A 60948-nucleotide genomic window follows, 5' to 3' on the forward strand; every position below is an offset into this window, starting at 1 on the left:
AATATTTTCAGCAAAAATCCTAAAACTATTTTTCGGTTCGTCATATTGAACTGAAATTTTGTTTTGGCTAAAAACATCATTTTTATGTTTGTGAAGCATTTCGGTTACTGCAGTATTAAATGCATTTTGAAGTAATTCCGTGCTTTTCGTTGATAGACTTGTTTCAGACTCAATTTGTTTAAAACTACTGATTTCCCAATCTCTCGAAAGAAATTCAGACTTTTTAGTGGGTACTCTTAATTCTACGGATATGTTTTCAAGTTCATCTAAAAAGATTTCTGAACTTAGCGAAATCTCTTTGTTATATTTATTATCAGGTTCGTCCGAAATAATCTCAGGACTAAATGTGGCATAATTTTGACCTAAAATATTTTTTTCGGATTCTTCATCGGGTGTCTTAAAGCTGACTGTAAACTCTTCAAATTCTGTAGTTTGATTGAAAGCAAAATTTTTAAGTAACTTTGGATTAACATCAGATTTTCTGATATTATTTTTAGGTTCATTGGGGATTACCCGAGTTAACAATTTAAGAATATTTGAAGTCTCATCTTGATCTGTATAATGATTAAAACTTATTATAATCTCATCATTTTCTCTTGTGCTTTTTTCCTCAATATCCGTATTAGCTTTAGTAGTGTTTTTAAATTCATCTTCTAAAACGGATATTATTGTTGATTTGATTTGAGTGGTATTTTCAATTCCATTTGGGTATTTTTCAGCACCGTTTGCTGGGTCTTCTGGTTTTTCGATTCTTTCTCCAGAAGAAACTAATACCAGATTTTCGCCTGGCATTTGTCGAATTGTATTATTTGGAATAATTGCATTGAATTTATACTTAAGGGTGGCCTTATCAAGATTTTGTGTAGTAGTTTCATAAAAGTTTGTATTTGATTCAGGGTTTGTTTGTTCTTCATTTAAAACAGTACTTATATCGTTCTCATTTTTGTAAAACTCAGAATCGATTGTAGTTTTTTCTACATTTTTTAAAAAGCTAATATTTTTCTTGGATAAAAGCCAACTGGGATAAAATGTAGACAGTTCATCAAGTCCCAAGTCTATTTCAGGCGATATCGGTTTATCTTTGGGTACAGTGGAATACTCTTGATAAATAGTTGTATTTTCTGAATCGTTCTGAACTATCATGCTTTGATACGAATTCCTGCTTTTTGCTGGTTTTGAATGTAAATCTTTACTTTGAGGTTGTGGTTTTTCTTCACTTATGACTTTTCTTATTTTTTCATCTGACACACCAAAAGGTGTATTTGTGAGCATTTTAAAACTTGTCAAATTTCCATTAGTAATTTCATATTCATCCGGAGATGTTCTAAAAATTACTGTTACTAATTTTTGTCCATCGAAATTACCAGATACATCTGCACGTTCATCGGAAGTTTGTTTAGACCCTCTTTGATTCAAATAATATTCTTCAAGTGCGTTTGGAGAAAAATCAATACTTTCTGCTAGCTCTTTTAGTTTTTCATCTCCATTTAAAATTGATTTTGGAAGTAATTTACCATTGACTTCAAACTCTTCATTTTTTTTACTGCCGTATTCCGGTATAATGAGGTTTGCCTCTGTTTCTTGTGAATTTTTGTTATATTTACTATTTTCTGATAATTTATTTAATGTCTCAGGACGAACTGTTGTACTTATTTCAGATGATATTGTTTCCAAATTATAAATTTTAGGTCGTTTTTTGGTATAAGTTTCTGATTCAACGTCTTTTAAAATATGAGTACTAATTTCTGGCATTTCAGAATGAGAGCCTCTCATTATATCTGATATGGTAATTTGATATGGTGCTTTGGTGATTTCTGTTAATACTTCTTGCTTTTGTGTGACCAAACTATTAATTATTACATTTTCTTTATTTTCTAAATGTGGTGCTCTATTTGATTGTGAATTTAGTTTAATTTTAGGTTCTTCTAGTTTTAGCATAGTTTGAGGTGTTGTATTTATTTTAGATGCTTTGATTTCTATGGAAGAAGATTCTGTTTTACCAATTAGCATTTCAGAGATTTTCACCGGTATTTTTATCAATGCATTAAAAATTCCTTTGACTGTTTGGAATGCTTTTTCAGTTTTAGGCATTAAACTATTCATAGTTCTTGATTTTATAGTGTCAGAAGTATTATTTGGTATTTTTTCGGCAGTGACGTTTAAATTTTTCGATTCTTTTAGAAATTTATTTTTATACTGTAGCATCTCTGATAAATCGGTTGATGAATTTTTAAGTTTCAGAAGTATTTTTTTCATGCGCTCCAGCCGATTATTTTTCCTTCGACACTTCTAAAATAAGAAAACACATCTATTCATATTTTATTACAGCGGAGCTAAATAACATATTTCAATAGGAAACATCGAAGTTTAGGCAGACGGGTTTAAGTTATCACTTTATATCAGTTTTTTTAATTTTATATCCGCTTGGAAAAGACGAAAATCGTCAAAAGTTGTCACTTTTAAGAAAAATTTTGAATCATCTGCAAATAACAGAAAACGTGAGTTCAAAATTACATTTTCAATATTTTAAATGAAAATAAAGAATTTTAACGGACCCAGGTTAGAGCCTTGTGGGGCACCTGAGAAACTATAGAAACATTCTGACCCAAATAGACCGTAGAAGACGTATTGGCTTCTAGATTGGAGATGGCATTTCGACAGCATTCAACCTACTTTCATCCTCATTGATTTTATACGTAAGGTCCGCGCCTGGACTCCACCGTGAACTACTAATTTTGCCTCCTGCGGTTAAGCTAGGGTTTCCTAGGACAGCGGTGCCCGTATCTTAACGGCCGTAGTGAACGGTGACGCGGTGGACAGCCGTCGTAACGGTGACTAGAGAGTGGTTTCCCTGGAAAAAGGTGTTAAATGGTGTTGATAACTCCGTTTTCCAAGAAACCACTCTATAGTCAACGTTACGACGACTGTCCACCGCATCACCGTTCACTACGGCCGTTAAGATACGGGCACCGCTGTCCTAGGAAACCCTAGCTTTAACGAACGAAATAATTATCATTTTTTAGTGTGTAGTGATTAAATTATTGTCATGTCTTTCTAAATCGTCATCGTTATCAATGCAACACAATTAATTTGCAATATTTCTAACCTTATAGTTACTATCAAAAACATATCCTTTAGTACAAAGCATAGGGGTTAATTTTCCTTTACTGCAAATGAAAAACACTTTTGATCCTGGTGGTCCAGAAATGATATTGTATGGTTCTGTGTCTTTGGAGCAAAAAAGTGATGTGGTAGAAGCTTCCAGAAAACTTAACGCTATCAGGAAAATAAACCCTGGAACAAATATAACAAATACATTACAAATGGATTGAGACTGACAAAGCAATACAGGCGTCTAATCAGGTTACGCGGTCTGACTTTTTTTCATACAAACATACTCCTGTATTTTCTCCCTGGATTATGGCACTAGATCGGTGATTTTTTCCTACTGCTACTACTAACATCACGCCATTTGTCCGTAGGGGTAGGCAGAGAAAATAAAGCGCCACATACGTCTATCGTGGCATACATTACTGGCATCTTCCACATCTTGTCATACACGCCCTTCGGTTCTGTCTGCCTTTGACATGACCGGACTTAAGATTTTGGTTTATCTGATCACGCCACGTCTTCCTTGGCCGTCCTCGTCTCGCGTTACTGTTCGTTTTTGCCATGTATACTTGTTTTATCATTCTTTCTTCGTCCATTGGTTCTACATGACCGAACCATCTCAGAGACCCTTTCTTAATCGTATCAATTATACTTGACTCTGATTTACGCTCTCGCCTTATTTCATCATTCGTAACCCAGTTATACACTAATTTCCCACAAATTGAGTATGGATATTTAATGTTGGCTTGTCCTTATAGTTTTGTTTTTTCGATTAATTGTTTCTTATGGGAGCTAAGACCATCCGAAAACCCATAGAAGTGCTAAGTTTTATTTGCCGTCTTCAGACATTCGGTATACAATTATGATAGTATTTTTTTAAAAAAGCAAAACTTGCCGATTTATGTTTGATACGCTTTTTTAAAAAACAACCTAAATAAGTTCGGTTTAAAGGCCCGCAAAACGCCACAACGATAACTTGATTTCGACGATTTTAGTTAAGCATATTCCGGAGGCATCTGTAAGAGAGTGACACAAAAACTCAATTCAAGTACCCGTTCATCAAACCACTCGTCAACCGCATATCCTCTTAAGACGCATGTAAAGTAAAATAAATAATAAACACAATGAGAAACTTCACAGTGGTGTAGTCGGACCGGAGCGCACGGAGCGGCGCTCTGGCGCTTTTTATCTGAGCGGAGCGGCGCTCCGGCGCTTTTTATCTGAGCGGAGCGGCGCTCCAGTTCTGGTCAAGAACAAATATTATGTTTCAAAAAAATATCTATTGAAGTCTCTTAAAACGATTCGAATTAAAAACAAACGTATTTATTTATTTTATTTTATTTTATTTTATTTTATTTTATTTTATTAACATAAACGGCAAATCTGCCTTTTACAAAAATTTATAATACTAACATATTTGGATAAATTTATTTTTTTTAACATAAATTTCCTTATACCCAAGATTTATAAAAAAAAAATAAACCTAAAAATTATACAAGATTTATATTTAAAAAAATAACCTAAAAATTATACATCACATTTAGTAGAAAGTTTATATAATTCAAGAATAAATGTAAAAATCAAAATTAAATAATAAAACATTCTACAGTAATACAACAAGAAAATCATAAGTACTGTTTCATACAGCTGGGCAAAGTGAACAAAAAACTGTATATATTATGAAATACATGAATAAATAAATATAATTACCATTCACCATAGAATTAAGAATAGTCCAGAAGGAGCGTAAAATCATATTTGAATACATCGGACTGTGTCCAATAATTCCCCCACCTAGACACTCCCTTTAGATAGTCAAATATAATGGTAAGCTGCGCATAATCGCTTCTATACACGGTTCGCCCCTGGTATGTGTATGTATGCGCATGGGTATATGTATGTGTGAATGTATGTATAAATATATATATATATTTACATATGTGTATGTATATGTGTATATATATGTATAAATATGTGTATACGAGTAAGTTTATATTTTGTTTTACATATTGTTAATATTTTATTTATGTGTGCTTTCTATTAACTTGTAAATTATTATAATGTATTAAAGTGAAATAAAATTGTACGTATGATAAAATATATAAATAAATAAATCATATTTACCCGTTAGGCTTGCTGATTTCATTATTCTAAATAAATATCATATCCTAGTGAAACCTATCTTCGATTTAAGACTAAGAATTGCTTATGTTTGTGTTACGAACAATTTTTTTTTTTATAATTTATAAATAAGTCAAATATTTTGATTTAAAAAATGTAGCTATAGGCTTTACAAATTACACTGCATTACTGTTTCAATTATTACGTCCAAAGGAAAACATTATAATTCAAATAAAGCTAATTTTTTTACGCTCTTGATACGAAACCTTTCAACTAAAAATTGTGTATAAAATATTTTAAAAAGCGATAAATAGGATGTGTGAAAAATGCAATATTTACTTTGTTTTATATTTGATCTAGAAAGATTGATCAAAGGCTTTGTATACCGGGCTTTAAAAAAATGCGTATAACTAACTCATATCAAATAAACGCAGTTATTTATTTATTTATTTTGACGGCTTACGCCTTTGACAAAGTATAAAATAATATTGAAGAACAATTATATAAAAAACAACACCTGAACACAGTATAAACAATATAGTTGTATGAAATAAAATCAGTAGAAAATAAGGAAATAATAAAGAAAAGTTGAATAAGAAATTATAACATAGGTATGCAGCAAATTAGCAATAAATAAAGGGTTTAAATATAAAAAGTATTGAGTAACAGAGGCGATGTATCAGAGCATAAACAATAAAACAAGTATAATACTTAGTACATTTTTATAATTTAGAAAAGAAGTGATTAAAAGTAATGATTTTAATTGGTATAAAGATAAATGGAAGTAAACCTAAGTTTCCATGTTTGTTCGCTAATATGTGGAGCCGTGGAATAGGTGAGTATTTGGCATAGTTTGAACTATGCAAATCAACAGCAAAATAAGTATTTTGTCTCGCCCCACGCTGTCTCACATAAAAATTCACACAATTTAAAAGTTCGCAGAAAGTTATGAAGAAAGCATTTTGCTATTTTTGACTTAATTGAAATTAACGTATTACAGCCCAGATGAAAAACATTTTAGAGAAGGTAATATAAAAGTCTATGCATCCACAGGGCTTATGACCTGTCATTGGCTGGTTCAAGTGGCTACTTTACACACTGTGTAACGTTCACCATTTTGCCCACATTTGAACATCCATATTGCTTCAATTCTTTCATCTTTTGATGCTGCTTTTGATGTTGTTTCTTTTCATTGATGTTTCTTTCATATTTTGAAACATCAAAAGACCAAAAAATCGAACCAATATAGATTATTTATTGTTTCAGCATTTACTTTGTGGAAAAACATTTTGAATTTATTTAAGATAAAACACTTTGTTAATTTACCACACAAGAGTTTTAATGCTTGACAACCTCGAAAAAGTAAGTAAAATTAAAAAAAAAAATTAAATAAAATTAGAATTTAAAAAAAATTATTAAAAGAGTTTAATTAAAAATCATTAATTTTATATATTTTTAATTTTAAGTTGTCAAGTGGCCCCGCGAAATTTACAAAGAGTTTTATTTTAAATAATAAAAGGAATACAGATGTTCAAATATGAGCGAAATGGTGGTAAAGTGGCCACTTAGACTGTGGACGCTTAGACTTTTATATTACCTTCTCTAACATGTTTTTCATCTCGGTTTTAATATGTCAATATAAACAGCTCCCCAGGGAGTTGAATCCAGTCCTTGTCTACAAAAATTTGGACAAACTCAAAATACGGTTAATTGAAATCATCCAAAGTGTTTTTTTTTTTTGGTGTGTGCATTAGTGTCCTACACTAATGCACAAAGAAATTGTTAATATTTCTGTACATACTGTTTGTTTACTCAATATTTTTTTATTTTTTTTTTTAATTAAAAAAATACACTTGACATGTTCGATGCACCCGAGTTTACTATAGAACAGAACATGATCAATTTCGAATGAATAAATTAATAAATTTGTTCACTATTTTGGAGTTACGCGGTTACGAAAACTATAGTAATAATTATGAAAAATATGGACTTGAAACAATTGTTTTAATGTTTTCACTTAAAAAGTATAAATGTTATTTTTTCATATCTGATTAACTCAAATTATTATTAAATACATGTAATTTTTTTGATTTATGTAAAAAGCATTTAAATATTTTGGTTTTGCGTATTTTTTAATTGTGAAATTACTTAATCACAACTATAGTCCTTAAAATATAGCTTGATTAGAGTGACATTTGTCAGAAAAAGTGACGACATAACTTTTTAGTAACGTCTAAGGAGTTATTTATATTGACACACGAAAAATCATTCGTATCTGGCGTGTTAATTTATTTTTTTAATGCAATGCTTGACGCATATCAGATGAGGAAATGTAGATGTTTAAACATGGGCAGAATGGTGAATGTTACACAGTGTGTAAAGTGGCCACTTAAACCAGCCAATGACAGGTCATAAGCCCAGTAAATGCCTAGACTTCCATATTCCCTTCTCAAAAATATTTTCCCTCTCTGTTGAAATAAATAAAATTAAAAAAACGTTTATTTCTATTTTTAATCTTTATTTTCTATTGAATATGTTATGTAACTTGAATTTAAAAAAAAACTATAATTTTATTGGTTGGTTGGTTGGTTGGAAGTAATTGCCATGTACAAATAACATTATGTACAAGCTGTTAAATAAATAAATATGTTCCAAATACTTAGGAATTATTATTGACTCCAGATTAAATTTAACATCACACTTTGAATATATACATAAGAAAATTTCAAAAAAGATTTTCTTCCTAGCAAGAATTCGAAAAAAAATAAATAAAAAGAGTGCAGAACTTATATACAAAACAATAATTGCCCCTCATTGGGACTATTGCTCTACTATATTATATTTAGCTAACGAGGGAGACATAAACAAGTTTGAAATACTACAAAATAGAGCAATGAGAATTATACTGAAAAAAAGCAAATATAATAGTGTTGAAAAAATGAGAAAACAATTGAACTGGATAGGAATAAAGAAAAGACTATTGTATAATGTATTTGTATTTATATATAAAGTGTTTAATAATCTCATGCCAAAGTATTTTATAAGTGAAATTATATTAAATAGAAATGTACATAAATATAGGACAAGAAATAGAAATAGGATAAGACTACCACTTAAGAAAAAAACAAAATCACAAAATAGCTTAATGTATAAAGGGTTAAAACTGTATGATGAGATGCCTGAAAGTATGAAGAATGAAAGAAAACTTACGGATTTAAAAAAAAAATGTTTTGTTTATTGTAATAATGTAGTTATGTAAGAAATATTTAATAAGTATTTGTTATAATTGTAAATATATTAGTTAATATACAATGTAATATTAACTAACTTAAGTAAATAAATAAAATAAAATAAAACTAGGGAGCGGACATGAAATGATGATGATGATGGTGATTTTTCTGTACATATCGGCACTTTAGCAGCTATCTGCTTTCTTTTCATTAACTTCTAATTTACAGTCTGCATTATGCGATGGGTTAAGCAGCACGAGACGTAATGTAGACCGCAGTTGTCAAATAAATAAATATAAATTAGAGTAGATACTGGCTAATTTTGGCTGTGTGAGGTTTGTACGCCTGACAGGTCATTTTCGGTTTGGCAACACTGTTCCCGCGCGTGCAACTTCGCTGTTCGACGGACTTCATTAACGCTCGCGTTTTGAATTCGTCTTGCAAGTGATTAAACTAAAATATATCATCCTCCAGACGAAATTGTGTGCCTGCAGTTATCCTGAAGATTTCCCTGGTAGCGTGAGCAGATTACCGACAAGGAAGAAGACTCAACGCCAGGTCAGTCAGTGTTATTACATGTTGATTTTCTCTGGTCTGAGTACATCTCTAATAAGTAAAAAAATCTGGATAACAACACCCTCAAATCTCGTCGTAAAATATTTTTCGGAAAACATTTCTATAAGCTGATTTTTAGAAGTGAATATAATTCAAATATACTGAAAGAGATCCGTTTTTATGTTCCCAATAATTGTTTAATTAACTTTTTGTACATAATGTTATTAGTACATTGGCGGGCTTATTGCCAAATGGTAATTTCTTCCAACCAACCAATAAAATAAAAGTTTTATTTTTATAATTCAAGTTACATTCAAGTTACACAACATTTTCAATAGAAAAAAAGATTAAAAAGCTAAAGATATATAAAAATGTAAATAAATTAATTTGTTAATAAATTACCTTAAATCAAAACTATTACTCAATTGGAAAAAGGAAAAATGAGGAAAAAGGAAAGGAGGAGAGATTAAAGAAGAGAAAGGGGATGTTTCTTTAGACGTGATTTAAGCAGATATATTGTAGTAACATCTTTGATGGTGAATGGGAGATGCTTCCACAGTCGAGCCGCATAAACACTATATGAGTTAGAGAAGAAAGAGGAATTGTGGTTGGGTATTAAGAGAATGCCTTGAGAATTAGAACAAAGAGGTAAACCATGAACTGATAAGCGTTGATCACGCAGGTATATAGAAGCGTTAGGACTATGGAATACATTGAACAGAAGTGAGAGGGAGTGATAGTCTCTCCGCTGTCTAATTTTGAGCCATTTCAGTTGCCTACATATTTCCTAAGACCAAAAATGTACCTTATGCATGTATTCTGAGGTCGTTCAAGTTTATCGAGTTGCTCACAGCTTAAATATAATTATACTAGAGCGAGATCTCACGCACTGTTTTATCAACCTGAGTGAATAAACAGTGCGTGAATACGGCTTCTGCGGATAATATGTATCTATTTTCTGTACATATCGGCAGTTTAGCAGCTATCTGCTTTGTTTACAGTCTGCATTATGTAATGCAAACTACAATTGTCAAATAAATAATTAAAATAATAAAAGAAAAAAGAGTTTTAGTACAATGTTTTTATTTACAATATATATAAAATACAAAATAACAAATGTGAAAAATTCTTCATGAAGACTTAATTTTTCAATGCCGTACAACCGTCAGGTCCAATAGGTACGCAGTCCTGCAAAAATACGAATATTTAGTAAATTATGTATTTATGTCTTGGTTGGGTTAAGGCAGAAGTAAGGAGAAGGAGAAGGAGAAGGAGAAGGAGAAGGAGAAGGAGAAGGAGAAGGAGAAGGAGAAGGAGAAGGAGAAGGAGAAGGAGAAGGAGAAGGAGAAGGAGAAGGAGAAGGAGAAGGAGAAGGAGAAGGAGAAGGAGAAGGAGAAGGAGAAGGAGAAGGAGAAGGAGAAGGAGAAGGAGAAGGAGAAGGAGAAGGAGAAGGAGAAGGAGAAGGAGAAGGAGAAGGAGAAGGAGAAGGAGAAGGAGAAGGAGAAGGAGAAGGAGAAGGAGAAGGAGAAGGAGAAGGAGAAGGAGAAGGAGAAGGAGAAGGAGAAGGAGAAGGAGAAGGAGAAGGAGAAGGAGAAGGAGAAGGAGAAGGAGAAGGAGAAGGAGAAGGAGAAGGAGAAGGAGAAGGAGAAGGAGAAGGAGAAGGAGAAGGAGAAGGAGAAGGAGAAGGAGAAGGAGAAGGAGAAGGAGAAGGAGAAGGAGAAGGAGAAGGAGAAGGAGAAGGAGAAGGAGAAGGAGAAGGAGAAGGAGAAGGAGAAGGAGAAGGAGAAGGAGAAGGAGAAGGAGAAGGAGAAGGAGAAGGAGAAGGAGAAGGAGAAGGAGAAGGAGAAGGAGAAGGAGAAGGAGAAGGAGAAGGAGAAGGAGAAGGAGAAGGAGAAGGAGAAGGAGAAGGAGAAGGAGAAGGAGAAGGAGAAGGAGAAGGAGAAGGAGAAGGAGAAGGAGAAGGAGAAGGAGAAGGAGAAGGAGAAGGAGAAGGAGAAGGAGAAGGAGAAGGAGAAGGAGAAGGAGAAGGAGAAGGAGAAGGAGAAGGAGAAGGAGAAGGAGAAGGAGAAGGAGAAGGAGAAGGAGAAGGAGAAGGAGAAGGAGAAGGAGAAGGAGAAGGAGAAGAATATTCTAATGAATAATGAAGATTATTTTACCAAGATGTCTGTGTCGAATTCCTCTCCTTCGTCACAGGAGTAGTGTGTAGCCGTCCCGGCAAAGCAGACATAAAACTTGGAGCAGTCTTCCTTGTCCCCAACAACAGTTATTACAGGATCATCATTAGGACAAGTGAACGGGAGCTTGGTGGTTGTAGTGGGGAGAAGCGTGGTTGGAATCTGGGTTGAAGTGGTTGTTGGAGTCGTAGTCAAAGACCCTGCAGCGGAACAACCCGTATCGGAAATTGGTTGGCAGCCCTGCCCGTATCGGAAATTGGTTGGCAGCCCTGAAAATAGTTTTCATATTGTTATTGACATTGAACGGAGATCTCCTCGTGAAAGGAATAAAAAAGTACTTAATCTACTCTAGTTGGCTATTTATTATTTTTGTATAGGAAATAATTGTTTGCTGCTTATGCAGTATAGGCATTTACAGGGCGCATGACTTGACATTGTCTGGTTAAAATGATATTAGATTTAAATGTTTGAACCATTTACACAATCATCCGAATTTCTTCTGTCTGTTGATTTAAAGGAATTAAAATAGGTGAAACCTTTATTGAATTTAATGAGAATCGTCGGAGTTATTTAACTTCACAAACATCAACAAACGAAAAAAAATGATATTCCAACATAGGCAAAACGGTGAATGTAATACATTGTCCAACGTGATCACTCAAAATATATTGTAACAATGAAAAACCATGTAAAATTTTCAAATTGCTTCCAATTTGCAGACGATTCTGCTATTGTAATAAGCCATTCAAATGTAAAAACTGCCCCAAAAATGCTTCAAGAAGATTTTCCAACTAAATTTGTTCATGTCTCTTCACCATATATAACTAAATGTGAATTCGATATGGAAATACAAGCTCATGTAAATTTTTACCTTCATTCAAATTCAAATATAGAATCAGATAAATGTAATTGTCTTATTACATATGTTGTAAATAATCATGAATATTTAGGATTAATTAATGCTACTAAATTTAGCTGGGGTGTTCATATTGATGGAATCTGCGACAGATTAAGGTACTGGCTTAAGGTGATTTATGAAATCAAAAGCGTACTACCTTTCAAAACATTTAGATACATATATAATGACGTTATAAATGAATTGAAATTATGGTTTTACAAAAATATATTATCTTTAAAGACGGAAAAGATAAAAATCATACATTTTTTTATTAACAATACAAATTTAGATTCAGTAGTAAAAATAATTATTTTTATTTATATCCCTACACAGATGAGGTAGAATTTTTTTCAAATTCAGGATTATGGATATTCGAGCGTTTACAGGGCTTATGACCTGTCATTGGCTGGGTTAAGTGGCCACTTTAAGTACTACAACATTCCCCATTCCGCTTATTAGCGAATATCCACACCGGTAACATTTTTGATTTTTGTATTTATGTTATGAATTTGAGAAACCATCCACAAGCGAGTTAAGATCTAGTAAAATAATTATTCACCAAAGCAATTGCAACAAAACTAACTGCGATCTTACATGTTCAGTACTTGATACAACAGATAAAATTAAATATCTTGGTGTATACATAGACCAAAACTTAAAATGGAACGACCATATTAGTGAACTAGTTAAACGAATTAGAAAATGTATATTCATATTTATTAGATTAAGGAATATTTTAAAAATCAAACATTTAAAAATAGCTTATTACTCAATTGTACAATCTTTGTTGCAATATGGTATTGTAGGATGGGGTGGTGCATACGCCAATATATTAAACCTTCTTAAAACCGTACACGGATTAGTTATTAAAGTAATTTTAAAGAAACTCTCAACATTCAATACGGAAAGTCCGTATAAAATATTTAAGGTTCATACAGTAGACACTCTTTATAAAATAAATTCTATTATACAAATTTATAAAGAAGAAAAAATAAAATAATTTGAGATGAATAAGTCACTCAGATACCAACATAATATTAACATTCCTAAATTCCATACAAGTCATGGTCAAAATAGCTTTGTCTTCAAAGGTGTAAAAAAATATAATAATCTTCCCAATGAACTAAAAACTATCAAAAATAATAAATAAATTTAAAGTTAATCTAAAGAAATTTTTTGAACACGTGTAAAAACAACATTAAATATTCATTAGTATGAATGTATTATTGTCTTATGTTTTTTCTTTATATATCCTATGTTTTTACTTTTCCTTTTCATGTACTCGTATTTAAAATCATATAAACTCCTATAAATAAAAAAATAAAACAGTGTAAGTCACTCTCCAAGCACAAGAGTTAGTCTCTTTTTTTGGAGAGTTACAGTGATAACATTTACTAGATGTGTAAAAGTAGATATGTTTAGAATTTTACAAAAACCTGTACTATTTATGAAATTTATTAATAATTTTTTTTTAAAAAAAACCTCGCTCATTGAATCGATTATATCTTACGGAGTGCGTGTCTGGGGTCTCACCTTCTAGTCTCATCTGGGTAAAATTTATGATATTCAGGTGAGACTGTTAAGGGGATTGTACCAGAGAGCATAATCCGTGAGGCCAAACTTAAAATTTTCAATTCTGTAATGTCCTTGATTGTAGATCCCTTTGTGGATCCGGAATATAAAAAAGAGTTTCCTACACTCACAACGCTAGATTAAAAACTAAGGGCTCCCTGATCGTTCTCCGAATCACAAATTACTTCGGAGAGTGAACATTAAATGGCGTTATTCCAAGGTTGTTCAATGATCTCCCACAAACCATCATTAACATGAAAGATCAAATGAAAAGAAATTAACTGAAGAAATAAGATATTGTTTTAAATTAAATATTACAACCAGAATTGTCTTCTTTTTCCAAAAAAAGATAATACAATGAGGAACTTGAGCCCTACGGGAAATTGGATACAAAAAATGTTTTCTTACGCGGGGTAAAAATGAGAGCATTAAATTGTACGACAAAGTTTCTTGAAAATGTACAGAAAAAATAATAAAAAATATTTTGATAAAAACGCACTACTTCAAATGACGTCACTGGTTCATGTGAATCAACCTATGATCTGAGAGCTATGGAAGATTTCCGGTCTGCTTGTCGCTTCTGGACCAATGGGAAGAACTGAATGAGAATAAGCGGAAATGAACCTCTGACGTTACACGCGGAATTATTTCAGAAATACAAAACTTTGAAAAATCGTAGCGCCGATAATACGATATATAAAAATTTAAAAAAATAATTTTTGACTTAGTTTAACAGTCTATTAACAAATAAAAAAAAAAAAAAAACCACTGAACTTCCTCATTCTATAAGAAAAAGGTTCAACCAAAGTATTTTTTTAAAAAGTATTACCGATGGCATAATTTTAAGTACAAATAAAGGAAAATGTCACAAAAATGTATTTGATATAAAATGCTTGTATTTTTTTTCAAAAACAGAAAATTAAAATTTGACAGCGGCCACTTTTATTTTAAATGTATTATCTTCAAATTATTACAACAAATTTTTGTTCAATTTCTTTATTGTTCAAAGTCTTTATTGAGATCCCAGATACTTAAGTTTAGTCTAAATTTGAAATGGCGTAATCTGCCGTTCTAAAAGTAATTATATTTTAGTTAGATAAAACTTTTAAGTATATTTTTTAACAGAAATACCTGTAAAACATATTGTTTTTATCTAATTTATCTTTTTTTTTTTTTACTGACCGATTAAAAAAAAGTTCGTTTTAAAATGGCAAAATCGTATGCATTTCTTAATTTTGCGTTATGTGAAATAAACCTTTCATTAAAAAAATGTATCCCACCGAAAAGTCTTTGGACGTAGAGGGTAACAAATTGTTATACGTATTTTAAATCATGAAATAAGCGCTGCTCCGCAGCGCTGAAACTGAAACGAGCCAATGCCAGGTCATTACTACCACTACTACCACCATCACGCCATTTCCCCGTAGGGGTAGGCAGAGAGAATGGACCGCCACACACGTCTATCCTGGCATACGATCCTAGCCTCTTCCGCATTCATACATCTTGCCATACATGCCCTTCGGTTCTGTCTGCTTTTGACATGACCAGACTTAAGATTTTGATTTCATCATTCGTAATCCTGTCATACATTGATTTCCCACACATTCGTCTAAGAGATCGCATTTCAACCGCGTTCACTCGGCTTTCATCCTTCCTCTGCCATTTCCATGTTTCACTTCCATACACAAGTGTTGGGACTAAAACTCCGTTGTGCACTGCCAGTTTAGCTTTGATTGACATATTTTTATTAGAAATTACTGCGCTTAGTGCTCCGTTCATTTTGTTGCCCGCATTCACTATTCTTTCAACATCTTTTTCTACTCTTCCATCTCTTAAAAACATGCTTCCCAGATACACAAATTCTTCTACTTGCTCGAGACATTCGTTGTTTACATTTATTTTGCAGGCATGCCAGGTCATAAGCTCTGTAAATGCCTAGACATCCTTATTCCCTTTTTAAAATGTTCTCCATCTGGACGTATTTTCTTACCGATGTGGCTGGATCAAATTCAAAGCCGTCCTTGCAAAAATACTCCATAGCGTCTCCCTTGAAGCATATAAAGAATTTGTTGCAATTATTCTTGTCTCCAATAATGGATATATGTGAGTCGTTTGCTGGACAGGCAAACTTCGGCACTTCTGTAGTGGTCGGTGGAGCCACAGTTGTTGGTATATCAGTAGTTGTTGGTGCTAAAGTAGTGGTAGTTGTCGGTGCTAAGGTAGTTGTAGGAACATCAGTAGTCGTTGGCGCTTTAGTAGTTGTGGTAGTTTGAACACCAACTGTCGGAATTAAGGTAGTTGTTGATATTTGAGATGCCGTACATCCATTGTTTGAGATAGGAACACAGCTCTGTAAACAAAAATAAATTATACAGTAATTGAGTATATTTTTAGAAATGTCAAGCACAACGTTCATTCCATAATTTCATTTAATTCTTCTTTAACCTTTTCCTTACTGTCCAAAAAACACCCGCGCGTTACGGTGCTGTGTAGTCACTACACATTAAAACAATAAGATATTTATTTATTTATATATTTATTTATTTTATTTCAGACCCCAGCTGATGTCTTTGATCTGCAGTCAGATCTCGACCGTCTAGAGAAGAGGTTCCCAAACTTTTTTGTGTCGTAGACCCCTTGCCATGTTTTTCGGTTTTTAGTAGACCCCCTACTTACCTGATATTGATTTTTTATAAATTTCTAACTGTAGTGAAGTTTAGTGTTAAAAGCTTAAAGTTAAAACAAATGTTAAGTTTTATACAGTTATTAATTAAATTTAAATTAAAATTAAAACTACTCAAAATAAAATTTGGTATCTGTTATATAAAATAAACGTAACATGAAATAAACTAAGCAATAAGTAAATGTTTTTAGTGGGAAGGAGGAACCTGATGCTTTAATAATAAATTATCAACATTTGGCGTCAATTTTGTCAGGTTTAATCTTAAAGCTCCTCGGCCAATGATGTCCAGTCTTCTTTTTTTCGTTAGGAGATTGGTAACAGCGCTGAACCCCCTTTCCACTAGGTATGACGATGGAAAGGAAATTAAAAATTTGCTCGCTATATTCCATAATACAGGACAAGTAACGGGTATGTTTTTTTGCAGCCAGAAGTACAGAAGTACTATCAGTGTATGCTGAGATCCACTATCGTGGACCCCCATTTTCATTTCATGGACCCCCAAATTTTTTTTTCGCTGACGTAGACCCCTTGCAGGTTGTCATAGACCCCTGGGGGTCGATATATACCACTTTGGGAATCACTGGTCTAGAGGATTACTGCAACTCCAACTGCTTGGACCTTAATCCTTCTAAGTGTTCAGTTATTACATTTAGTCGCGAAGTAAATTTTTTACCTACTAACTATGTGCTTTAGGGTCAAAACCTCCAACGCTCATTATATTTATTTATTTATTTATTATATATATACGGCCTAAGCCAATTACAACAGTTACATGAAGAAACATAAATGCAAGAAACTGAACGAAAAGAACAAAAAACTATTTAGCAAAGACAAACAAGGGCAAAACAATAATTGTATACAATATATTAAAAAAAACGAAAGACCAAAAACTTTGAGCTAAACCATGCCAATCCAACTTCATCCCACACTGTTTAGTTGCGAAGACATCTACGAAAAGCTGGAAGATCTATCCCAAAAAATTCCAAGTCGTGTGATGAATTGACTAATCTACACATTCTGGACATTGGGGCATGAAAACCAAAGTTGCTCTTAGAAGATTTTATAAATAGCAGATTTTGACTTCTGGTGACACGGTTGGGAACATGAAAAGAAATTGATCGCAACAGAGATGGGACATCACTTAAAGCATTAAGTATTTTGAAAATGCATATAAGGTCCATCTCAGTTCTACGTCTCTCCAATGAAGACAGATTAAGAGAGATTGCTCTATTTCAAAATAGGAATAATTACTTCTTTGTAATCCGAGCGACCATGCCACTTTTCTTAGAAAACGGTGTTGGACAGACTCGATATGGTCAATATGAGTCCTGTAGAATGGAGACCAAATAGGAGAAGCGTATTCTAGATGGGGTCGAACTAGTGAGCAATAAAGAGTTTATATATAAAGGATCTAGGTGTCTTCCATGATAGCAAATTACTTTTCGACGCCCATGTTGACAGCATCATAAAAAGGTCATCGCGTGCTTTGTTACGCGTAGCTCTACGTCGTTCACTATGGCAAAGTGAATTATTTTTATTTTTTTTTTTATTTTTTATTAACATACACGGCATAATTGCCTTTTACAAATTTATAATATAAACATATAAGGTTTGATATTTTTTAAACTACATATTTGCACTCAAAACTTAGGAACAATAATCAAGCCTAAAAATTATATAACATAATATTTAAGAAAAAAAAAAGTTTAAATAAAACAAAAGTTTGAAATAAAAAGTATACGAGAACTTTAAAAATTAATATAAAAAGTAAATCAAATTTTAAACATAATAAGGTTTATAATAAAAATATATATAAAAATAGAAAATCATATATGAAGTAACTACATTAAATATGATTACTACTCATCTTTGAAAAAGTTTATAAGGTTTGTTCTATAAGAACAATACCCCACATTAAAAATATCCGATATGTGGGAACAACTATTGCCGAGTTCATGAAGTCGGCTCAATACGGCATTACAATCATACACTGTGCGTGAGTTACTACTGCAAAACGGTGGCACCCGCCTAGTTATCCTTCCAGGCACCCTGAAGTTGACGAGTGACAAAAGTTCTGGGCAATCCCATATAGAATGCACAATTTTATACAAATTTAACAGGTCTATAATTTTTCTTCTATCGTTAAGTTTAAGCAAATTTAATGTTTTTAATAAAAAATCGTAATTTAAAAAAATTAATGAAACAAACAAACAAAAAAAATGTATTATTAAATATTCAAAGCATTAACTTTGTGGTCCAACATTATAATATTATGTTAATCAAATTTGTATAAAACCACTCACCGACTTATCTGTCTACCGGTTTTGAGACGTAACCCGTCTCTTCGTCAGAACAACAACACTACACCAACATGCACTACAGATTTAGTAAATACTATTTTAAATAGAAAACTTAAGAAAAAGTCTATTAAACAATTTTTATATCCCATTAACAATAATGATAACAATATAAATAATGAAAATAAATGGAGGCGAATTCTATATATAAATACTGTATCCGCTAATGTATCAAAATTTTTACCCAGTAATATCAAACCTGCCATCTATACTAATAATAATATTGGTAGATTTTTACTAAATAATAAAGATAAAAATAATGTATTTAATAATTCGGGTGTCTACCAATTAAATTGCAATTGTTGTTCTTCAGTCTACATTGGAAGAACGTCAAGAAATTTCCATACTCGTGAGATGTCTTAGTAATAATATCTTCTCAGAATTCGCCAACCACATTATAGACTCAAATCAGGAATTTAATCAAGATACCGGTGTTCAAGTTTTACACATAAATAATTAAGGACTGAAAGTAAATAATATGGAGTGTTTTTACATAAAGAAGGCTTTGAAAAATAATGTCCCATTAATTAATAATCAAGTAACTTTCCAATATAGTCCTTTATTCGATATTTCATTGTAATGGTCACCCTACCCTCCTGCCAGTGGCGAGCCGTGCTTTATTTTATAGGTAATCTATTAAAAATGTTCATTAATTTATACTACATATAAGTACTTACATAACACGTAAGTAATGTAATTATAAATGATTATTTTTTTGTAATTCTGGGAAAATCAACTCAAACAACAATTATTATTAACCACGCGATAAACGTAGTTTTATTCTAAACTATTTTAATACCATACTTGCACAAAAGTTTATTAACAAATACCACAATGCCATTTCGCAGGTATTTCCATTATGATCTGTCATTGACAGTACTGTCAAGACTTGAGCACTGGCCGATTTCTTTTAAAATGAATAATGCCTAAAACGGCCACTGCGAACGCCACCTGTCCGATGTGATACATAATATGTCAACGGTATCCCATCAAAGAAAAATAGTCCTTCGGAAATAATGTTCGAAATACTAGTTTCCAAATAGAGAATCTTCTAAAAATATTTGTAATCTGCAAGTTTGTTTTAGTACTAAAAAAGCCGACTTGGGTTAAAGACGAAAAATACAGTGTACTTTTTTGTATGGAAGAATAAGCTGAGGTAATCGGCTAGTTTCATTGTTCCGTAAGAATGGGCTGGGCGCGCTTCATAGATATTTTTTTGTAGAAAGATATAAACGGTAATTTATAATAAATGACAATTACTTAATTTTTTTCCCCATAAACATGGTTACTATAATTAATTATTATTTAAAGTCAAATATAATGTTAAGCTGTGCATAATCGCTTACTTTGACGATTCGCCCCTGCCTTTCCCTCCCTTTTTCCTCCTTTTCCGATTGTTAATCCTTTAGAAATATTAGCTTCATAAGTCATTAACCCTCGGTGGTGGCGTAGTGAAGCATGTGTCTAACCTGCATGTCGATTTTATATTTTTGCAAATCTACTATGGTGAAGGTGTGTAGTGGTATTTGCATGTTGGTGTAGTGTTGTTGTCCTGACGAAGAGACGGGTTACGTCTCGAAACCGGTAGACAGATAAGTCGGTGAGTGGTTTTATACTAATTTTATTAACACACTATTTAAAAAAGGTGTATTCATTTTGATTTCTTTCTACTTACCGAAGTTTTCTCGTCAAATTCCGTTCCTTCCTTGCAAAAATATTCGGCAGCTTCTCCTTTGAAACAAATGTAGAACTTTGTACAATCTAATTTGTCTCCGAATATTGAGACATGGGCGTCGCCTGTGGGGCATGTGAATGGAGGTAGTGCTGTTGTGGTTGGTGCCTCGGTTGTGATGGTGGTAGGAGCCAAAGTTGTAGTGGTTGTGGGTGCTACAGTCGTTGTTGTAGTAGGAGCTAAAGTCGTGGTGGATGTGGGTGCGTCAGTCGTTGTAGTAGGAGCTAAAGTCGTTGTTGTAGATGTTGGCATCGCAGTTGTAGTGGTAGGGATTGCTGTGGTTGATTTTGAAGCTGTGCATCCGGTGCTTGAAATTGGCACGCAGTTCTGAAAGCAAATTGCAGCGTTAAAAAATATTGAATGTTTTTATTAACATATTACAACAGAGATGAAGAACATTTCAGAGAATGTAATATAGAAGTCCAGGCATCTACAGGGCTTATGACCTGTCAATGGCTGGTTTAAGTGGCCACTTTACACACTGTGTAACATTCACCATTCTGCCTATATTTGAACATCTATATTGCTTCAATTTTTTCATCTGTTGATGTTTGTGAAGTTAAAGAGCTGAAACCTTTATTTATGCGGGTGAGATTCATCCAATTGAATTATTTCACCTACATACTAGGCAACGCCTGAAAATATTATTTTTTCAATTTCTATACTTCTTCATGGACCAGGTAATTTATCAACAATATTTTTAGTTTGTCCAAATTTTTGTAGACAAGGACTGGATTCAACTCCCTGTTGATAAATTACCTGGTCCATGAAGAAGTATAGAAATTGAAAAAATAATATTTCCAGGCGTTGCCTAGTATGTAGGTGAAATAATTCAATTAGATGAATCTCACCCGCATAAATAAAGGTTTCAGCTCTTTAACTTCACAAAAATTAACAGATGAAAGAATTGAAGGAATATAGATGTTCAAATATAGGCAGAATGGTGAATGTTACACAGTGTGTAAAGTGGCCACTTTAACCAGCCATTGACAGGTCATAAGCCCTGTAGATGCCTGGACTCCTATATTACCTTCTCTTAAATGTTCTTCATCTCTGTTGTAATATGTTAAAATAAACAGCTCCCCAGGGAGTTGAATCCAGTCCTTGTCTACAAAAATTTGGACAAACTCAAAATATTGTTGAATGTTTTTGATTAAAACTTAAATTTACGAATCTCTAAATTTTTGTAGAATGTTTTTTGAATTCTAATCGATCAAAAAATAATCAGCGGAGGACGAGATGCAGGATTTCGCTACAAAACTATCCCTAGGATTGAGACTGCGAAGGAAAAGTATCGAATATTAGACTATCTTCAGTTAATTCCATTAGTTACAAGATATTTACACATAATTTTACATGCAGGTATAAAATATATGTGGGTATTAGATGCAATTTAAATTTATTGCAACCGAGAGGAAAAATATTATTTCGAGAAGGGAATACGGAAGTCTAGGCATTTACAGGGCTAATGAGCTGTCATTGGCTGGTTTAAGAGGCAACTTTACACAATGTGTAACATTCACCATTCTGCCTATGTTTGAACATCCACATTTCCTCAACTCTTCCATTTGTTGACTTTTGTGAAGTAAAGGAGCTGAAACCCTTATTATGCCACTTTCCAGCCAGTCTGCAAGACATACTCAAACACTGTTGAATTAACTACCCGGTAAAAGAAGAAGTATGAAAATTGGAAAATTGTTTTCAGGCGTTGCCTAGTAAGTGATTTGGTTCAGCCGGATGAATCTCACCCGCAAAATAAAGGTTTTAGCTCTTTTACTTCACAAAAGTCAACTGATGGATAGTTGATGTTTAAACACGGGCAGAATGGTGAATGTTACACAGTGTGTAAAATGGCCACTAAAACCAGCCAATGACAGGTCATAAGCCCTGTAAATGCCTAGACTCTCATATTCTCTTCTCCAAAATGTTTTCCTTCTCTACTGCAACAAATTTAAACATGAACAACTCCTTAGGAGGGAAATCCAGCCAGTCTGTAAGCATTTGGACATACTAAAACATTGTTGTATTAAGAGCAAACTTAGAAATCTCCACCTAAACTGGAAAATTATTTATTGATGCCAAAATAAACTAAACATTAAAACCTACCTACCTAAATAAAAGCTTAATTCAAAACCATCTCTAGATCTTGCAAAATCAAATTTCAATTATAATACTTAACACCGCAAGCTAAGCATTCTCCATTGAGTTGGTAAAGCATAATTTATTAAAAATCTCACAATTCTTTTGCAAAGTTTTTCGTAAATCTTAAGAGTATTTGCCTCTTAAACATAGTTTCACCGATGTGAAAGATATCGATCTGCAAAGTGATAATGTTCACCTGCTTGACTGCTCTTCCAATCGGCATAAACGGGGGCATGTTGGATCTGGAAGCCGAGAGGTAAAACAGTATGTGCTGACGCTGTTGAAGAAAACCACAAATCATCAAAATCCATCCCTTCTAAGTTGCAAACTGTTGGTCCCAAGCATGCTCTAGAGTCTAGAGGAATGTGGTGGGATATAGCTACGGATAACTATCATACTCCCTCATGTAGAGATACCTCAGATTTTTTTCTGAACTCTCTCAAACATTAGGGATATCTCGCCTCGTGCGGACAGGGACTCTTAAGACTGGTATAAACCAACGATTTGTATAGAACTCTGAGTGTACGTTGATTATCGTAAACCCCAAGTATCTTTCTCCTGGAGCTGACATTCGCACCTGGTAGAGTCCCGGACATGGATTTTTTACGAATAAGAACCATTGCAGCAATTAAAATGTGTAAATATGCAAAACACGATACTGGCTAGAACACCCCAGCAGCGAGGTAAAAACAGCCACAAAAAAGAAGAAGATGAAACTTACCAACGTTCCTTCATCGAATTCCAATCCATCATTACAAATATATTCGGACGCTTGTCCATTAAAGCAAATATAGAACTTTGTGCAATCTTGTTCATCTCCAAATATGGTGATGACTGAGACGTTGTTTGGGCAGGTAAAGGGTGGAGGTTCTGTGATGATTGTCGGGGTCGTTGTGGGGGCCAGTGTCGTAGTGGTTGTTGGGGCAGGTGTGGTGGTTTTAGACGCTGTGCAACCAGTGCTCGAGATTGGTACACAATTCTGAAAAAAAAAAACGTTTGTTTTACTATATTTTTTAAGGAAATGTTAGGCAGAAGTTCCAATTGGTACCTTTTAGCACATCTGGTGTGTGTGCTAGGTATATCCGGTCCTCATCGTTAAGTGGCTATTCAATGATAACATTGCGTCGCCTGCTTGATTGTCCTATCTACCACCAAAGTATTTTTACCACTATGTCTAGGCGTAACTTTATACCAGGTTTATAAGTAAAGCCCATAATAGTCTACTTCTTTCAATTATCTCGAATGCTCTTTTGAAATCTAAGGAAACGGCTACTATACACTATTTATCAATACAATGTTTGTATTAATTTGTATTATTTTTTATATCTTACCTTGACTGTGTCATCATACTCCGACCCTTCGTCACAGACGTACATATTTAGGACTCCAGAGAAACAAATGTAAAATACTCCACAGTCCTCTTCATCGCCGAAGATTGACAGTACACCATCAGACGGACACTTGTCTAAAGGAGCTTTGCATTTCTGAAAAGAAGCAAAATATTTATCATATTCTAAAGTTAATTTAAATTAAATTTCGGTAGTAAAGAGTTTTTAAATTGGCGCGGGTAGATTTTGACGGCTCGTGGCGGCCATTTTGTTTCGATGACATCTGTCAAGTATTTTTTTTATTATTCAGTTACTTATGCCAAATCACCATGGCAAGTTACACACTTGAACAGCACGTTCAAATGATAAAATTTTATTATCAAAATGAGTGTTCGTTAGTACAAACGTTGCGCGCATTGCGTCCATTTTACGGTAGACGTGGTGGCTCTTCACAGTCAACTCTTCAATATTTGGTGGCCAAATTTGAGATGACTGGTTCGGTAACTAATCAACTAATACCCGTACGCTCAAGAAACGCAAGATCCGCGGAGAACATAACCGCTGTCCGTGAATGTGTACAGCAGAACCCGAGGCAGTCGATTCCTCGCCGTGCACAAGAACTCGGCCGTTCGCAGACTTCAACTTGGCGAATATTGCATCAAGACTTAAGCTTACACCCGTACAAGATTCAACTGAGCCAGGAGTTTAAAGTTCATGACCATAGCCGTTTGTTCGCTAACTGGGCTTCGAATCGTTGGGAAGACGACCCCAATTTTTGCCGAAAAATCATTTTTAGCAACGAGGCGCAATTTCGGATGAATGGCTGTGTTAACAACCAAAATAGCCATATGTAGGACAACACCAATCCACGCGAGGTTCACCAGGTGATAATACATCCTCAAAAAGTTACCCTTTGGTGTCGATTTTGAGCCGGCGGCGTCATTGGTCCGTACTTTTTCGAAAACGACGTTGGTGAGGCGGTCACCGTCAACGATAAAGGAACTACTTAAATATTTAAATAGTGACATTTCAATATTGACTTAAATGTAAATAAAGAAGGGGCGACTCTAACATTAGTGGGTAGATTATTCCACAATCGAGCAGCTACAAATGTGAAAGAGGAGGCAAGAAAATCGGAGCGATGAAAGGGTATTAAAACGGTTCTCTCGTTACTAGAACGAAGAGATAGGACATTTTATGGCCGGTTTTTGTGTGAAAGAGACAATAAAATTAAGAATTTCGTTCAATCAGTCGGTAATTGGCAGTGAGTAAGAGTGCACGCTTGTTATATGACCGGCATACTGACGATTTTTAATTTATTTCGTTATAACAAACAGCGTTTTTTAACGGTATGTCTCCATGTTTTTTTTTCTTTTAAATGTCTGAACTTCAGAATATACTGTCTTTTGCTTAAGGTAACACGATGTTACATCACCGCGCGTAAGGGAATTTTGTGGCACAGCATTTTAAGAGTTAAAATCCATATTACATTCTTCCATCTGTTGGCTTTTGTGATGTTAATGAATATCAGGAGCGATTGCAATCGGAAGATACGGCAGCCGTATTATCTTCACTTTGACGTCATAGTTGAATACGAATTCTCTTGATCAGTAACGAAGATACGCTACCGACCCTGTATCGCCGAGTTTGAGGTAAGTACGTCGAGTACACCCGCACTCCTTACCCCACAGTACTGGTCGATTAATGGGCGATTATCATGGATTTTTTATTAGCTAATAAATAATTCTAAAAAATCACAAGCCGATCGGTATAATTCTTATGAAAATCTGTTAAGAAATAAGGGAGATATAAAGTATTAAATTCTAGTAATTTGAATAGTGCCAAAAACAAACAATTTATGACGTCATCAAGTATGACGTCTTCGGATGTTTTGTGACGTCATCGGATTCTTTTTCATTAATGTCTACGGATTTTATAGAGTATTGTAGATAACTTCTTTTTTCTATGTGTCGTTTGTTTACATTTACGGCGTCCTGTCACTTATCAAACGCTACGAGTTGTGATTTATAATTTTCATGATAAATTTAATTAATTTAGAAGAGGTTGAAAACCATAAAATAATAAAATAAATTCAAGATGGAAGATGTAATCTGTTTTCACTTTCATCTGCCAGTGCCTAGAACTGGAGTGTGGAGTGGATAAGGGGAAGAGGGGCTCAAGATAAAATGCATAGACAGCTCTCCTTATATTTTTATCTGTGGCCGGTGGCATTACCAACGTTAGAATGAATGCATTACTCGTGAACTTTCTGAGACAAATTTTATTACCAACTTACGAAACGATCGTTTTCGAAAGACCTTATCTTACAAACGAAAATAATGAATGAAAATATTCATTATAAGAGTTTATACAAACACTAGGGGAATCTTTAAAAAAAAAATAATTTGTAGAGTAGGTTAAATCTGATATTCCTTCCGAGTGTTAATACCCTATTATAGTCCTTAAAATATAGCTTGATTAAAATTACAGCTGCCAAACTAATGTGACTAGTGGTGGGGAAGTACTGAGCACTGACCATGTACCGATCAAATGGATTTTATCAGTTTTTTCATGCAAACATGAAACTCTGTTTCCGAAAATTAATATAAAATCGTAAAAACAAGCCTATTATAGTGTGTTTAATACAATTATTCACCAAGAATAAGACATTATATACTTTTTTCATGAACAACATCAAATGAATGACAATATTTAAGTTTGTCCAAATTTTTAAATATTAATTTGAAATATTATAATAAAATCAACTGGTCCAAGAAAAAGTTAAAAAATTGGAAAATTGTTTTCAAGCGTTGCCTAGTGTGTGAAATAATTTAGTCAGAGGAATCTCTTCACAACAATAAGGGTTTCAGCTCTTTAGCTTCACTAAAATCAACAAATTGAAGAATTGAAGAAATATGGGTATTCAAACATAGGTGAATGGTGAATGTTACACAGTGTGTGAAGTGACTACTTATACCAGCCATTGACAGGTCATAAGCCCTGTAAATGCCTAGACTTCCATATTCTCTTCTTTAAGGTATTCTTCATCTCTCTATTATTCGATCGATTTACATTGATCAATTTGTCCCAACTCTAACATTTTTGCAAAATGATATAACCTTGTAAAGCTACGCAAGCTCCTGACGTCACTGCGACCTGTGAAAATCTATTGTGACGGGTCTCGCCCTCCAAGCCCAGTAGCTCAATCACAAATAACTATCGACGAGCTTAAAAGCATGCTAAGCATTTCAGCGATCACAATGAACAATAATGAACATGCTTAAATTATCGCAGTCATAAGTCAACACGTGTCTAATCTCTAAGTCAACGCTCGTGTCGGTTTGTTTTTTGTTTTCCTCGTGAATAAATACAGTTCACTGGCGAAAATCAGCGTTTACTAGAAAAAATAATACAATATATTGCACTTCCAAAAAAATAAGGAGTACCTAAAACAAAAAAGTAAAAATTAAATTACAATTACTATGGCGAAAGCTTTTCTTTAAGCTTTGGCTTGCCAACTGCCGGCTTTATGTAATAAATAGCTTGATAAATAATAAATAAATATATAAAAATAGCAGTTTTGGAATATTTCCCATATTTACACCGGTGAAATTCCAATATGTGATTGCCATACATCGCGAAACGTAAATATTTTGACATTTAATATTAGGTGTTTACGGATGTTGAATTGTGATCGCGAATACGATAAACAACCATGGTGAGAATTGTTATCACGTCGCTTATTAGCACGTCGATAGTTATTGTGATTGAGCTTCTGCTACTGGCTTGTTATGAAGTTTTTACCGTAGGAGATGTTATTCAGATCGAGTAAATTGTTGGGAAATAAAAAAACAAAAATATTAATTAATTAACGTTTTACCTTTGCGACGGCGTCGAAAACTTTGTGATCTGCACATTGAAGCGTAAGTCCACTTCCTTCTTGACAAATAATGTATTTGTTGACATCTGAAGGGTGGGCAGTGATGGAACTCCCCTGTAATGGGCACTTACCCTCAGCGCATTTAAATAAGACGAGGATTGCAAAAAATGCCAAATTTCCTGAAAAAAAAAAGTGTCCGGGTAGAATAAAGAATACAGTTTTTGTGTGTGATATCTAAGTCACTAACATTATTTTAACTGTGTAATTCAAATAGATCAAGTCAAAGAAGGAATCGTGTGTTAGAAATAGCACATTGTAAAGCGAGGCTCGCACAGAGGCATGCATATTTTATAGGCCCAAATAATTCTTTTTTTACTGATAATATTTCATTGATTCCAAACTTTTAAAATTTTCCTACTTTCAAAAGCACGCACTATCCTGGATTTTAACTAAAGATATGAACTCTTTTTTTCTATGATATATTTTCTTGCCCTTTAATAATAAGGAATATTTTAATGTTTTTTAATTACTATAAAAAAATATACCATATAATCTTTTACACAATATTTTATTTTGTATTTCTTATCTTACACAAAAATATTATAACTGTCCATTATTTATTATAGGAGCAAAAATGAATTAACATTTTCTTGTATACCCACGAACAGGCCATGCCTTCGTGGTATTTTTTTGTTAACTATTTGTACTATAAATATGTATTCCAGTGCTATGTAATTATCCTTTATTTTTTTAATACTCAGTTTTACCTCTTATGTATATTGTAAAAAAAACAACAAAAAAAAACTCTTGTGTGGCTTGATGTCACACTAGTTGACATAGGACACAAGATTTTATATATGTCTCTTATTTTTTAAATATCACGTGTAAAAACTACGTTAAATTTTAATTAGTATGAATGTATTATTGTATGTTTTTTCTTTTGTACTTGTATTTAAAATTATATAAACTCTTAAAAATAAACAATACACAACTAAAACAGTGTAAGTCACTTTCCAAGCACAAGAGTTAGTCTCTTTTTTGAAAAGTTACAGTGATAATATTTACTAGATGTGTTAAAGAAGATATGTATAGAATTTTTTTAAAAACACGTACCTTTTATGAAATTTCTTATTAAAAAAAAAATTTAAAAAAAAATCTGAGGAAACGATTTTGTGTCACTACTTTTAAAAATATTTTACTCTATAGAGCGCGTCTATGTATTATTATGTCTATGATAATAGGCTTTAGAAATTAAAAAAATTCCGATGAATATATTTGAGACTGATACTAAATAAGTAGGTAATTAATTATTAAAATACCAGTAATCAAAAATGATTTTTAACTTAGTTTAGAATCTTTACACCTGTCTAATTTCTAAATTAATGCTAGCTAATTATTTCTGATTATCTTTGCTTAGAAAATAATCACGGGAAATTATGTAACATCATGTGTTTAATTTCCTTAATCAGCTTATATCTGTCAAAAACAGAAGCGTCCATTCGTGATCTAATCAAACACTTAAACTTTATAACGAACACGTGTTGAACGAATTATTTTTAAATTATTAATGAATTTGTTATCTTTCAAACGATATAATTTATTCATATATTCATCATCATCATTATTCCATGTTCGCTCCCGAGTTGGAGCACATGGTGTTCACGAAGATTCCCCAGGCATCTTTGTCGGCTGCCAAATCTGTGCATCCTCCCAAGTCAGGTTTGCGTCCCGCAGTTCTGACATGAACTGCCGAGAAGCTGATGCCTTGCGTAGTTAAGCCTCTTCGGAGGCATCCGCAGTATATAGCCTAGCCATCGAATCGCCTCCGATTGATAACAGTTGTCGCCGGAGTTTGCTGCGTCCGTTCTCTTATTACTTCATTCCTCTCAAAGTCAAACCACCGTACACCCAAGATTTTTCTGAGACACCTATTTTCAAAACTCAGTATTTTTCTGTTTTCACGATTCGCATCCGTAGAGGAAAATACTATTGAATGTGGCACCTGCTACTCTTAGTCTCACTCCCAGTTCTTCTTAAAAACTGCTATTTTCTGTATCATATACTCCCAGGTATTTGAAACTCTCGACCCTTTCGATGACTTTGACAGAGTCGGGGAATTTTAGGGTACAAAATGTTACACAGTACATGAGTTTTTGCAATATTTATTTTAAGCCCATGCATGCGGAGAACCTATTTAGGTTATCAACAGTTGCCTGAAGACCCCTGACAGAACTGTCAATTAAAACAGCATCATCGGCATACTCCTGGTCGCAGAGTTTTTGGAAGGAGGACATGAATATTCCTCGATCAACTGGAATTGACTTTCTTAGGATGAAGTCCATGAGGACTAAAAGGAACGGTGCAAGGACGCAACCTTGACGACATCCGGTGGTGACTTCAAACCAATCTGTGACAACATCGTTGATTCTCGTTCGGCATTCGATACTTGAGTGGAGGGCTTTAATATGTTCGATTCGATTAGTTTTATAGGCACCCCATATAATTCTGGTATTTTCCAGAATATAGATATGTACGGACTTTATTCACATATTACAACAGAGATGAAGAACATTTTTTAAAGAAGGGGAAATGGAAGTCTAAGTTACCGTTCACTGCGCTAATATCGCGAGTAGATTTACTTACTTTATTGTCTCGATTAAACGCCAGCAAAAGGTGTCGAAAATGCGCACTGTCTTCTACGTAACATTCTGTTTTGAAGACTTTTAATAAAATATAAATATATGTGTAACTTTAAAATTAACACGATTAACTTTAACACAATGTAATGTAGAACCTAAAAGTTTCTTCCGAATGACGTATTATAACCTTTACCATTTTGTTTTACTTTTGGTAGTCATTTTATAATTAGGAAAAAATGGACACAGCTTATGTTTACACCAATAGTATCTAATTTCCAGTGGGAATACCTTGTTGTTCAAAATTCACTGATTCTGTCAAACCAAATCATCAAAAGGGTCAAGAGTTTCAAAAAAGAGTACTTAGGAGTATATGAGTGTGACAAGGAATAGCAGGCTTTGTATTCAACAGTATAAAGGCTGGCTGGAGATCGACTTAATCTTAAGGCCGTCAATTCCACTAGATCAAGGAATATCCATCTACTCCTCTCGAAAATTCTTCGACCTTTAAGCCACTGTAGATAGCCTAAATAGCTACTCCACATGCATGGGTTTAAAAATCGATATTGCATAAACCCATGTACTGAGTAAGACTTCGTAACTTGATGAAACCAAGTCGTCAAAAGAGTCGGGAGTTCCAAATACCAGGGAGTATATGTTACGTTAATGTTACACCTAATCAAAACCATCTCAAAAAGAGGGGAGCCCAATGGATCGGCCACATTATACGCCATGAGGGTGTCCTGCATGACATCATAGAGTGAATGGCTGAGGGGATAAATTACAGAGGGCGCCCCCGACGGGAGTATTTGAAGCAAGTGTGCGAGGATTTAAACTGCGCCTCATGTGTCGAGCTGAAAAGGGCTGCAGAGAAAAGAGACCAAAGGAGGGCGAGATGCAGGTCTTTGCTGCAAACCAATCCCCAGAAGAAAAATATATGTTACGGAAAATGGCTGCATTAAAAAAAAACTCTGAGTGCAGCTAAGAGTAGGAGGCGCCACATTCAACAGTGTAAAGGCTGGCTGGAAATCGGGTATTTACTCAGTAAAAACCTAATGCCGCCTATATAACACCTGCATAGCTCCTATTCTCATCTACGCGTGCGAATAGTGGCACTTCACTATGGATAAAATCGCCAAAATACTGAGTTTTGGGAATAGGCATCTCAGAAGAATCTTAGGGGAGTGGTTGTTTGACTTTACGAGGAGTTAAGTAATAAAATAATGGACACAGTAAGCTCCGGTGACAACTGTCATCAAGCAGAGGTGATACGTTTGGCTTAACCATGTACTGCGGATGCTTCCTGAGAGCTTTGACCACGCTTGCACCCTTTACAAGGCATCAGGTTCTCGACGTCCTGGACGTCCGCTGCTAATTGTTCGTCGGTAGTTTATGTCAGAACTACAGGACAAACCTAGCTTGGGAGCACAGGAGCACAGGAACTGGAAGGCTCTTTGTGGAAACCATGTGCTCCTACTGTTGAGCGGAAATGGAATGATGATGATTATGGAACAACTGCCGAATTTAGGCGAACAGAGCGGTCAGGATCATCGGTTTCTGCGCGGTCGCGCTTAAAATCAGCAAACCACTTCTCTACCACTTGTCCCAAAGGAGCAGAGTCCAAATAAGACTTGTCAAGCTTAGGTCATAGACCAGTAAGCGAAGCACAATGCTTTGGGTAAAAGTACCCGGTCAGCAACACGTGAAGGAACTGATAAAAAGGTACTCGCACCTCGACCTAATAAAGATGAGCCGAAATCAAGTTAAGGTTATCTAGAGCCCAGTGGCAAATGGAAATTTTATTTACAGGTAAGCTAAAAAAATATCATATATTTGTAACTACATAATGTAAGTAATACCTATATACCTACTACAAGTTGATATTTTTCTATGGTTCTGTGTGATACAACAACTTTCATCCATGAAATCAACTAAAACGACGTAATTTTGTGATATATTATATTGTATAGATATATTATGTATTACTATAACACATAACTCATTAAAAATAAATAAAAAAATAGCACTATGAATTCAGTCGATATTAGGTATTCAATTGAAATGTCAACTGGCCGATTGTTCTAGAAATTAATAGTTCTAAAAACGGCCGCATCGAGCGCCATATGTCCTGCAATGTGACGCATGAAAGTAATTATGGTCTCATAAAAGTAGTATCTCAAAGAAAAATAGCCCCTAAGAAATAATGTTTGAAATACTGTTTTCCAAATCAAGAATCTTCAAATAATTTGTGTAATCTGCAAGTTTAATCTAGGAGAAAAACCTGCACTGGGGTTAAGACATCCAAAATGTAGTATACTTATTTGTATAAAAAAATAAGCTGAAATAATTGGCTAGTTTCTTGGCTCACCGCAGGCGCTGGGCGTGCTTTCTTAAAAATATATATTTAAATTAGGATAAAAATAAAAACGTTGGAAATGATTTAAAATAAATGGTAGTTATTTATTTGTTTTTCTGTAAAAAAGTTACAGTTTAACTTTATTATGGCCAGTCAAATATAGTGGTAAGCTGCGCATAATCGCTTCTATACACGATTCGCCCCTGCTAGAGCCCGCCCATGGCACTGGAGATTAAATAATCACATTGCTAGAATGAACCATTTCGAAACTTCTAGATGTAGGTTCTGCGGTACAGATAAGGAAACACCTATACACATTCAATGTTAATGTGATGTTTTACGTTATAAAATAAAGCCTTATCCTCGGGGATAACTGCTTAAACCCGAAGGTATTAAAACTCTCGACCCCAACTAATATATATAGTTGTATATAGTTGAAACGGCAACGTTAGACGAGGACGACCAAGGAAGACGTGGCATGATCAGATAAACCAAAATCTTAAGTCTGGTCATGTCAAAAGCAGACAGAACCGAAGGGCATGTATGACAAGATGTATGAATGTGGAAGAGGCTAGGAGTGAATGCCAGGATAGACGTGTGTGGCGGTCCATTCTCTCTGCCTACCCCTACGGTGAAATGGCGTGATGGTAGTAGTAGTAGTATAATTTAAATAGCGCCATTTTTGTGAAAATCACCTCAAGGGCGCTGTCCAATTAATAAATATCCCAGTTCGTCTTGCAGCTACAGAGCGCATGAACGGTTGGGATTCCTCGTTTTCAATTAAGATCAACAAAAAATTATAACAGATAGGAGCTAGATTACAGAACGTCTTGCAGCTACGGAGCGCATAGACAGTTAGAAATTTACTCCCTATTTACACATTTTAAAAATTTACATTTGTATTGTATTGTATTGTATTAATGATATTTAAAAAAAATATATATGAATAATAAAAATGAGTAGCTACTAAGCGTATAGATGATTGAAATTCTAGCAAAGTTAAAATGATATCAATAAATTTACAAAAAATAGAGCACATTAGTAAATTTGTTAAGTGTTCGTGCCAAGAAGTAAGCAATAAAAAACTAAATAAATTAAACACTGTTTCAACTCGATGGTTAACAAAGGGAGATAGATGTCCGAAGAGAAGCTTTTGTAGATAGTAGGTAGATACCGTCGCCATGTGGCCCACTGGCTGCTTGATAATTTCTGGAAACGCACGTGTGTAGTTTTAGGGGGATTATGCCTATTGTTCCAACGACTTGGTGTCCATTTTGGTCCGTATTATTTCGTTTTATGAGACACAACATTCTTGTTCAATTCACGTTTTTACATGAATATTACACAAACGCGTGTATGAGCGGTTTGATTTATCATTTTGTATGTTATTAGAAGGCAGATATTTGAAATATTATGTATTTATCAATAAATGTCAGTTCACTTTTAGTAGCACTGTTGTAATTTGTTAATTATGGGTGTAGTGTTCCAAATAGCAAAATTTAGGTACTTTCGCGACAAAAGCTGATGCATTCTTAAACGGTTTTAATGGATTCATATAACATTTTACGATTTTAAGGTTAAAGGCGCACTGCCCGATACTTTAAGAATTTGGGTTTGATAAGGGAGGGTTAGGAAAATGAGAACTCTCGCCTTTCACAAAGTAGCCAGGCTTTTAAGAGACCTGGGCTTGGAGAGCGAGAACTATTCACGGGGATCCGTCACAATAGATCTTTACAGAAACAGTGACGTCAGCTTGTTTAACAGTAACCCTAATCTCTAAGAATAAGAAACGGAGCGAACATGGAATGATGACTATTATATATATTACAACTGTTGAGGTACACGGTATACGAGGCGAGTGAGACAGTTACGAATAGTGTATTTGTTGCACAAAAATCCATATTTAAAATAATGCACGGATTGCTCAGAGTACTGATACAGACATCTACTGAAGAAATATTCCATAAATCACAACTTATGACACCAAAACAATTATACGCTAAAACAATACTCACTTACAGATTCAAAAACTACTCTTACTCAAATGAAAGACATAACCCCCACAATACATCACCTACAAATAATATAATCACTAGATCCTCAACACATAGACAACTTAAATAAATACAAACTAATACCACTTTAGGACAAAGGGATTTTGAGAATTGTTCAATTAAATCTATGACCTACTTCCACTATCTATTCAAACAATTAGTAACGAGAAAATGTTTAAAAAGGCTATAAAAAATGGATAGTGGAGCTAGGTAGAAGTAAAATGGATTGTCTCATTCGCCCAAACCAATATTGAATCAACCGCTCCACAAGTGTATAGCTTATGTTATGTTTTTGTTATTTTCATTGTGCATTTTGTTATATAAATAATATAGATGTACATAAATGTGTAGTGTTTAAAACTGTCCCAATATTTTGTTAATTATCTCTGTTTATTAAGTTAGTTAGTTTATTATTAAATGTAAAACATTTCAAAAAAGTATATTGTTAAGTGTCCTCGGCACGGGTAACCCCACCCCAGTGAGGTCACATTATTTTTATTATTAATTATAGCTTTTTAGAGAAAAATATGAATAAAATATATACTCACTTTTTATAATCCTTGTCATTTTCGAGCGTTGCTTAGCTATTGATTTTGTTTTAAATGCTTGCAAAATCACTTTTCCTATTATATTATCGCTAATACTTATAATTCTAGTGCAGATATGAATGGAAAACCTCCTTTATAAGCGTTTTATAAACATAATCTCGCCAAATTACGCTGATGATAAGATTTAATTTTTGATTTATCGATTTTTTAAACCACTCGATAAACAAATGACGGTGAATTACCTTTGTGATGTCAATCGATGCTACGCAGGCAGTGCAAAATACTTCCAAATTGTACATAATAACGCAATAAGGATTATTCTTAAAGCCAATAAATACATGCCTATTCAAATGTATCGGGTATTAAAAATCTATCGCTTTTTTCGCTATATCGAATTTTAATAAATCAGCAGATAGAATTTAAAAACTGGCCCTTATTAGCCCCCTTAGTTATACCCTATACATTGTAATAAAACAATAAATATTTTTCATATAATAAAATATTCTCTTAAAGTACACCGCCAACACATGTATCAATAACTTGTCTCACTCTGTTCCAATGAAATATTGCGTATTGTATCTTTTTCAACTTATTTTTAAATGTGCTAACACTTAAGATAATATTTAGTTTTATATAAATTATCATTACACTGTATAATATTCACCAGTCTGAAGATGCCCATTAGAGGGTGAAAGCGCTAATTGGTCAAAATAAATAAGTGGAAGTGTACCAAGTATTTTTAAAATTATTAATTTATAAGTAAATATAAGTTATTACATTATTACAACAGAGATTATGAACATTTTAGAGAAGGTAATATAAAGAAGTCTAGACATCTACTGGGCTTATAACCCGTCATTGGCTGGTTTGAGTGGCGACTTTACACACTGTGTAACATTCACCATTCTGCTCATATTTAAATATTTTTATCCCTTCAATTCTTTCATCTGTTGATGTTTGTGAAGTTAAAGAGCTGAAACCTTTAGTTATTTATTTATTAACAGTTATTGTCGATGTGTAAAATTTATAGGGTTTAACTATTACAATAAAAGAATAGTTTGAAGCATTAAAAAAAAGAAAAGAAGCATTGACAAACATAAGGGACATCGAGAGAAGATCTGGATTATTTATTTAGTGCTCGTTTAAATCGTTGTAAACTTAAACCAAAAAAGTCCAGATCTTGTCTTGAGTTAACAATACGACAAAGACAATGCCATAGTTTTTTCTATGCTGATCGATGAATAGTACTTCATTGTTTCTTAAACTAGGAGTCGGAATATAGAATTTTACTTGTCCCAGTAATGATGGAACATCGATTATACCATTTAGTATGCCGAACATATATATAGAGTCAACATTAGTTCTACGTTTTTGTAGACTAGAAATATTTAACATTGACTCTATTTCAGCATAAGAATAATTATCTCTCTCTAGTCCGAGCATCCACGCTATTTTTCTAAGTTAGCGATGTTGGACTGATTCAATGTGATTTATGCGATTGACATAGAATGGAGACCAGACCACTATTCTAGGAGGCATATTCTAGAAGAGGACGAACAGTCGAGCAATAAAGAATTTTGTTTGTACGGACATTAGTAAAATCAGAGGATATTTTGTTAATGAAGCCTAGTAATGTTAAGTTATGCGGGTACTTGAATTATTTCGCCTACATACTGCATACGCATGAATTTTTTTTTTCAATTTCTATACTTCTTCATGGACCAGGTGGATTTATCAATAATATTTTGAGTTTGTCCAAATTTTTTAAGACAAAAACTGAATTTAACTCCCTGGGGAGCTGTAAATATTAACATATTACAACAGACATGAAGAAAATTTTAGAGAAGGTAATATAGAAGTCAAAGCATCTACAGGGCTTATGACCTCTCATTGGCTGGTATTTTTTTTTTAAAGAGAAATACTAGAGCTCTTATAATTTACTCAATTATTTTAATTTTACGACCATTTCCTAAAAGTCGTAAATAAGCTGGAAAATGGAAACCGAGTTGTGGTAGAGTGGGATTTGAACCTGAGAACTTTGGTCAGTGAGCCCACAATACTACCACGGGACCGCAACCCGGTTTAAGTGGCCAATTTACACACTGTGTAACATTTGCCATTCTGCCCATATTTGAACATCTTTATCCCTTCAACTAAGGTCGTGAGCCTTGTAGATGGCTACACTTTTATATTACCTTCCCTAAAATGTTCTTCATCTCAATTGTAATATGTTAATATTAACAGCTCCATAGGGAGTTGAATCCAATCCTTGTCTTCAAAAATTTGGACAAACTCAAAATATTGTGTCTAATTTAAGTATTAGCGTTTTTCCAGAAATGGAGCTTAAGACCTTTATTTCAAAAGTTCTGAGTAGCCTTTTGATACAAACAGTCAAATAGTGTCAGCCCGCGCTTCCACAGCATACGTCATTATGGGTTTTACACATGTCTTGTATAATACGCATATATGGCTGCGATACGATCCCACTTGCTATTTAATGATGCTCACACCTACACACACCTGAACACTTACTCCCACACTAATACACATAAACACACCTCTACACTTACTCTCATACAAATACACATTAACACACCCCTTTGTACCACAATTTAATATGTGTGATTCTTATTTAGAAACTTTGCTGATCTGTCTTAAAACGTATCTTTTTATTAACAAATTACTACAGGGATGGAGAATACCTTAAATAAGGAAATATGGAAGTCTAGGTATTTACAGGGCTTATGACTTGTCATTAGGTGGTTTAAGTGGCCACTTTAGTTATGTTTAACTAACTAGTACATATAAAGTTTTAAAAATGAAATTATAAAAAAGATGTCTCTAGAAAAATGCGACATTTTATTTACATATACGCCCAATAGGCATTTTTATGGACACATTTATACATAGAAAATTATTATTACAAAATTAGAAAGACTCAATGGTTTATAGTAGACTTTGTGGGAGTGGAAGCGGGAGAGAGGTGTTTATAATTGAATTTGATTCAGTGATTGTTTGAAAGAAGACAACTTGTTATCAAAGAAATCAAGACTGGTATGATTCATATAATTGAATTATTAACATACTACAACAGAGATGAAGATAATTTTAGAGAAGGTAATATAGAAGTCTAGGCATCTACAGGGCTTATTACCTGTCATTGGCTGGTTTAAGTGGCCACTTTACACACTGTGTAACATTCACCATTTTCGCCTATGTTTGAACATCCATATTTTTTCAACTCTCCCATTTGTTGATTTTAGTGAAGTTAAAGAGCTGAAGCCTTTATTGTTGTGAAGAGATGCATCTGACTAAATTATTTCACATACTATGCAACGCCTGAAAACAATTTTTCAAGTTTTAAACATCTTCTTGGACCAGTTGGTTTCATTACAATACAGTGAAACCTCTATCTATCGTTTTTAAAGGGACTTATTGAAATAAACTATGAATGCGGGAATAAGAGGTCAAACTTTTAAAGTGTACAGATACTGCCAGGATCTTAAAGAAACAGGATGCAATCACATTTCATGTGTAATTAGCAAATGAATTACAGTGAAACCTTTATCTATCGTTTTTAAAGGGACTTATTGAAATAAACTATGAATGCGGGAATAAGAGGTCAATACACAAGGAGATAAGATGGGGTGAAGATACCGCCCTGGAAATCTGCATTACCATTCAATCTGCAGGTTCAAATTATAAAATAGATACAAGTCTCAGGTGTAAATAAATGTATTTAAATAAAATTAGAAAGCAGAACAAAAACAAAAAAAATATTCAAGTTTATTGCATTGGAAATAATCTTTCATGGACGTTTGTTTTTTTCCTGTTTTATTCCCGTAAGTCAACATTCTATTTTCGGCTTTGCAAATAATATTTTTTTCGGCATCAGTTATTGAATGTGAGTAGTAGAATGTTTTCAATCTTTCGAAGATAGAGCATGTTTCTGAAAATAAGGGGAAAAGGCGGCTCCTCTTCATAAATATCGACCTCTTCAGCTGTCTCCTTCAACCTCGCGTCACACGACCTTTTGATAGTTTCTATCCCACACGTTGGGATATTGTCGTCAAATGTGACAAAATTGTTGAAATTCGTCAGTGTATCGAGTCTTAGCCAATCATTTTCAGAAACCTTAACATGTTCTAATTGTCATTATATAATTTTACCTCTTTTGACAAGTTCTTATGACTAATTACTACATGAACATCTTGTAAATCTTCATTTAGACTTCTGCATCGCGCCTCCAGTTGCATTCTCTGCAGACTAAAAAAGGGGCAATGCATCAATAGATGGAAGACATCTTGGAGAGTAACATCATCGCATGGGCAAGTGTTGATCTCAGATATTTTGAATCTGTGTAAATAGCTCATGAATCCACCATGTCCTGTCAGGATTTGTGTAAGTTCGTATCCTGCACGCTGCAGTTTCCTGAATTCAAAAGCATGGTAAATAGATGGAAAAAACATTTTGATTTTCTAAGAGGCCTCGTTGTGCCCAAATAAAAAATGTGCAAAAATCACTACTCTAGTGCTATAATCCATGGAGATAATACGGGACTACGTGTTAGAGAATAAAAGTCAGACCACGTTTAACCCTGAGCCTTCTAAAATTATGACACTCAACTTATGCCCAACGCGAATTTAGTCATTCTTTAACTGCCGAGTTTTGACTTGATCTTGACATTAATACCCGATTGTGTCGTGAAGGCCTGCAAAAACTATTCAGACAAAATGAAAATGACTTTTCATTGATAATAAGGTACCTTGGTACTTGTTTATAATTGGATTTGAGTTTATGTCAGCTTTCCTGCTATAAACTGGTTCAGCAAACATTATTTCGTAAATAAGGACAGACGTTATTTATTATTTCTTTTTTTTAAACTATTTATATATTTGTAATATGGGTAAGTTCTTCGTTTTATCTCTTTATGTGATTAGCTAAGAGGCTTCGTTGTGCTCAAATCAAAATTGTGCAATTATCACTGCTCGAGTACCATACTCCAGGGAAATACGGGAATACGTATTAATGAAAAACAGTCTGACCGCGATATATCTGAGCCTCTCAAATTATGACACTCAACCCATGCTCAACGATATATTGATTTATTTATACTTTAACATTGTTTGTATTTTTTTTTTTATACATAATAATGTTCCCTCACTGGGGTGTCAACATGCCTAAGATAAGCTATTTAACAATGTTAGCAAAGTTAACTAGGTTAACAAAATAATAACAATAAAAAAACGTAATTAAACCAGTTAACCTAATTATAATTAACATAATAAACAGTAAAAAACAAAAATATTCATAAAAATCATAACCAATTTATATAGACTAATTAATAAAATTCATAAACTGTGCATACATTTTACATATTTGGCTTGATCCACTCATCGATCCGTGCGCAACCCACCTCCACTATCCATTTCTTAATAGGAATTTTATATTTTGAGAACTTACTAATTGTCCTTATGGATAATGGAAGAAGATTGTACACTTTAACCTAGTAGTAGGTCACTCCTCATATTACGTGTTAATGAATGAAAGTCAGACCGTGTTTTACCTTGAGCCTTCTAAAACTATGACACTCAACTCTCAAAACTCAGCGAATTTAGTCATTCCTTTACCGCCAGCCTCGTTTTGACATGAGCTTGACATTTATTTCGATACCAAAGTAAATATAAAGAAAAATTCCCGATTGTATCGTGAAAGCGTACAAAAACTGTCCGTATAAAAGGAAAAAGACTTTTAAGTAGATACCTAGATACTTGTTTATGATTGAATTTCAAATCTAAAAAAAATTATTATTCCCGAACATTGGCTTGCCTGCTATATGCTGGTTTAGCAATCGTTTATTTGTTTGGTTAAGAGAGACCTTGTAATGCTCAAATTAAAATCGTGAAAAAATCACTACTCTTGTGCCATCCATGGAGAAAATACGGGATTACGTGTTAATGAATAAAAGTCAGACCACTTTTTACCCTGAACTTTCTAAAATTATGAAACTAAACTCATAACGGACGCGAGTTTGGTCATTCTTTAACAGACAGACAGGTTTTGACGTGGCATTGACATTTAATTCGAAAATAATGAAAAGAAAAATGACTCATTGTGTCGCAAAAGCGTGCAAAAACTGTCATATATATAAAGGGAAAAAGCTTTTTCATCGATAAGTACTTGGTACTTGGTACTTAGGTACTTGTTTATGATTGAATTCCAAAACAAAAAAAATTTAACATTCCTGAACGTTGGTTTGCCTGCTATAAGCCTCAGAAAACGTTTTTTTCGGAAATAAGGACAAACGTTATTTATTTTAGACTTTTTTGAGCTGTTTATTTAATCAAAATAAGGGTTAGTTTTACGATTTATCTCTTTATTGTGATTGGCTAAGAGGCCGAATCGTACGAAAATCACTACTGAAAAGAAAAAAATCTGATTGTGTAGTAGAAACGTGCAAAAACTGTCCGGACAAAAGGAAAAAGAATTTTCATAGGATAAGTAGGTAGATTGAATTCCAAAACTAAAAATTATTGATATTCAAATAATGAATTAATGTAGGTACTTGTTTATGGTTGAATTCCAAAACATCAATTAATTGTTTTGAAATATAAAATTCTCTTTGCAACTGTCAAACTCTGGTCTACTTACACACAGTGTTGCATTTTGTATAAGAATCCGTTTTTCAAAAATGTATCAAAATTCAGATAAAACTATTAAGGCATTACTAAAAATCCATTAAAAATATGTTAACATGTAGAAATTAAGAAATCGTTAGGAAATGAATCAATTCAGTATCCATTAAAAATAATTGCTCCAGCAATTCCTAGGCGGGTTGCGAGCTATCTGTGTTTGCTTTCATCCACAGTTATGTGAACTCCTAAGTATTTAAAGCTGTAAACTTTTTCAATCCTCTGTCCATTATTATAGAGAGGCTGATCAGGGTCAGGACAGGTTTTGTTGCACATAATCGGAGTCTTTTTTGTATTAATATTAAGACTCAGAGGTGCTGAGTACACACTTCCGAGAGTGCTAGTATCCAGAATGTCTCTGCAATAAAAACGCATTAAACATCAACCCTGTCTTCTGTTGATCTCCAACTGGGGTAGAAGCTCCACAACCCTCAACAACTACGCAAACCCTACTGAACAATAGAATAAAATAAAACAAATTTTACTGCATCATTTATTTATTTATAAACATTTTTTCAACAGACTTACAATACAATTGAATGTTTACTATATTATCATTAGAATCTATGGTAAGTAGAACAATTGAAAGTTTTTTAATACTACAAGAGAGTAGCGATGGGTCTTTTTTTTTCTGTAGTTCAACGACATTTATTACCATGGCAAGAAACCAAAAATCCATGACTTTTTAGGACCTGGTTTAGAATTGCAACCGGATTCAGACGCTGGTACACACATCTGGAATAAAAAATGATAACATAAGCCAAGAAAGTCATCCAAATGTAAAAATCCACTTAACCCGCTCGTTTCTTAGACTGACACTTCAAACAAACAAACCATCATGCCGTTTCCCTGTAAAGCTAGACAGAGAAGATAGAACGCCACATCACTCTATCATACATCTTCTCACGCACGCGCACCGATTACTCTGACTTTACCATGTCCATCTTCGAGTATTTGTTAGATTTGGTCATGCCACGTCTTTCTCGGTCTTCGTCTATTTCTGCATCCATCAACATTCGCATTGTAAATATTTTTTGCCGTTCTTTCGCTGTCCATTCGCTCTACATGTCCAAACTAGCGCAGAGCGTCTTTCTTGACTTTGTCGATAATGCTTATCTCAGCCTTACATAATGTACGGATCTCAACGTTTGCGCATCTATCGTACAGCTGAGAGATCGCATTTCTACAACATTCAGCCTACTTTCATCCCTGTTTTTCGAAGTCTGTACTTCGCTCCCATACATCAGGCTCGAGACCGGGACTCCATTGTAAACTGCTAATTTTGCCTCTTGCGACAAACATTTATTCGCCAAGGTTGATTTAAGTGCACCGTTCACTCTGTTCCCGGCACTCACCCACCTTTCAATATCTTTCTCGGTCATTCCATCCCTAGTACCTAAACATACTTCCCAAATACACAAATTCCTCTACATGTTTTAGTATAACCCCGTTTACAGTGATTTCACATTTAGTCATACTTTCATTTCTTTTAAAAACCATCACATTGGATTTATCGACATTCATCAGCAAATGGCTTTCCTCACATACATCGTAGACCTTTGTTACTAAGAGTTGCAGGTCCTCTTTGTTGTTAGCAAGAAGCAAGGCAAAAAAATCGATAGTATTGGTAACGCTGTAACTACACGGGGTTAAAAAATAAACGATGAAATAAGGTTAGTTTAGTTATAGTTGGTCGTAAATATTTTTATAAGTAACCTTTTTCTCTTGCCGGGTATAAATAGTTACATTCGGTATAGTTATTTCTTGGTATAAGGAGTTCTAATAAGTAAGGCTCTGTATGTCTGGTGTACCCATAAGTAATAAATTATTTTTTAGGGTTTGATAATGACGCTTAAAAAACACCGGTGGAAACGAATCCTTAACTGAGTATCCAGGAAATAGCAAACACTCTTCAGGCTACTTGGTCAACAGTTCAAAGACATCTTCACGAAATCAGGAAGGTTTGCTTGCAGACAGGGTATATGACAGGGTCCCACATCTATTTTCGGAGATGAATAAAGATCAACGGCGTACAATTTGCATCTTTTGTGCAGAGAAAGAAGTGATCCATTTTTACGAAGGATTGTTACTAGTGAAGAGAAATGGGTCTTTTGCAACAACAACTAAACAATGACACACTAAACAATGGCTTTCCCCAAATCAACTAGCCCTACCTACTCCTAAACCATCCCTCACTCTAAAGAAGGTGTTATTGTGCGTTTGGTGGGCCTGTGGTGGAATAATTCATTTTAACTATTGAAACCGGGGGTAACAGTTACGGCTGAATTGTATTGCTAACAATTGGATAGATTGCACAATCAATTGTTGGTAAAACAACCAGGTCTGGTCAACAGAAAAGGGGTAATATTGCAACATGATAATGCCCGGCCGCATGCAGCAAGATTAACCCATGAAAAAATAAGGCAGCTAAACTAGAAGGTTTTACCACATCTCCCATATTTCTCAGACAAAGCACCATCCGATTTTTATTTATTCCGGTCCATGGAACACTACCTGAAGAATAAACTTTTTAATAATGTTGATGATGTTCGAACTCACCTAGAAGCATATTTTTGTTCAAAAGTTACTGAATTTTATGAAAAGGGAATTAAAACTGTACCAACAAAATACCAAAAAGTCCTAGATAACGATTAAGATTATAATAATAGATTAAAAATAAAATTAAATGTAGTTTAAAAAAAAATTGTTTCCACTTAAATAATTGATTACTTTGAGTACACCTAATGTGTCACAAATCCTAGAATCTTACCTGTAAAATCGGATCGAATTCCAAATCATTAGTTTGGTCACAGCTATATTCTGTGGGAATCCCCATAAAGCAAATGTAGAATTTATGGCAGTCTGTTTCGTGGGGCACGGATGTAATGGAGTTATCACCGGGTTTGCATGGTCCTTTGGGAGTTTCAGTAGTTGTGGTTTGGTTAGCCGTACACCCGTTTGAAGATATCGGAACGCAGACCTGGGTAAATAACACCAAATATTAATATTCACATCAGATAATAAATCAGAAACTTCAAGTAGAACGAACAAACGGATGTAATTATTATACGAGGGCAAGCTGAAAGCTAAAGCCCGCACTCTTGTAGAACGCTAATAAAATGACCTTCAGAAACGCGGTGGAAGTAACATTCTGCTTCTATACGCTTGCGCAGGTTTAAAGGCGTTCCGTTTATCTAGTGTATTGTGAGAAGCGGGAGTAGATAGACGTGTTCTAGAGAGTGCTGGTGTAATGGTACCAAAACCAGGCAACATTGACATCATATTTATATTTAATTTACTAAATGGCTTATCTGATGTACCATCGATACTGGAACACGTGGCATTTGATGTTCCGATCCGCCGATTGTGAAATAATAATGTGATGTTTCTTGATTAGCACAGTAAAAACTATGGCTTACATGCACCAATGTCTCGATTGTGTCGCATTGTAAACTCAAGACAAGATCTGGACTTTTTCGGTGTAAACCTTTCAAGATTTAAACAATCACTAAGGTAGCACGGATCTTGTCTTGAGGTAGTAATTATTATTTATTTATTTGTCCTTGCATTCATTTTCTTTAGTTGTATTTTTTTAAATTGTACCTGAATGTGTTTTCTATTGTTAAAAAAACGAAAGAATTCCGTAAATAAATAAATAAATAAACATGTTTAGATAGGTAAATAAAATATCCACATAAAAAAAACTGTTTCGTAAGAGATCGGAATGTAAAAAAGAATAAATATTGTAGGAGGAGGCGAGAATGCTGGCTGGCAATAGGGTCTCCTGGAGGCAACTGGTGATGTTCACATGCTCCATTTAGGAGGATGTGGAAAAAAAGAAGAGAGGTCTTCCGAAATGAAGACACCGAGGATGATAAGTAAATCTCTAGAAGATCGCGTGAGCAGCACCAGAATAAAATAGATATTTGAGGCTGAGAACATCTTAAGATGGAGCAGACAGCAAAGCAGGGACTGATACGTTCACGGCTAAATAATGGACACCACCAGACTCCCTTCTGTTGCACTGCATTATAAGCCGTAAGGGACTCTTCCTTGTGAAATACCTTCCAAAATATGGAATGACAGTTGGGAATCCACCTCACCGAAGGAACAGAACTCTGGATAACAGATCACATAAGTCTTTAGCAAGGAAGAAAAATAAGAATTATTTAGATTATTAATGTCAATATTCAAAAAATGACTTAACTACGACGCACTTCATACAAGTCACCAAAAGATTAATTCCATAAACATGCAAATAACGCCGCATATATCAAGATATACACCTTATATATATATATATATATTATATATATTTCAACTACTTAAATTTAACTCAATGAGAGATTTTAAATTGTAAAAACAGAGTATTCATGGGCCATTGCTTCTTTCATTTATAGTTGAAGTAAAAAGTGATGATATTTTTTAAGTGATTTCTGAAAACATAAAAAATGATGTTTTACTTATTGGTACATGAAACAGGTGGTACCGTCTACAAATCCTGGCTGGCACATGTATTGTTATTAAACTAAGTAGTTCTGCACAGTCAACTATTCCTGTCATAATTTTGTGAAGCAGTAGTCGTTCCGCACACACTCTGCGGTATTGTAGAGAAGTGATTCCACGGTAGGTGGAGGCAGTGAGAGTTGATACATAAGAAATACCGGTTTTGTATTTTAGGAACTTTGTTAATTTGTTTTGAATATTTTATATTTATTGTTATATATATGGGATATTATGATCGTTCACTTACCAGCGTCTGCGGATTGAATTCAAAGTTCTCATCACATGAGTATTCGACAGACATGCCCCCGAAACAAATATAGAACTTCTGGCAATCATATTCGTGAGGAATCACAGATATGGAAGAAGTGTTGGGACAGATATTTGGCGCAGATGTTGGCAGAACTATTGACGTCGTCATTTCTGACACTGCAGTTGTTTGAAGTTGCGTTGTTGTATTTGGCGCCATCGTGGGCTTTTCTGTAGTTGTTGGCAGTTCAGTTGTTGCTTGAGGTGTCTGCAAACATGATTCGATGATGTACAAAATGTACACAATACTTGTTCATGTTTTATTGGAATTTTTTTTAAATATTGGACTTTGTGAGAATCGGGTTTTGTTCCCGAGGCTAGTGTTGTGGACTCACGGATCCTAAGGTCCGAAGTTCAAACCCCAGCTACTAAATTATTACTAAGAAATTTATAAAAGTCAGTTTTACAACTCTATTAAAATGTATATTAAAATAAAATAAATAAAACAACTTTGTTTTTAACCTCATAACCTCATAACTTCAATAAAGACTCTGGATTAAAAGTACTTCATGTTAAAAATAAAATATTAAAATCTTAGAAATTAAAAAAGCGATTCATAAAAAGAAAACAATAATTAATAACCAAATAAACAATATATCTTTTAGTCCTCTCCTGTCTTACTTCGAAAATAATGATATTAAATTACCACCCGTGTAAGGAAAAAACGACTTGATTTATTGGGTCCACAAAAATGAATCAATTCATTTGTTACGTAAACCTTGAGGACGAAGCTTGTTTGCTTTGAAACCGGTCGGTGAAAAATAAAAATTAGTGGTTAAAAACAAAGTTGTTTTATTTATTTTATTATAATGAATAACAACAAAGTTAGTGCTTCAAATATAAACTTTATCAAAGATTACTGTTTAATAATTATCAGATAAATAATAAGACTACACATTTAGTCAGTGTAAAGTCGCTAAAACAAATTTGACACGTTGACTGGTTTCAGAACGCGACTGTTCTTATAAAATTGAGTAAAACCAAATATTTTAAATCGTACCAAATAGTAAACACATAATCATCTGAAGACCGTTATTTTACACGCGGTAAAAAGTAAAAATTATAGAATTTAATTGTATGATGTAGTTTCTTCAATACATATTTGAATGGTTATAATAAACGTGAACTACTTTGAAACGTCACAGGTTCTTGTTAACACTTGTAAAAAAAAAATTCATCAATGAGGAAGTTTAGCCCTACGGAAAATTGTATATAAAAATGTATTCTTACTCGCGGTAAAAATGAAAGCATTAAATTGTACATACTGTACTGTGATAAAAATAATAAAAATGAATTGAATAAAAACGAGCTACTTTGAACAGCGTCAGTTCTTCCGAATGACCCATTAAAAAAGAGTTGTAATAGATTTCCGGTTACGTTAAGTCAACTGACAATCAGCAGAACTCATCGAGAAGAAGAGGAAGAGAATTTGAGACGTCTCACGAGTAATTTAATAAATACAAAAAAAACAAATGGTTCGCTACTTCTGCAGGGAAGAAGTAAAGATGGCGCGGCTGAGCGGTTGGCGGTGTATCAGACTCCCCCTTACTTCCTTGTTTCTTCCCAGCATAAGTAAGCAACCATTTTTTTTATATTTAATTTTTAAAATTTTTATTTGTTCTGAAAATTAATTTTAATGTGCCAATATGTCTTCTTGCTCATACTGATCATCGTGGTTTCGAATATGACAGGGTTTAAAGAACACCCTGTATATTGAATTATCAGCGCTATGATTTTTTTATTTTGTATTTTAGAAAAAACTCCGCGTGTGGCGTTAGAAGTTCTTCTCTGTCAGTTCTTCCGATTAGTTCGTTTACGGTAAGCAGACCGGATATCCTTCACAGCTCTCATATGATTGGTTGGTTCAACGAACCAGTGACGTCGTTCAAAGTAGTGCGTTTTTATTAAAATATTTTTATTATTTTTTACGTACATTTGCAAGAAAATTTACCGTACAATTTAATGCTCTAATTTTTTCCGCGCGCAAGGAAACATTTTTTGTATCCAATTTCCTGTAGGTTGAAGTTCCTCAACCCCTTTGTGATATGTACTTTTAAAATATTTGCTCTGCACAAAGCTATCTTTAAATTTTGTCATTACGTTTTATCATTTTTTTTTTTTAATATAACAAGGATTGAATTAAAAATTATTATTTTTTGATTATGCATATATTTATTTTATAAATAACTTAATAAAATATTTTAAAACAACGCAATAGGGTTAGTTACAGTGGTTGTGTTTTGCTGAGAGGCAGTGCATCCGGTACTTGATATTGGCACGCATTTCTGAAACAAAAAAAAAACCCTCTTAAAAATGTACAAAGATTAATTATCAAATATTTTTTTAAGGCTGGGAGCAAATATGGGTGATTTAAATGTCAATTGTAGTTTGTATGCTGACGATGCCGTGCTTCTTGCTAACAACAAAGAGGAACTGCAATTCTTGGTAACAAAGGTCTACGATGTATGCGAGGGAAGCCATTTGCTGATGAAATCGAATGGGATGGTTTTTGAAAGAAATGAAAGTATGATTAAATGTGAAATCTTGTGAATGAAGTTATACTAAAACAAGTAGAGGAATTTGTGTATTGGGAAGTATGTTTACTAGGGTAGGAATGACTTAGAAAGATATTGAAAGGAGGGTGAGTACCGGGAACAGAGTGAACGGTGCACTTAAATCAACCTTGGCAAATAAATGTTCGTCGCAAGATGCAAAGTTAGCAGTTTACCATGGAGTCCCGAAACCGACCTTAATATATGGGAGCAAAGTATGGAAAAACAGGGATGATTGTAGGCTAAATGCTTTCGAAATGCAATCCCTCAGGCGAATGTGAAATTATGTCGAGCATTGTATTAACATGCTAGATATCCATAGTGCGGCCTTCGTGGTGTAGTGTTAAAGACGCTTGACTCACGCACGGAAGGTTCCGGGCTCGATTCCCGGTGAGAACACAAAAATTAAAATGTGATTTTTCTCAAGCCTGGTTGTTATGTGATGTAATTCGCCACTGTAATTGAGCCTCCTGGCCTGTTGTGGTGCAAAAAAAAAAAAAAGAAAATGAAATGAAATGAAATGAAAATGAAATAGTGTTGAAATGGTGCTTCATCTGTTTAGTTTTTTTATTGTTTATTGTTAAGCATGAAACTACACTTAACAAATTTACTATTATTATCAATGTCTGTTTTTGTAAATTTATTGATAATTTTAAGTTGCTAGAATTTCAATGTGGAAGTAGGTTATAGATTTTAATTGAATAATACTAAAAATCCCTTTGTCCGAAAGTGGTTTTAGTTTGTATTTGTTTGAGTTGTCTATGTGTTGCGGATCTAGTGATATTAATCCAATTCATTCGCGCGAAATGTTTCGCGGTTCGCCGCGAAACATTTCGCTCATTCTGGACAAGCTCTGACGCCCTCAAATATCGTCTTTATAGATAAAAATTAATAAAGATTACTTACAGATGTAGCGGGATCGAATTCCATATTGTTTCCGAATCCACAATCGAATTCTGTGCCCATTCCCATGAAGCAAACGTAGAATTTGTTGCAATCCGTCTCGTGCGCGACGATCGTGACCGCGTTGTCGTTGGGCTTGCACGGGCCAGGCGTGGGAGGCCCCGTTGTCGCCAGTTGCGTGGTGGTTTCTGTGGCGTTGTTGCTGGTTGTCGTGGACGCTGGCTCGGTGGTTGTTGGCTTAGAAGCCGTGCAGCCTGTGCTCGAAATCGGGACGCAGCGCTGAAAACGGTAAACAAAACTGATCAAAATTATTCTTCATGTCCGAGGGGATCGCGAATATTATGATTACTATTATGGTTACTCTCCAAAATTAATCTCAATGTCCCCTTTCGCGTGACAAGAAATAAGTATTTGTTCCATCTGCCAGTCTGTAGCACTAACTATGCGCAACACTCTTTCCTCTATATTTCTTGCTCTCATTATAATGTTTTTTTTATCTATTGATATATTTTACATGTCTCTTAATTTATTTTAAAATAAATTAAGGGGCATGTAAAATATATCAAAAGATGAAGAAAAAAAAGTAAATTTTAATATCTACGAACACGCACAGCGAAAATATCTACATTTCGCTGAAAACCGCACGTTGATACGTTTAGAAGAAGTTCAGTGACATAACACGTACGGAAGAATTATATACATATATAAAGAAGATACAATACAACATATTTTGCAAGACTAACAGTATTGCACATAAAACGACCGTCTACAGAAGAGTAACGTCCTGCAGTACATTCACGCCATGGAAACATGAAGAATAAAGGAACGTGGCCTTTGAAGAGACCACAGGGCGTGATAACGCCAAGTCATCCCAGACAAATCAGCCCAAAGAGTAAGCCTAACTAAGTCTGCTCAACGCAGTTACTCAGTTCCAGCATGTAGCATTCTTCCACCAAGATTTTTTACTAACACATTTGATTACAAACTATATTAATTTATCAATTCTTACCGCCAGTGTAGGGTCAAACTCTTGGTCATCGTCGCACTCATAAACAGATGCTACGCCATTGAAGCAAATGTAGAACTTTTGACAAGAGTCTGGATCCGGGATAACTGAAATTACACTAGAGTTTTGTGGGCAGATGATTGGTGTAGGAGTTGGCCCAACAACAGATGTCGTAGTTTCTGGAAAATCAGTTGTGTTTCCAACAGTAGTCATATTTGATGCTTCGGTAGTCGTGAAGTTACCAGAAGTTGTCATGTTAGGGCCTTCAGTTGTTGAATTGCTGATGGTGGACAAGATTGGTTCATCTGTTGTTGTCAAATTGGCAACAGTGGTCAAAACTGGTTTATCTGTAGTTTGAAATTGAGTTGTGGTCATTGGGTTACCCGTTGTTGTCTTAGAACTACATCCAGTCGCAGATATCCAATCGCAAACCTAAAATTCAAACATTACATTAAATAAATGATGTGAAATGAGTCGAAGAGAAATATCTGAATTGAAATTGTTTACGACGAATCAAAACGTTATGAGCGATGAATGAAATCAGGTTTAGATAAGTTTTAACTGATATACATATAATGAATAAAGAATCATTTAAAATGATAATTAAAAAGGTGATCTTCAAATGATAGGAAAAGGTTTACTTACGCCAAGAACTTCGTTGAACTCAGTTTTAGGAGGGCAGCTGTTTTCTACGATGTGTCCATGGTAGCAAGAATAGAACTTACTACAGTACTTCTCGTGAGGGAAGTACAAAACCGTCTCTTGTTCTGCGGGGCACGATGGAACTGTAGGAGGGAGGTCATCAGATTGTCTACAAGTCTAAAACATTCAAAATACATATATAGTTTTTGCCCTATTTCAAACCTTCCCATCATATCAAAAATACTCGAAAAAATAGTTTCTTATAGGCTCGTTAACTATATCGAGCAGAATTCTTTATTTTTGTAAGGCAATTGGCATACCGACGTTTTCATTCCACAGAGACGGGAGTGATATACCGTCTGACATTATAACAGCGGTAGACTCTGGTAATCTGGTGTTGATGGCTCTTCTGGACATGAGTGCTGCATTCAAATAATATTTAGATCACAATATTTTGCTTGCACGTATGGAATTCGTGATCAGGCACATATGTAGTTCAGTTCATATCTTAATGAAAGAGAATATGCAGTTGTGTTCCAGGGTAAAAGCTCAACCAACTTTCGGGTGTCTACAGGAGTGCCTCAAGGGTCAGTACTCGGACCACTCCTCTATCTCGTTTGCACTAAAGAAATAGATAACATAATCAAAGAATGTGGGTTGTGGTCTCACTGCTATGCAGATGATACACAGATTTATTTTTATTGCAAACCAGCTGAGAGAAGTGTTCTTGTCAATTTAATTGACAGTTAAAGGCTGAAAGCTTTATTTGTTGATAAATCCACCTGGTCCATGAAGAAGTATAGAAATTGAAAAAATAACATTTTCAGGCGTTGCCTAGTATGTAGGTGAAATAATTCAATAAGATAAATCTCACCCGCATAAATAAAGGTTTCAGCTCTTTAACTTCAAAAGCATCAACAGATAAAAGAAATGAAGGAATATAGATGTTCAAATATGGGCAGAATGGTAAATGTTACACAGTGTGTAAAGTAGCCACTTAATTTTCTTGATCTCTGTTGTAATATGTTAAGGTTAACAGCTCCCCAGGGAGTTGAATCCAATTCTTGTCTACGAAAATTTGGACAAACTCAAAATATTGTTGATATATATGTTAACACTAGATGCAGCACTAAGCACCCGTCTTGTGTTCCATTCAACGTAAGTTCCGGAAATTAACTTGAAGCCAGTAAAAGTAAAGCAGCCTAAAAAGGGCGTAACACGCAGCTTTGAATTCAGAGTAAACTTTTAGTCTTTTTTACTCTACTACGCGTTGCACGGTAATTTTAACGCGACAACGCTCATTTTTCAGAACATAATTGAAATTGAATGATTTTGAAACTATCCTTCTATGAAGCATCATCTCTATTTGAATATACCCTAGTAGCTCAATCACAAATAACTATCGACGTGCTCATAAGCAACGTGATGACTGTTTCGCACCATGGTTGTTTATCGTATTCGCGATTACAGTGCAACATCCGCGAACACCTAATATTAAATGTCAAAATATTTACGTTTCTCGACGCGTAATCCTGCTGCGCAATCACATATTTGGACTTCACCGGTGTAAAATTTTCCAAAACTGGTATTATTATTTATTTATTTATTATTTATCGTGCAGGCAAGCAAAATGTCAAGAAAAGCAGTCGCCATAGTAATTGTAATTTAATTTTCACTGATTTGTATAAGTTACTCCTTACTATTTTGCAAATGCAATATATGGTATTATTTTTTTAAGTAAATGCTGATTTTTCGCCAGTGAACTGTATTTGTTTACGAGGAAAACAAAAAACAAACCAACATGAGCGTTACAGCGACTTATATAACTTAAGCATGTTTATTATTGTTCATTGCGATCGCTTAAATGCTTAGCGTGTTTTTAAGCACGTCGATAGTTATTTGTGGTTGCGCTACAGATTGAATGTTATTATTTTTTGCTATTGTTATACATTCATGTCCCTGGGCAGGGAGATGACGATGTCCATTTCCAAATCTGTCTAGCAGAATCCTTTAAGCGCATATTATGCTTATCTCAGGCATTATAAAAAAACTTTATTTTTTTTATTTTTTTTTATTTATTTTACTTTTTGTACATAATGTTATTTGTACATTGCGGGCTTATTGCCAAATGGCAATTTCTTCCAACCAACCAATAAAATAAAAAAAATATTTTTATAATTCAAGTTACAGAACATATTCAATAGAAAAAAAAAAAGATTAAAAAGTGAAAAATAGAAATAAACGTATTTGTTTATAAATTACCTTAAATCAAAACTATTACTCAATGGGGAAAAGGAAAAAAGAGGAAAGAGGAAAAAGGAAAGGAGGAGAGATTAAGGAAGAGAAAGGAGATGTTTCTTCAGACGTGATTTAAACAGAGATAATGTAGTAACATCTTTGATGGTGGATGGGAGATGATTCCACAGTCGAGCCGCATGGACACTATATGAGTTAGAGAAGAAAGAGGAATTGTGTATGGGTATTAAGAGAGTGCCTTGAGAATGAGAACGAAGAGGTAAAACATGAACTGATAAGCGTTGAAATTTTTCACACAGATATATAGGAGCGTTAGGGCTATGAAGTACATTGAACAGAAGTGAGAGGGAGTGATAGACTCTCCGCTGTCTAATTTTGAGCCATTTCAGTTGCCTACGATAATCAGAAATGTGGTCATATTTCCTAAGACCAAAAATGTACCTTATGCATGTATTCTGAAGTCGTTCAAGTTTATCGAGTTGCTCACAGCTTAAATCAGTCATGGAAACACCAGCGTAATCTAGAATGGGTAGTATTAATGCTTGTACAAGACAAATTCCATACCTTAATTAAATTATCGTAGAATAATCCATCGGGGCAGGCATAGCGACAGTTACCAACTCCAAGGAGTGCAGATACCACCAACAGGTAAACTAAAAAAAAAACATTCATCAATTCAACTTCTCTAGTCATTTAAAAAAAAAACATTTCGTTATCCAAGTGACTTGCTCTTCAAAGAATTCAGAGTACTGAATATTATTCAACAGTATATATTGAGAACGGTGGTGGTTACACACATCAATAGAGACATTTACCCGAGCGTCAACCACAACCATAATACAAGATACTCTAATAGGGATCTGCTACTAAGTGAAGGGGTCAACACTGTTCTGGCATCGAGACAACACTATCACGTAGGCAAAAAGGTCCATAACCTTTTGCCAGAATCGTGGAAAGACGGGAGTGTTGTCAAGTTGCGGAAGGTGTTGACCTCGCTCTTTCGTGACATTGGTCGTAGGGAGTCAGAAAAGTTGATGCATGCCACGGATTGGAGAAGAACCTTACTGGATGTCAAAAATAAAATATAAAAAATAAGGAATAATTTAAATAAAATACATTTATAGATGACAACCATGAATTTTCGCATAAATAAATTGTCTATGTTTTTATGAATGTATGCATGTGTATGCGCATGGGTGTATGCACGTGTGTGTATGTACATGTGTATATATGTGTGTATATATGTGTATGTCTGTATGTATATGATTCAAAATGTGTATCCGAATAAGTTTATATTTTGTTTGTCTGTGCTCTATCTATATTAATTTGTTAACTATTATAATATATTAAAATGTAATTGCCTAGCTTGGAACGGGGTTTGTACCCTTGTTAGCTAGGCAAAGTGAACATGGAATTGTATTTTGATAAAGAGTGTGAATAAATAAATAAAATAAATAAATAAACTTCCTTATTTATTTGGGTGGCATTTTCATTTTTTATTTTATTGATAAACCCTTCCGGGTTACATACATTTAACAAAATATTTTTAGTTTTTTAAAAATTCACAATGATCATATTTTTAACATCTTTTGTAAAGGTTGTCTGAGTCTTTTGTTTAGTTTTGTCTGGTAGTTTATTGTATAATTTCAGCGGTTGGTTGATTAGTTTCGATTGTCCTTGTCTCGTTTTAGAAGGTTGAATATAATATTTTTCTGATATTCTTGTATTGTGTCTGTATCGGACATCGCCGCTCGTATAGCGAAAAAAGGCGGAATGCGGCGGCAAGTGCCAATCAGTACAGACACAATATAAGAATATCAGAAAAATATTATACGCAACCTTCTAAAACGAGACAAGGACAATCGAAACTAATCAACCAACCGCTGAAATTATACAATAAACTACCAGGCAAAACTAAACAAAAGACTCAGACAACCTTTACAAAAGATGTTAAAAATATGATCATTGTGAATTTTAAAAGTAAAAATATTTTGTTAAATGTATGTAACCCGGAAGGGTTTATCAATAAAATAAAAAATGAAAATGCCACCCAAATAAATAAGGAAGTTTATTTATTTATTTTATTTATTTATTCACACTCTTTATCAAAATACAATTCCATGTTCACTTTGCCCAGCTAACAAGGGTACAAACCCTGTTCCAAGCTAGGCAATTACATTTTAATATATTATAATAGTTAACAAATTAATATAGAGCACAGACAAACAAAATAAAAACTTATTCGGATACACATTTTGATTCATATACATACAGACATACACATATATACACACATATATACACACATATATACACACATATATACACACATATATACACATGTATATAATTAAAATGAAAAAGAATTAGGAAGTTGCTCGCAATTTGAATTTGAACGTGGGTTAGAAATTTGGAACTTATACAAAAGGTACTTTAAGAACTTTTTTGAACAGATTCTATTGAATTTATATGGTTTTGATATTGCGGACTCCATACGCATGAGGCATACTCAAGATTACTGCGAATCAAACTCATATATAGACATATGGCAGTTTCCGGTTTTTAAAGGGTTTGGTTACTCTCTTTAGGAACCCCAGTAGCTTAAGTGACTTACGAGTTTTGTAATCTATATGATGTTTAAAATGTAATTTTGTGTCAAAATAAACCCCGAGATCCTTAATAATGTTAACCCTATTTAATGGTTTGTCACCAAGAGAGTAGTCAAAAATTATTGCGTTAATTTTACGAGTAAAACTGATAGAATAGCACTTTTTAATGTTTAATTGCATATCGTTTTTATGACACCAACTAATGGTGATGAAATTCCACCTTGAGGTACTCCAGCGGCAATATCATCCCATATAGTACTCCTAGATTTTTTATAGATATCCTGTATTGGATATTGGTACCATTGACATGAATATTCTATCGTCTTTGCCTACCCTTACGGGGATACGGCGTGATGGTTTGTTTATTTTGTTTTGTTTGAAATTGTAAGGTTCTAGACTTAGTAAATTATTTGCCATTCTTACCTATCATTGTAACACACAGAGACACTATGAATTACTAACACTAGGACGTACACGCAACTGTCAACTAAGCAATTTAATTATAGATTTTTAATTTATACATTTCAGCATATCGCAGTTATTTCAAATTAATTAATCTAAGATAATTGGGATTGAATTCATTATTGATCGATTATGGGATTATGGTGTCTTGCAAAATAATAGAAAAAGGCATTTTATCAATTTTACACACGCAGTCGTGAAGATTATGATTTATTTGTTTTATTTTATTTATTTTTATGTATTTTTTTATTTTATTATTACAAGAAAACAACAGCCACTGCAACAAAAAAATAAACCAAAATTATTGGCAAATTAAAGTTAAATTTATTTCAACAGAGAGGAAAAATATTTTTTAAAAGGAAATATGGAAGTCTAGGCATTTACAGGGCTTATGACCTGTCATTGGCTGGTTTTAGTGGCCACTTTACACACTGTGTAACATCCACATTTCCTCAACTTTTTCATCTGTTGACTCTTGTGAAGTAAAAGAACTGAAACCTTTATCACGTGGGTGAGATTCATCCGGCTGAACCAAGTCACCTACTAGGCATCGCCTGAAAACAATTTTCCAATTTTTATACTTCTTCTTTTACCAGGTAGTAATTCAAAACTGTTTGAGTATGTCCAAATGCTTGCAGACTGGCTGGATTTCCTCCCTAGGGAGATATTCATATTTAAATTTATTTCAACATAGAGGAAAAATATTTTTGAGAAGGGAATATGAAAGTCTAGGCATTTACAGGGATAATAACCTGTCATTGGCTGGTTTAAGTGGCCATTTTATGCACTGTGTCACATTCTCCATTCTGCCTATGTTTTTACATCCACATTTCCTCAACTCTTCCATCTGTTGACTTTTGTGAAGTAAAAGAGCTGAAACCTTTATCACGTGGGTGAGATTCATCCGGCTGAACCAAATCACCTACTAGGCATCGCCTGAAAACAATTGTGGTAAAGAAGTATGTCAAGTGGCCACTTAAACCAGCCAATGACAGGTCATAAGCCCTGTAAATGCCTAGACTTTCATATTCCCTTCTCAAAAATATTTTTCCTCTCTGTTGAAATAAATTTAAATATGAATAACTCCCTAGGGAGGAAGTCCAGCCAGTCTGCAAGCATTTTGACATACTCAAACTTTGTCCAATTATAGTTTTCTATACATTACTAAATACAATGTTAAAAAAACAAGAAAAAAAGCGTAACTTTATATAGCCACTCCACATCATTCCACGCGTAAAAAGTTAATAAAATATTACAATAATCAGTGCTCGATTTCAGGCGGAACGCGGCGGAACGGCGTTCCGGAACCTCTCTCTGTAAAAAAACTAAATTATTTGAAAACAGTTAAATTTAACTGATTTATTAAACTTATGTTATTATCTATTATCTATTACGGTAAATTAACTCGCAATTTATTAATAAAGCATATAATTGTAGCTCGAAGCTAACAGATAAACAGATAGACTCATCCGCCGCCGCGCACGTGCAGTATAGCTTCCTCCCCTCCAGGTTAGAGATAGACTCGTCCGTCTGGCGTCTACTCCCCACTTCGTTCATCACTAGATGCTCAGTTGCTCAGTCGTAGTCCCGTAGTCGGGAGTCCGTGTTGTCCTGTACTGTACTCTACTACGCGCTACCCACTTGCACACACGGTCTTCTTTTATTTATCTCTGTTACGTTACTGTTACGTGTTATTGTTGTGAAATAAGATGAACAAAAAGTTAACCGATTTTTTTTTACCCTCGGGTGATACTAAGAGACTTAAGCGAACCATTGATTGTGAAGACAACCTCACGCAACCATCTTCAACGACCTTACAACTGTCAACTAGCACTGAAAAGGTAACCAGTTCAGATTCTGACGAACATCACTCTAAAGAACAAGGACAAAAGGTTGAGTGTAACGACAATGCCTTGCCAGATTGTTGGACTAATTTTCAAAAAACTGAATTTTGCGAAAAATATCACTGGTTGTTAATTAAAAATGGAAAGTTAGGATGCAGTACTTGTAAAAAAGTAGGGATCTTATCTGTTAAGAAAAAAACAGGTATGAAAATTTCAAAAGAATGGGCAAATGTTGAAATAGACAGTTATGGTGACACTAAACAGAAAAAGCAAACGTCTTTAAGGAAAAATATTTTTGACCACAAAGAGAGTGCTGGTCATAAAGCAGCTGCTGAAATCCTAACCGAAAGTAAAGACGGAAAACTGGAGAAAACTATTTTGAGACAGAACTCTCATGAAAAAGAAATAACGGGGAAAATTTTCCGAACGGCGTACAAGGTTGTTAAAGAAAATCAGTCTTTTAACAATTTTGAAACGGAAATTGATTTGCAAGAACTAAATGGGATTAACATGGGTCGCATTTTACACTCAGACAAAGCCTGTGCTAAAATTGCTTTGCATATCAGTAAGGAAATGAAGAAAACCTTTGTAGATGAAATCATTAAGAATGATACAAAACTTGGTTTGATAATTGATGAATCCACGTCCTTAAGTAATAAGTCAAGTTTAATAGTATACGTTCGGTGTTCTTTGCCTAAAACTGGTATGAGTGGCTCCACTAACGTCTTTTTGGATCTAATAGAACTAGATGGCGTTACTGCTACAGCTGTTTTTGACTCTTTGATGAACTGTCTTCGGTCTAATGGAATATCTGACGTATTTTTAAGTAATAATTTAACAAGCTTAACTTGTGATGGTGCTGCTACTATGATCGGTAAGCACAAAGGCGTTGCAAAATTATTTCGTGAGAAATTTCCTTCTGTTATTGTTTGGCACTGTGCAAACCATAGACTTGAGCTGTCAGTGTCAGACGTTATTAAATCTGTTTCAGGAGTTAATAGGTTTAAATCTTTTATTGACAAACTCTATGTTGTCTATCATGCTTCACCAAAGAACAGCAGGGAACTTCGAAGCTGTGCAACTCTTTTGGATACAGAAATTTTAAAAATTGGAAGAGTCTTGAGCACCCGTTGGGTGGCATCTAGTTTTAGATCTGTGTCAGCTGTTTGGACGTCATATGAAGCATTAGTCCAACACTTTAAAGAAGCTTCAAATGACCCGTCTAGAGACAGCAAAGATAAAAGTACTTTTTCCGGACTTCTTAACAAAATCACAGAAACTAATTTCATTCTAGACCTGGGATTGATGGCAGATGCTTTGCAAGAACTTTCAGAACTAAGTGAAGCTTTACAACATCGGAATGCAGATTTGAACTATGCGAACAGAAAATTGCTAATCACAGTTGGTTTATTTGAAGAAAGAAAAACAGTTCCAGGGTCCTACTCAACAATGGCTCAAGAAGCAGTAAACAACTTGTCTTTTTTCGAGGTTCCTCTCCACACAAAAGAAGGGAGATCAGACAATCAGCCGTTGAACCCCAAAATATTTTACGAGGCCCTTAAAACTTCTATTGAAACGAGACTACTTGATGACAAAGATGTTGAGTTAGCTACAACTCTTGAAGTTATGGATACCAAAACCTGGCCGACGAAACTCCCAATAAGTTTTGGGGAAAATGAAATGAGGAAACTTGCTTCCAGGTTCAAACTTAACGAAAGACAGTTAATTACAGGTTTACGCGAATATATCTACTCCAGAGAGTTACCAGAAAGCCTCAATCCTGTAAAACAATC

At 34.2% G+C, this 60948-nt stretch overlaps 1 protein-coding gene across 1 annotated transcript; it reads right to left on the reverse strand.

Moving 5' to 3' along the window:
• Positions 1-10082: 10082 nt before the first annotated feature.
• Positions 10083-57331, reverse strand: LOC148276782 (uncharacterized). The gene is made up of 17 exons (XM_088233748.1): positions 57273-57331; positions 54805-54893; positions 51988-52161; positions 51346-51774; positions 50340-50615; positions 49110-49166; positions 46823-47089; positions 44840-45049; positions 42725-42804; positions 35378-35508; positions 27784-27962; positions 23907-24059; positions 23297-23554; positions 20377-20760; positions 15652-16011; positions 11174-11431; positions 10083-10205 (listed from the first exon to the last, which is right to left on the reverse strand). Exons 1-17 carry the CDS (start codon positions 57277-57279, stop codon positions 10158-10160), a joined length of 3360 nt encoding a protein of 1119 aa, XP_088089874.1. The 5' UTR covers positions 57280-57331; the 3' UTR covers positions 10083-10157.
• Positions 57332-60948: the final 3617 nt, after the last annotated feature.

This window comes from Micrasema longulum, unplaced genomic scaffold (assembly GCF_059751315.1).
Source record: "Micrasema longulum isolate JH-2025_06_02 unplaced genomic scaffold, ASM5975131v1 h1tg001146l, whole genome shotgun sequence".
In the NCBI taxonomy this organism is placed as follows: domain Eukaryota; kingdom Metazoa; phylum Arthropoda; class Insecta; order Trichoptera; family Brachycentridae; genus Micrasema; species Micrasema longulum.

Excerpts from the sequence above, each read along its gene's own strand:
- LOC148276782 (XM_088233748.1), bottom strand. Across the intron at positions 45,050-46,822 it reads AATTCAATCCGCAGACGCTG|GTCTGCGTTCCGATATCTTC; the intron begins GTAAGTGAACGA and ends TTATTTACCCAG. Across the intron at positions 42,805-44,839 it reads AATTCGATCCGATTTTACAG|ATGTGTGTACCAGCGTCTGA; the intron begins GTAAGATTCTAG and ends TTTTTATTCCAG.